Source organism: Lissotriton helveticus, chromosome 8 (genome assembly GCF_964261635.1).
Source record: "Lissotriton helveticus chromosome 8, aLisHel1.1, whole genome shotgun sequence".
Classification (NCBI taxonomy): domain Eukaryota; kingdom Metazoa; phylum Chordata; class Amphibia; order Caudata; family Salamandridae; genus Lissotriton; species Lissotriton helveticus.
The window spans coordinates 1,352,611,535-1,352,683,623 of record NC_136069.1 but is presented as its reverse complement, the minus strand read 5'-3'; positions in this window follow the sequence as shown (position 1 = coordinate 1,352,683,623).

Below are 72,089 nucleotides of genomic sequence, written 5' to 3'. Positions count from 1 at the left end.
CAGGTCTAGCTAGCGCTATAGAAAACTCTATAAAGAAAACATTAAAAATGGCCAGTGAGATGCAAAGCCTTCAGTGCTGCCACAACAGGATGCAGTTCCCAATCATACCAATTGTGAAAACGTCCATTGGACAAACAAGATCTACATAGTGAGGAAGGAACTCTGTGCAGATCCGTCTTTTAACCCATCATGGTCACAACCATCTGATGCACCTCTAACTACAAAAGTGGTCAGTACCAGTGCAATATACCCTAGGGTGATACTAATAAAAGCTTGATATTGGCATGCAATGTATGAATAGATATATTAAGACGTGTTAATAATAGACAATGTCATAAAGGAGCTGCGGGATGACATTGCACAATAAAAATCTAAATCCATTTGTTTCAAATGTGAATATAAAGCTTTTACTGATAAAATAAAACGCTTAACCAAGCAGAAAATCTAGTGAGAAGCAGAAAATAAAGAAGTTAAGTAAAGCAAGGCAAGGAAAGAAGCATATAAAATACATTAACAACAGTGGAAGGAACAGGAGCTCATATTCTCCATACCACAGATCAGAAATAGGGAATTAACGTCCGAACGAAAGGGGAGAAAGAAAATAAGTGAACCGTGCAGACACAATTAGTGTAGACTACAGTAAAACCAACAGGGATGAATCCCAGAGCCTCGGCGGAAAGCATGAAGACGATACACTTCAGTGCATGTGCACGAGGCCAGCAAAGTGACAACAACTGAGATGTGGTCAGATTAGGGCTACGTGAATCGATTAGTCTTAAAGCGAAACGCGAAATCACGCCACGGATAATTAGGGAACATCAAACTCATCAAAAAAGATGTACTTGTGAAAATGCGACCATCAAGAGCCTGCAGATACAGGAAAGCCATTACTAAGTGAAGAACGGTTCCCTGAATCGCCTGCACGTAAAAGTAAGAGTGTTCTGAAAAACACATTGAAGTGAATACTATGCTGATAATGAAGAACTAAACATGAGTTAAAATGAGGAATCTCGACTGGAGAAACGTACAAACAAAAATATGTAAAAATTGCACAACAGAAGAGAAAACCTGTAACTCGTAGGTACTGTCATGTAAAAAAAGGTAAAAGAGAAACAGGATAATTAAAAGCGGTGAATTATGAAATTGAACTTGTCCAAATTTACAGAGGGCTAAAACAGACAAGCCACGTCATACCATTTAACATAGCTGAATCACCAGTCATTATCATTTTGGTAAGCGAGCCAAGATAGTAAATAATGTTAACACGTTACTCCAAAATTTTAACATATCAAATGCCCGCTTCTTTATCCGCTCTCAGGACTTGTGCTTCTCTGTTCGTACTTAATCCGTCAGGAACTAAGTCGGGCGGCTGGGTCGCATGGACGTTTTTTTAGCTTGCACCTACTTGTTCGTACGCAAATAAATAATATGTTCGTATAAAGTGATCGCATCAAAGAAACGGGTCACTATATCCGAGGGTTGGGCGGGAGAAAAGTCCTTCAGAAACAATGGAAATAAAGACTGCCCAGGAAGATTGAGCGAAAAGGCAGGGTGTGTATTAGGACATCACTTGTCAGTTATGAAATACTGTTTTCAGGAGGAAAGCAGATACACTGTGTCCTCCAACTTTACCGCGAGGAAGGAAAGCATTGGTTTCTGCAGCGGCTTTTTGGGCTACCATGAAGATGAATGCAGCTAGGAACTGAGCCTTCCCAGCAGGTGCACTTCCTCCAGCTGCGCGTGGACTGGACGGGAGCCGGAGGGGGTCAGATAATCTTCACTGGAAAGCAAAGCTGGGATTCTATGAAAGCAAACAGAGGAATTCACTCTTCTGCCCATTTGATGGCTGCTGTGAAGGCACGTCCAACAGGTCCCGCTGACAGTGAGCCTCCCTCGCCTTTTTCTCACATACACTAAAACCCTCACATTTACATCACAGAACGTCCACCCTAAATAAACAGGACAAGGCGCTCAGAGAGATAGGGCACAGCACCACTGCAGATCTTTGAATTCTTATCTCCACCAACAAACGCGGATATAAACGCTACGCAGGGTCTTAGAAAACACTTAGCCACGATTCAAGCATGCACTTTGAAGCTGTTGGTCAAATGATCAGGTATGCTTTTCCTGTTTATGTTTTACGTGCTTAGTTCTTGTTAATTGGCAACGGGCAGTAGTAACACCCACATACTTAATATTTCTGACAATCCATACTAATAATATAAAGAGAGAGACCAAACCTTTGAGGCGGGTAGGCTCCGGAACCACAGCGCCAACCGGAACACCGCATACAGCATTGGAAAGGCGAGGCAAAGCAGATGGACAAAAGTCTATACACCAGAACAAAATGTAGTTTGGAAGGGACAAAGCATGTTGTGGGACAAAGTAGTCCGGTGGATATAGCACCAGCTCTGAGGTGGGCATGTGCGTTCAGGATTGTTGAGGTGGGCGTGTGCGTTCAGTGTTGTAAAGCGCGAGAATAGCATCCAACACGTAGAAAATGTGTGGCGTCTGAATACGCAGTCGGAGCGTGAGAATAACGTCCAACACGTAGAAAATGTGTGGCGTCTTAGTACGCAGTCGGATAACGTCGACACGGCGTGTGGCGTCTCAGTGCACCACGCCGTGTTGTTGAAGTCTGTGGAAGTATGAAGATGCGCACAGCAGGACGGCTGTGCCGCAATAGCAGACTGTGAGGCCAGACAGCAGGCACACACGCTGAACGTTGGTGCCGTCATCAGTGGATGCAGAGGCACATATCGCTGGGGCGCTTTCTGACAGTGGCTGGACACAATTGGAGCACGCACACACGGTAAACAGCATGCTGCAGACCTTCATTTTCATACCCGGAGCTGCAGACATTCATTTTCATACCCGGACAACGTCGGGACGGGCCGCAAGTGGAATATAAAATTGGACTTTTTTCACGTGTAATCAGTGGCGGCTCCTCTGCTATGGGGGAGAAGTGTCGCCCTACTGCTTTCATGCAGTGCAAGAAGAGGAAACATAACACGATAATAACTTTCAGTTATTATCGTGTTATGTTTCCTTTACGGGCGGGAGGATGGATGGGGCTGCTCTGCTCACGGTGCAGGGCAGGGGCAGAGTGGTTTGCCCACTCAAGTGCGCAGTGACTGTTTGGCCACCCCTCGTGGGCCGCCCAAAGCAGTCGTGCGCCACTTCCCTGTTCTCCATGCAGGCTGCATAACAGCCTGCATGGAGAACATGCCCACCTCTACAGCCCCTGGCTGAGCGTGGGGGAAGTTCTGATGGGGCGGTGGTCTGTGTTATTGGTCCTTGCAGGGGTACCAATCCATGCGGGAGCAGCGATGCATCATTTCTGCTTGGGGTTGCGCCGCACAGCAGAAGGGATGTGTCAGTTCTGTTGGCTCCACAGAGGGTGGCAGTGCACCTTAAGCTCACTTCCAAGGATCCAGGACTGAAGGGTACCACTTGGCAGGGTGGACTCACAGATGGCAGAGTCCAGGTGCAGGTGCAAGGTTTTTGGAAGCATGTTGAGTCCCTGAGGCTTCCGATCAAGAGGCCAGCCAACTAGCCCTTAGAGTCACTCTGAGGTTCTGGCCTCCAGAGATGCAGGTCCCGTCCTTCTCACCCAGGCAAGAGGGCAGTAGGCAGCAGGTTAGCACAGCAGGTCAGCAGTCCTTTAGACCAGCGTCCAGCAGAGTGACTTTCCTTTCAGCAGCACACAGTACTTCTTCCTGGCAGAGTCTCCACAGGTCCAAAGGTGTACTGAAGAATCGGTGTCTCTGGTCCAGTATTTACACTTAGCTGTTATTTATTTATTCCCAGTTGTTATTTATGCCCATGGGAGCAAATTTGCCCATTAGAAAATAGCCCCTGGGCTAATCAGAATTCTCTATTTTTTATTTAGTTTTCTATTTTTTTAAATTGGGTTTGAGGGACTTTTGTCCCTCAAACCCAACTGTCCAGATATACACATATTTTTATATTATAATATCTCAAAAACTATTGAATGAATTTACACCAAATCACAAAAAGCATGCTTTCAGGACCAAGATCTAGCTTCCTGACAACTTCGGTGTAAATTTGGTCAAGCAGTTTTTTGGGTATCACTTCTTTAAAACCTAACTTTAACTACCCAGGGGTAACCGCCACTAGGAAAGATATATTTTTTTACTCAATAACTCTGGTGCTGTTTCACAAACGTGAGCAAAACTTTCTAAAACAGCAAGAACATCCACTTTAGGTTGTTTGTGGCAAATTTTGTACAAACCGATTAAGTGGGGAGCAAGAAAAAGGCAGAGGGATACCAAAAATGTAATTTCCCTTTCATTTACCTCAGGATTTGTTGCTCCTCAATACAGAAAAATTGTCCATATGGAATTATAACCAATTTGGCATAAAGGTAGAACTTTACGCAAGGTAGTGCCTTTGTTTGGTTTAGATTTTAAATGAGTGCTCTGGTTCGATATAGAGTCGACATTTTAGAGAGATCTGAACCCTAAATTTGCTAATACTTTGTGAATTTGCAAATCCAGTAAACAAATATAGACACTCTCTGGGACTAGGGAGCTTTTTCCCTGTAATTCAATGTGGATTTGTGAATATAGGGGCAGATTTGCAAATGTATCATGCTCTGACAGTCTGGCCATCACAGAAATATGTCTATTGCAGCTGCCATAATGCAACATGTTGGACTTAGCACTGCATTGGGAACAAATAAAATAAAAAAGGGCATAACGGGGCAGGGTAAGCCTGTCCCCAAACCCATGTGATGGGAGAGGTGTAGTGCAGCGGCCAGAGAGTCTGACTCCAGAGCGCGGGGCTCGCGGTTCGATCGTTGGTGGCAGCTCAGCTCAGCATCATGTAACTCTGGGCAACAGCTCACTTAATCTCCCCTGTGGCCCCCAGTGCCTGGATACCCTTAGGGGTGATAAGCTTGTGCCTTACAAACTTGGAATGTATTTATTAAATGGACCACAGGAAAGAAAATTAGAAACAAATATATTTTTATAATAGGGCTTGCAAATCCCATGCTGGAACCCTACTTGGACTCAGAATTAACAAATGCTGCATAGGATTCATGTTTTGCTTGGACAATGGCCACAGGTAATGGCTAGTTGCACACAAAGAGTTGGGTGCAGGGACTGGCTGGCCACCCACCAAGGGTTGAGACCAGGTCCTGGAATACTCTGCACAGTGGAGATGTCTGCCCAAGGAGGGTTGAGTACAAGGCCTGCTTCCTTAAGGTTGAGGTCATGGGCATTGTTCTGGTGGTTTATTTTATTTTTTGGAAGTTTTATGAAGGGCTAACCTAGCCCACAGGCATTAGGGCTCTTTATATGAGCATCAGATTATATTACGCAAGGGCAGGTTAATTATAATTTTTTATGTGGCGGGAGATTATGTTATTTACCCAGAATGTTGAGCTAATGTTTAACCTGGTTCCTTGGTTCAAAAGTCGGCAGCTCTAGCCATTAGGTCACATCTCCCTCTCATGTTGTACAAGAGATGGATTATGTTCCTAAATATAACTTTCAGCTTTCAGTGTTTTTTGGGATTTCCTGTACAAGCATCACTGCACTTCAATTTGTGTTTTATGTGAATTTCTGAGTTTTTGTAAACATAATTTGAGGTGTTATAACCAAAGCTAACCATAAATTCAATACATTTTTACATAAAGTCCATTTTATGAACCCGTTTTCTAAAGTACAAATTCTCCAAAGAATGGATATGCGCCTCACTTTTCATCCACTGTTTTCCGTAGATTTGATCTACATCCTACCTTTGCAGGTCGAGTCAGCGCAAGCTGTCTCATTACAAAAGACATCTTCTGGGATTATAAATCTTACAGGGGTTTACAGCCTACCCACTCCTATGAAATTGATTGGCTTTATTCTCATTTTCATTTGTTTGTTTTATTATTTTGTAGCTTTCCTAGTAATGGAGCAGAGTTTTGCGAAAAAGAAAAACCTGCTCGAATTGACACCCCCCTCAATATTTACTAAGTGTGCAGTGGAAATTAACGTATAAACTACATAAATACATTTCGCATCTTGCTTTAAAAATAACAATAAATAATGCTGCTTTTGCTTAAAGCTTTGCTATGAAAAATATTAACATGGGATAGTGCAAAGTTGGGGGGCAAACAGTGAAAAGTGCATTTTATGTAATTAATAAATGCCTATCTTTTATTCGTCATAGTGAGCTGAATGGGCCTGCATTTCCTAAAATTGACATGATATAACGGGGGCTGGAGAAAAGCATGAATAACCCAATAAATAGACAGAAAAGCTGAGCGCTGCAGAAGAAGTGCAAAAGGCCAAGGTTGATCAGCTACGATAAACATTGTTTGTCTCCCAAGAGACGAGACTGGCCGTGGGACCCGAAGTCAGTGTATATACTTCTTCCGTGGACACAGCAAAAAGGACTCATGTGAACGATGAAATTTGTTACATGTATCATGAATGAATGAATGAGTCTAATATAACGTAATGAGAATGATGTAAAACAAAGAAAACTGTAGAACTATGAATGTGATCATTGTGGTGGGCCCGATTCACAGAATGAACTTAAGACTAAATCCTAAACTTACTACTATTTGGTATTCACAGAATGCACTTACTACTTTCGGGATTCACAGAGTGAACTTACTACTTTCGAGATTCACAGAATAAACTTACTACTTTCGGTATTCACAGAATAGATTTAAGACTACTAACTCTAAGTCCGAAATCGGGGAGTAAATTCCGGCCCGGAGGCGGAGCTTCCAGCTTGGGGGCAGAGCTTGTGGCCCAGAGGCGGAGCTTGCGGCCCGAAGGCGGAGCTTTCGGCCCGGAGGCGGAGCTTCCAGCCCGGAGTCGGAGCTTGCGGCCCAGAGTTGGAGATTTCAGCATGGCAAAAATCCCCACCTCCGAGCCGGAAGCTCCGCCTCCAAGCCACAAGCTCCGCCTCCGGGTCAGAAGCTCCGCCTCCGGACCGCAAGCTCCGCCCCCAAGCCGGAAGCTCCGCCTCCGGGCCGGAATTTACTCCCCGATTTCGGACTTAGAGTTAGTAGTCTTAAATCTATTCTGTGAATACCGAAAGTAGTACGTTTATTCTGTGAATCCCGAAAGTAGTAAGTTCACTCTGTGAATCCCGAAAGTAGTAAGTGCATTCTGTGAATACCAAATAGTAGTAAGTTTGGGATTTAGTCTTAAGTTCATTCTGTGAATCGGGCCCGGTGTGATTAACCACCCCCCCAAACCATCCAATGGGAGACTGAGTTCCAAAAATTGTTTAAACTCTTGTGGGTTGTATATGTAGGTTTTAGGGTATAACTGGGGTGCCGTGGGGGTGGGGAGAGCAGCTGCTGCAGGAGAGAGAGATAGAGGGGTGATTTGTCGCTGGCCGACGGTTTGAAGAGAGGACTGGCTGATCCTGTCCCTGTCCCGTTCCTGTATTCTGAAATCTTTGTTCCCTAACTCTATCACAGGGAACCCCCGCTACCGCCTTGGCCAGGGGAGTAGTATTTCTGAGAGTTCTTTGAGTTAGTATGGATTCATGTTTTCATTCATTTTGCATAATCATTTGCAAATGTATTTATGTCTCTGAAACTTATGTCTCTTCATCTATCCACTCCTTCATATGCATTTCATTCATTTGATGAGTATGTAACTGTTTGCATTTTTGTTGATGTTTTTCTCTCCCTTTTGTGAATTTTCTGTGTTTGCCTTGTAACTTGTATACAATGATCATTCTTTCGCTCACATTATTTTGCAATAAACTTTATTTATCTTACCAATAGTCTGTGATTATTTAGCTATCTAGATAGCTAGATAGATAATACTATTATTACCATCAACTTCTCAACTATTGGTCCATCGACCAGAGGAAAGAGAGTTGACATGCAGTTTCAGTTATGTATTTAGAAATGTTGAATATGAACCTGTAGAAGAAAACAATTGATCAGGTCATTAAAACTTGACCCCCCAACGCATCAGGGATTTGGGTGAATGTGTATGGGCCATTTTATATGTGATGTTATGGAGTATTGTCCCTGATTAGGTGTTGCGCTGGATCAGTTTTCTGGTAGCAGAGGACGCTTTAATTATTGATTTGTTTAGTAATAATTATTGATTATTGACTATATGTTCCTATGTTATCTTATATGAACTTATAATGCGCACAGATACACCAAGAGTGTCCTGGCGTGAACCTGAAAAAGGGAAGAATAAGGGGGCAGAGCTAGAAGAGGAAAGTTTTCAGCTTTTTCCTAAAGATAGCAGAATCTTTGACGTCACGCAAAGCCAATGGTAATGAATTCCATGTCAACGCAGCTATCTGGGCAAAAGAGCTCCCGCCAAGCCTTTGGTGATTAAACCGAGGGGTCTGCGCCAGAAGTTGGGAGGAAGAACGCAATTGTTTCACCGGAGTATAGAAAGCAGACCTCTTCTGCAGGTAGATGGGCCCCAGACCATAAAGAGCTCTGTGGGCAATAGATACAATTTAAAATTTCATTCGAGCCTCCGGCTGGAGCCAGTGTAGAGATCGCAAATGAGAACACACACAGCACATGCTGGAAAGACCCAGCAGGAGCCTGGCAGACGAGTTTTGTATCACATGCAGTTTGTTCAGGAGGTAACCCGGGATGCCTGCATACAGTGAGGTACTGGGTTTTTAAGAACCGGCACAGAACCGGTAACCCAGCGGTGCCAGGGAATCAACACCCAGAGACCTCGGGTTCTTCCTGATCCAGACCACAGAAACTCAGAGTCTTCTAGGTGAAGTCAAAGATTAGTTTATTGGCTGCAACCAAGGTAACAAGTGTCCTAGAAGTACAATACGGGAATATTCTCAGGAGACTGCACACCTTTACAAAGTCAGGCTTCTCTTCTTATACACAATTTTAGGCTTCAGGCAAAACATTCTTGGTTGTAAAGTAAATCGTTAACATATTTTTAGTACAAAGAAAAAGCAGAGTCATGATGACATGTCCATATTTCACTTCGTGCTGCCTACAACAAATCATTTGGCAAGGCCCAACATTTCATCAGATATCACTGGACCCCTAATAAAAACGGGCACCTCCCCACCATAAAGTAAGTGAAGCAAAAGAGTGGAGATAGATGTGAGCGAGATATGGCAGGTGCGCGCGCTGAAATGGTTTTATGGTTTGTTGAGCCTAGATGCTATCTTGCTCGGCCACTGGAAGGGGAACTGGCTTAACGAGTTCGGCCTGGGGCAATGGTTCCAACTTGTACAGGTCATGGAAAAGTCGATTAAGGAGTATGTGTCCTTGTGGAATCGAATTCAGCTGGATTAAGGCCTATGTAAAGGGCAACACATAAATGGGAGCCAAGGGTTCAGAATGTAAGTGACGATTTCGAGGTGAAATCGTCACTCGAATATGCTGAAAATACATGTACATGATGTACTCGTCATTCTCGGTCTTTTGACACCAAATTCGTCATGTTTCGACGAAGTTTTAATTCTCGAGTCCAGAACTATTATATGAATCCAGATTTTCAGAACCACAACAGTGCATTAGTGTAATCTAGCCGGGAAAGAATTAAAACCCGGACTACAGTTTCCTTTGCAAATTTAGTAAGGAGAGGAAGAAACTTCCTCAGAGTTTTCAGAATGCTAAAACAAGTACCCGCCAGCTTCTTGACCTGATATGAAAAAGTCACATTCTCACTAAATCAAACATGAAAAGTTTGTGTCCTGTTATATGTTGTCTAGAAGGACAAGTACGGAGTTACCTGAGAGATCCGGGGATGGAAATCTAGCCTGAAGTATGCACAGCAAGAATGTGGATAAAGAAATCCCACTACAGAAGTACTTTGTCTGTTGTTATAATGCTGTACGGCGAAAGGCTGTAGGTGTTATATTTAGGGACTATTTAGTACGTGGGTAGAGTGCCTGAAATAGTGAAAGGTCCACTTCCAAAACTCTGGCCTTATCCCAAGATGTCTTTTACACCAAAAAGTCCTCTTGCAAAACTTTGGCCTTATCCCTAGAGGAGTACCAAGTCCACCTGTAGTTTGTTTGAACGTAAAATAGGGCTGGTCATTATTCTCACTTGTAGTGAAAGAATTCTCTTTGAAAAGGTGAAAACTATCTCTTTATTTAGTGAAGCAAACAAAGTAGCATTGTTTTATGTTATTTCTAACTAGAATTTTAATTTAGAAAACTTAGAAATACATTACCGTATTATTTTGTAAAGGGAGGGTCAGTAGCAGGAGTAATACTGACATCACAAAAAGGCAGCGCTGGCATTGGTCAGTCGGCGGGCGTGAGGTAAGTTCGGATTAGCAGGTTGGTATGAGCCGTGCTGGTATTGGTTGAGATAGTAGATACATAGGGAACTGTGATTGGACGGTTGGTGTGAGCCTCGCTGGTATAGGACGAACACTGACAAATAGAATAAGTCGAATTATGGAAAGGTTTTCCTTGTTTGTTTGCTGAGATACATTAGCGAAAAGAGTTAGAAAAATGAAGTTGCTTAAGAAAATAAAGAATAAAAAAAAAAGGATAAACAAATAGTGACTAGAGAGGGAATTCCTATTCCACCTACAAGAGCGCCTGCTTCCTTTATGATGTTGGAGCGAAGATACCATACGTGTACTTGGTTAGAGACCTGGGTGGAATATACAAAGGACGATGGTGTTATAGCTTTCCCACAGCATAGTTTGTTTAATGTAAGGATTTTACAGAATTTGAGAATCGAATGAATTCACTAGAGCCAAATCCCAGACCTACACAGCATGAAGCGTTAGAGGAATGGGAAGTGGAGGCATTCGAAAGAGAGAAATATCGAGGCAGCATGAGATACAGAAATATAATGTTTAGATATCCTTTTGAGAGAAGGGAAGATACAATGAAGAGATGGTGGAGAGTTGTGATAACTGAGGGTTTGTACCCAGTATTTTTAGTTGCTGAAGATCAGACAGGATGCAAATTTAAAGAGAAAAGGAAAAATATAGACACTTTGAGATTAAGCTAATACCCGAACGATTCTGATGATGAGTTGTTAGACAACATTTTGACCAAAAGACCTCTGCCATATCAAGAAAATTCAGGTGAAGTGACCCCAAATGCTCCACTAATGGGAACCCTGTTAACTCCACAAGTCCCAACAATAACTAGAGTAGAACGAGAGAGTGAAATGGACACGTTGAATAAGGCAAGAGAAGAGTTGACTCAGAAAATAAATCAGTTTATTTTGAATGCGGAAGCATTGATGGTACCGGTAATAATAGGTCCCATAGTTCCATTGTATAGAGAAAAACAGAATATATCAAAAGTACATGCATTGACAGTTCCAAGGAATAGTGTCAGGAATGAAATGGTGATGATAGCTGATGAGGATGGACAGGTTGACCCAAATAATTAATTGTTGGATCTTCCAGTTTGTGGGATGATAACTGAAACCCCTAAGAGAAATACACAAATTGATCCCAGGAGAATCGGGTCTACTGTCACTCCAGTGACAGGGAGTTCAGTAGGTTCTTCACCAGATGAATTAGATGATTGGATAAAGGGAATGGAAAAGCGAAAACCCCAACCACCGAGTATAGATATGGGCAAACTAAGAGTAGATTTGGAAAAGATGATTATCGGTACAATAAGTCCAGACAGACTAGGGACTTACCGAGATGAAGAGCTGTTGTTTTTGTGTAAAAATATTACTTGGAGAGCGAGAAATCTTCATGAGAAAATAACAGAGGCTGCTAGTGAATATGGAATAGACCTAGGGAAGTCAAAGATGTTGCAGAAAACGTACAGGTTGGATTTTACTGATAAGGATTTGGAAAGTTTGAATGCGTCTGAAAAAATATTACAGGTAAAGGAGTTGATGAATATTTTGAAGAAATGGGGAGATGTAGAATGGTAGAAAGGTAGATGGACGAAAAAGAAAGAAGAAGCAGCTGTCAAAGAGGCATCTTTGTTTCCTTTAAGAGAGACGGGACAAGTCGAAAGGGCATGTTTGATGAGAGACGTTCCAGGTGGTGGATATGTTCACGTTTCCATTGACGAGACAGGATATATTATCACTTATTAAGGATTTTCCCAGGTTAAGGGAGAAACCCGTCGAGTGGTACAAACAAGTAGAGAGGTTTGTGAAAGTTTCAAAGGTTTTGTTAAAAGATTTATATGGTTTATTTGAGAATGTTGTTCCAGCTGGTTTATGGGCAGAGTGTAAGATCACTGCTGATTGGCCAAGAGAAGAATATCCTAGAGATCCTAAAATGGGTGCAGCATCAGATGAGGTGATGAAAAAGTATAATCAGGTAATTGCTTACTTAAAAAGAGAAATTTCCCCTAAGGAAACAGATTGGGTTAAGATAGACAGGACAACCAAAGAACCAAAAGAATCAGTACATGCCTACTATGAAAGGTTGTTGCAGGTATTAAAACAGTACAGTGGGTTTGCGAATATTGGAGACAAAGATATGGGACACTTTTTGTATTGTTTTGTGTTTGGAGTGAAACCAGAGATTAGTAACATGATTCAGCAGCATTTGATCTGCTGGCAAAGCAATTGATGACATTTTGAGGTATGCGGAGTATTGTAGTGACAATATTGAATCAAGACATAAAAAGTTAAAAGAGAAAATAATGTGGGCGCAAATGAAGGTAGCAGAGCAGCAAGAAGGAAACAGTGGTTCTCAAACAGGTTATCAGATGAATGGTCAGAATCAAATGGTCAGGTACCCAGTGGAGGCAGAGGAAGAGGTAAAATGAGTAGAGAGGATGCTAAAAAGAAATTTCTTTGCCATGCGCGCAGAAAGTAAGGGCATTCGAAGAACGAGTGTAGATCTGCTCAAAAGAATAATGGGGTAAATCAAAATTTAAGTCCACAGATGCAGAATGAGGTGGATGTGAATCAAAAGCAGCAGCAGGTTGATACTCCACAGTTACAGGTGCCACAAGTTCCTTTGCCAAATAATGTGAATTCTCAAATGCCAAAGTACAGTGTGAACACTGGATTTCACGGAAGTGAACAAGTTGGTAAGAAGCAAAATGTGCAAATGGTTCTGCAATATTGGTTGCAGTGCAATGAGAGTGATTCAGACTCATCTCAAGGCGGTGCCTGAGGGGGGAGGAAAAGTGCGTGCTTGGCGCATCTTTGGCGGTCCATCAGTCAGGTCCATTTGTTGATGGAAAGGTAGAAGGTAATGATATTACATTCCTAGTGGATACTGGTGTTACCCGTTCTACTGTGAGAGCAGCAGAAATCTCAAACCTACCCCTCTTGGGAGAAACTATCCAAGTTGTAGGAGTCTCGAATAAGCATATTAGAACACAAGTCACAAGTCCAATAGAAGTTCATATTGGGAGTTTTAGAGACATGCATCATTTCGTAGTATGTGGCACAAGTCCAGTAAATCTCTTCGGAAGAGATTTACTCTGTAAAATGATTTGTACCATCTATTGTATGCCAGATGGTATTGCGTTTCAAACACCTGATGAGGATGTCGTATTCAAGATCCTATTCAGATTACGGTGAAAGAGGGGGTCACATATCCAAACACACCTCAATACAAAATGAGTCCGGAAGTAATTGCATGAGTTACTCCTGTAATTGACCAAATTATTGAGCAGAGAATTCTGAAAGAAATATTGAGCAGTCCTTGTAATTCGCCTATCATGGGAATTAAACAGCCCATTGGAAAATACAGGATTTAAGAAGAATGAATACGATTGTAGTACCCTGTTGTCCAATAGTGCCAAATCCAGCAGTGATCCTGTATCAGATTCCCTGTGATGCTGAATGGTACACAGTGATTGATTTGTGCCAAGCATGTTTTCTTGATTCCTGTACATCCAGAAAGCCAATATTTGTTTGCATTCCGGGTTGGAGACTGTGTCTTGGCATGGTGACGAGTTCCTCAAGGGTACAAAGAGAGTCCTTCAATTTTTAATCAGATTCTGAAAAAGTGTTTAGAGACCTTGATCATGCCAGGAAATTCAACTTTGGTTCAGTAAATTGATGACCTGTTGGTGGCATCAAAGACACGAGAGGCATGTGTGACAGATACTATTGTCTCACTGAACTATTTGGCAATAGGTGGACACAAAGTGTCACAAGCAAAATTGCAATTTTGTAAACAGGAAGTCCAGTACTTAGGACACAATTTAGACAAGCAGGGAAATTCAATCGGTCTCACATTTCCTTGAGTTCGAGCTCTTGAGATTGTAAATGGCAATGTTTTTACCTCTGTATTATGGAGTGTATGTATGTGGTGTGTAGTGGAATGATGTGGTTTGTATGGGATCAATTGTGTAAATGTGAGCGTGGAATTGTGTTGTGTGGAGTGGATTTGTGTAGCACAATTATGTGGCATGGTGTGATGTGGAATTATGTGGATAGTAATTATGTGGAACTGAGTGTTCTGGAATTATGTAGAGAGGGATTGTGTGTTACGGAGTGTAGTTATGTGGAATGGTATTTTGTGTTGTGCAGTGGTATGTAGTGGAGTTTAATTATGTGGTGTGCTGTTGAATTGTGTGACACACTGTGGAAATGTGTGGTGTGGATTGAATCTGGGTGGTGTGTTTAGCAATTGTTTTGTTGAGCCGTAATATGTGGTTTGGTGTCAAATTAGGTGGTGTGGATGGGAAATGTGTGTAGTTGAATTTTGTGGTGCGTAACTGTCTGGACAGCTTTTGTTTTGTTGATGGCAGTTGAGCTCTAAATTATTTCATAGTTAATATTTCCAGGGACTTTCTGACAGTGTAGATTCATAATAGATTCTCCTAAAGTTAACATAAAAGTACTTAGAAAAGAATTTATTGTTCGTCTTTATCAAACGCATACGTGTCCACAAGGAATTGGAGCAATCGACCAACTAAGGGAGCACATGGAAAAATGTTACAATTTAATGGTGAAAAAGGTAGCAGTGTTTGAAAACAAGCTGCATGGATTGACTTGAAAGGCTAGGTGGCAATAGAGGGGCCTTGCTTGATGTTGGAGGGACCCAGGTCCCACTATTTCTAATAGACCTGGATTTCAAACACCTGACCTGAAGTTAATCAAAAATAAGGCAAGAGAAACCTACTGAAATATTCCCTGAAGGGAGGTGGCGTGCTGGTTAAGACTCCCCTCAATGGCACCATTGACGATCTCATACGGAGAAGCATTGAAAATCGGCACAGGGCCGACTCCCCTTGAACAGCATTGATTTGACTCTCTGGGACCGTAACACGGATCTATGGTTTGGAATGACCACATATGCAACTCTTGCTGACTCTTTTCATCCCCACTTCCACCTTTGTCATCATTGTCTATGGGCGCACTATAATAAGTACTGTAGTGCACAACTTCTGCACGGTGCTTGAGGACCACCAGCGGTAGCAACGTGCTGTGCGAATACGAAAGCCAATAATATGCCACCCCAGTCCCCACTTTTGCAAAAAATAACATGGGTGTGGGAGGCATGGCCACGAAGCTATGCAGCTATTAGTAGGAAATAATGTAATTGTGTGCGTAGAGAAGTTATCTGTCTTTATTGTGTCATGTGATCTGATTCCTCGAGATGCACCGTATCAAGAAATAGATAAATGTATGCACACTATATTTGTAGATGATATATGATTATAATTTGAGATGGATTTAAGTGCAGGTCGACTTTTTGAGTGGAGATATTTATGCACAGTCTGTTTTTAAGTCTGTATTTTTGCAAATAATGTTTTCCAGTGAAAACATTACACTAAAAGCAACAAACATGGCTACACACCGCCTATGCCTATGCCGGCCTGGGCATTACTTTCTTAAAGAAAGGAATGAACTTGCATTGGAAGTGAGGGTGGTGATGCAGCTAATACTACTGAGGGGGCAGCGGGGCTGCCTGGCCCCTTAGCCTCCTCTTCCTCTATCATGAGAGGCTGGCGATCGTCCCTCAATTTGGTGATTTCCAGGACACCAGGGGGAGGAGTGAGGGAGAAGAGGAGAGAACAGGGTGGGGAGAAATAAGGGGTAAAGGTTAAGGGGTTGTAGGGTGCGGGGGAAGAGGAAAGAAAGGGAGAATGTGATTTGGGAAAGAAAGGAGGAGGGGAACAGTAGAAGGAAGAAGAAAAGATTGAAATGAAATAAGAGACGCATAAAGGAAGGACGGGCAAAAGGTGTTTGAAATAATGGAAATCAAAAAGCGGGAGGGATAAAGTGGACTGAAGGAGTGCAAGGGGAAAAAGGGGTAAAACGGCAGAGAGGTACAAATGTTTGTGAGTGTTGAAAGAAGAATCAGATGGAGGGGGCGAGGGTGAAGGAGAAAAGAAAATGAGGAAAGAAGCAACTGGTAAGAGAAATAGTCGAGAGTTGGAGGTGAAGTGATGGGCGAAGAGAAAAAAAAGATGAGGAGTGAAAGCACAATAGCAGCTATGATGAGGGGGTGTCAAAAAATGCACAAGAGGTGGGTAAAGTTTTGGAAAATGGTATCAACTGGAATATTTTCAGTGCTTGCCTCCTCGATAACTTTTTTTTTTGCAAGAGTCGGTCGGGCTAATCCATGCTACAGCCCACATAGTATGTACTTGCAAACAGAAGAACCGCATCATGGCGGACATGCTTATATTTAAAGAAAGATTTACAGGGCCATTGGAACATCAAGGATATGCATTGTTTTAGCAACACAGCACCCTCTTCATACCTGCTGAGCTTCATGAAAAGACTCTAGAAATGGCCTGAGGCATTTCCTGCACAGCCTGAGCCTGGTGCTTAATAAAGAGTCTGTTGCAAGACTCACAAGCGATATGCTGCTTAGGCCGCTTGTGGAGAGCAGGCAACATGCAGCCTCCCATACGGTAGGCAGCAATCTAACATGAAAACTAACTCAGAACTCCCAGCGCTTTTAGGTGACCTCAAGATGCCATAATGCACTGCAAAAAACAACCTGTGGGTGGAAAATAAAATGTAATAATTTAAACAAAAACACAGTTGTGGAGATCAGAAGCAGTCAGAGCACTGCTATATAGTTCCCAAGCAGACCTCTGCAACACAACAGGTTATGAAATAACTTACATAACGTAATGTAATGTGAATGCAGAGCTTGCATACTGCCCAGATGAAAAGAGGGGCTCCTGCACACATTTGTGAGCAGTGTTGAATTAAGTTTGCTGGCGCTGAAAGTAATGAGACCGGCAGCACTGGTGGCGCGCTAGTGCTATTACCAACATTTTAATGTACACTTTGAAAAAAAGAGAGATATCGGCAATTGAATGGCCCGGGCCACACCTCGCTGCAATGACTCCCTCCAGCAGCAAGCACCGGCCCGGGCATGAGTGGATTGTGTGCCTCATCAGCCGCTCCACAGGCGGGGCTGAAGAAGATAACTACTCACGTAAGCCAACAGTGTCCTCATTAACTTTGTCAGAGGAACTACCATGGCATCCCTCCCCTGTGCCAGCAACGAGGCAGTCGTCTTCGATTGTGACATCACCTGGGGTTCACTGACATAATATCGAGGGACATAATATCGACCATCAAAAATATCGGCGACAAAATATTGACAGACAGAATATCGACTTTGTATCTACAAACAGGTAAGTACAAAAATATCGAGTAAAAAATATCGTTTACAAAAATATAGTTTATAAAAATATTGACGTTATTAAAAACAATGTTAAATTAAATTAATATTAAAAATTAATTACTAAAATATACTTAAAAATACTTAAATTACCTTATAATATTTAAATAATTAATGAAAGTAATAAAAAAAATTACAATCATATTTGTTAAAACATATATATATATATATATATAGTAACATAATGTAAATAAATATTATGCAATATTATCACCGTAGGATAGCGGAAGTGTAAAAATTACTATTCCCACCCCAGAGAGTGCAACAGTAGGGAAAGCGTTGGATAGCGTAGGGGTAAAATTTACTATTCCCACTCCAGAGAGTGCAACAGTAGGGAAAGCGTTGGATAGCGTAGGGGTACAAATTACTATTCCCACTCCAGAGAGTGCAACAGTAGGGAAAGCGTTGGATAGCGTAGAGGTAAAAATTACTATTCCCACTCCAAAGAGTGCAACATTAGGGAAAGCGTTGGATAGCGTAGGGGTAAAAAATATTATTCCCACTCCAGTGAGTGCAACAGTAGGGAAAGCGTTGGATAGCGTAGGGGTAATAGTTACTATTCCCACTCCAGTGGGTGCAACAATAGGGAAAGCATTGGATAGCGTAGGGGTAAAAATTAATATTCCCACTCCAGTTAGTGCAACAGTAGGGAAAGCGTTGGATAGCGTAGGGGTAAAAATTACTATTCCCACTCCAATGGGTGCAACAGTAGGGAAAGCGTTGGATAGCGTGGGGGTAAAAATTACTATTCCCACTCCAGTGTGTGCAACAGTAGGGAAAGCGTTGGATAGCGTAGGGGTAAAAATTACTATTCCCACTCCAGTGAGGGCAACAGTAGGGAAAGCGTTGGATAACGTAGAGGTAACTATTACTATTCCCACTCCAGAGAGTGCAACAGTAGGGAAAGCGTTGGATAGCGTAGGGGTAAAAATTACTATTCCCACTCCAATGGGTGCAAGAGTAGGGAAAGCGTTGGATAGCGTAGGGGTAAAATTACTATTCCCACTCCAAAGAGTGCAACAGTAGGGAAAGCGTTGGATAGCGTAGAGGTAAAAATTACTATTCCCACTCCTGTGGGTGCAACAGTAGGGAAAACGTTGGATAGCGTAGGGGTAAAAATTACTATTCCCACTCCAGTGAGTGCAATAGTAGGGAAAGCGTTGGATAACGTAGGGGTAAAAATTACTATTCCCACTCCAAAGAGTGCAACAGTAGGGAAAGCGTTGGATAGCGTAGGGATTAAAATTACTATTCCCATTCCAAAGAGTGCAACAGTAGGGAAAGCATTGGATAGCATAGGGGTTAAAATTACTATTCCCACTCCAAAGAGTGCAACAGTAGGGAAAGCGGTGGATAGCGTAGGGGTAAAAATTACTATTCCCACTCCAGAGAGTGCAACAGTAGAGAAAGTAAATACTTCTTATATTATTTAAAAACAGTATAAATTAATATCTATAAAAAATTAATTAAAAGTCATTACCAATTTAATATAATATACCAATTAATCAATTAAAATTACAAATTACAATTATTTTTTACTATTAGTTACCTATTCAAATTAATTACAAATTAACAATTAATTAATTATCAATTAAAAATTAATTAGCAATTAATTAAAATTAAAAACAATTAAATAAATTGAATTATTTAATTAATTATAAATAAATTACTTCCCACCCTATTCCCCTATAAATTCACAACCCGCTACAGAAAATAAATTAGTAAAATTTACATAATTAGCAATTAATCAATTAAATAAAATTAATTGGCAATTAAAATTTAATTAATTACCCATAAAAATTAATTAACAATTAATTCTAAAAAATACCAATACATATTTTTACATATTTAATTAATAATAAATAAATTACTTCCCACCCAATTCCCCTATAAACCCACAACCCACTACAGAAAATTAACTTGTAAAATTAACATAATTAGCAATTAATCAATTAATTAAAATTAATTGCCAATTAAAATTTTATTAATTACCAAATATAAATTAATTAACAATTAATTAAAAATGAATACCAATATATAAATTTACATATTTAATAAATTATAATTAAATTACTTCCCAAGCAATTCCCCTATAAACCCACAACCCGCTACAGAATTACATTACGCAAAAATTAAAAAACCAAAATTCATTAATTAAAATTAATTTAACATAAATACACACTTTTCACACGTATAATAACATAACAAACACTATATATTATATACTTCGATATTTTAACTTTCTATATTTTTAACATTCGATATTACATTACTTACCTTCAAGACGATATTTTTGATGTCTATATTCTGTCCATTCGATATTTTGTCCAGCCTATATTTTGGACTCGATATTATGTCCATTCGATATTTTGTAGTCGATATTATGTCTGTTTACCATCACCTGGACGTCACATGGGTATGCCCACAACATAGATTAAACTAATAAAGTAGCGGGCGCAAGCGTGTTCTACACTGTTGCAAAGTCATTAATATCAGTGAAGTTAATTTCTTGTTATCGACTTTGCATAAGCCAGTCTAACAAGGAAATGGTTCGGTCCTTTTGAAGTTTCTACAAATGGGAAGCACGCTGGATGTGAAGCACGTGTGGTGCCTTAGAAGAGAAATACATGATGAAGAAAAGTAGTCTCCGCCCAAAGACATAAACACGTAAAGCATAAGGATGTTGTACTTAGTCAGTGCTGCATGGAGAAAACCGGAAATTAGAAGGAGGGACAAAGGCCGAAGTTTGCCCACTGGAAAGCACATTTTTTAAAAGGACACCAACCCAGCCAAATAAAAAGCACAGGCAAAGGAATGGGTGGAGTTCAACTCCTAAACCATACACAAGAGGTCGTAAAGCAACAGTGCAAGCGCTGTACGCTCAACCTAAAAGAGGAGTCAGGAAGGTGACACCAGAACAAATTAGTGTGATAAAGCAAATGAGTCCATCTAAAACTCAGAAAGAAGTTCGAATGTTTTTGGGAATGGTTGGATACTGTAGACAGTAGATCAGTGGTTTTTCAGTGATTGCAAAACCTCTACAGAGGTTGACATATAAAAGATGTGAAAGATCCGATTTTTTGGGATGATGAAAGCATGGAAGCTTTTACTAAATTACAAAATAGTCTTTGTCAATCACCTGGGTTGGGAATGCCAGATTATGCAAAGGATTTTGCATTGTACTGCTGTGAAAGAGATGGGTGTGCACTTTCAGTCCTAACTCAGAAACATGGAATGGCACGACGCCCAGTAGCATATTTTTCTGCTACTTTGGATTCAGTGGCTGCAGCATTGCCAGGCTGTTTGAAAGAGGTGGCTGCTACTTGTGTGAGTCTGGAAGAGAGTGAAGTGATTGTGATGGGGCATCCAGTCAAGGTATATGTGCCACATTCAGTTGAGATTCTTTTGACATGGATGAGGACGCAATATATGACCTATAGTCGGCTGACTAGGTATGAAAGAGTGATATTGGGTGCTGAAAATGTGGCTGTGGTAAGGTGCACTACCGTAAATCCGGCAGCCCTGTTACCAAATTCAGATTGTGAGGAAGTGAGGGATGAAGCAGATCACAATTGTTTGGATGTGACAGAATTGTGCACAGAATCAAGGCCTGATATTGAGGATACCCCACTGGAAGACTCAGACTGTGTTGTGTTTGTTGATGGACCATGTTTGAGGAATGAGAACGGTGAATTGTGCTCTGCCTATGCTGTATGCACCATAGCGGGAGTTTTGGAAGCATCCTGCCTAAAAGGGGTAAACTCTGCACAAATTGCTGAATTAATAGTTCTGATTAGAGCATGCAAAATGGCCAAAAGCCTGAGGGCAACCGTATTTACTGACAGTCAATATAGTTTTGGGGTTGTCCATGAGTTCGGGCAGTTGTGGATGCAAAGGGGATTTCTGACTTCTTCAGGTTCCCCAATCAGGAACAGCAAAACTGTGAAAGATTTATTGGATGCCTTGCAATTGCCCAAAAGGATTGCAGTAGTAAAATGTTCTGCACATAAGTCAGGAAATGATTATGTGACGAAAGTCAACAGATACGCAGATAAGGTAGCTCGTTTCTGTGCACGAAATTTAATAGCCCTAAACAGAGTGATGGAAACAGAAAATACCAATTGCCACCTAATGTTCTCTTCTTCATTTGAAACGTGGGATGAAATCAGGCAGTTGCAGGAAGAGGCACTTGACGAGGAAAAGGGAATTTGGAAACATTCAGGCTGCAAAAAGAGAGCAGAGGATGAAGTGTGGGTTTATATAGATATAAGACCAGTCATGCCAGATTGTTTACTTTCACAAATGGCAAGGGTATACCATGGAATTGCACATGTTGGAAGAGATGCAATGATTAGGTTCTTCAAGCAGTCGTGGTATAACCCAAAATTCAGGGTCACTACAGAGAGTCTGTGCCAGAGGTGCATCACCTGTCAGCAGCAAAATCCAGGCAGAAAGACAGTTGTTAGTTGGGGAGAATTGGAAAGGCAGCAGGACCATTCACCCGACTCCAATTGGATTTTATTGATCTTCCCCCATGTAACGGGTTAAAATATGTTTTGGTTGTTGTTTGTTCTCTCGCTGAGTGGAAGCCTATCCAACAAGAAGGAACGATAGTCTCACAGTAGCAACACTACTCCTAAGAGAGTTGATCCCAAGATTGGGATTTCCAGTCACAGTAGATATAGATGGAGGAACTCAATTTATTAATGAGATAATTCGGATGATTTGTGCAGCATTACAATTTGAGCAGAAGCTGCATTGTGCCTATCGACCCAAAGCATCTGGAGTGGTTAACCGCATGCGTGCGGCGGCTTTTATCGCCGTACGCGGCGGTTTTAAAAACCGCACTTTCCATGACGAGCTGGGCTCGTCATCAGCGTGCGAGGAGGCTACGTCATGACGAGCCCAGCTCGTCATCAGCGTGGAAGGGGTTAAGCAGATAAATGGCACAATAAAATCTAGGTTAGGAAAGGTGTGTACATCCACAACACTGCAATGGCCTGACGTTTTACCCCTTGTATTGATGAGTCTTAGAAGGATTCCTGATAAAAGGACTGGATTGAGTCCTCATGAAGTCCTGATGAGAAGATCAATGAGACAAGCGATTGTACCAGCGAACAAACTGATGAATATATCTGATGAGCTAGTGCTTGATTATTGCAGAGGATTGGCTAATTTGGTGTGCTCTGTGTCTCACCAGGTTGGAGAACGTGCAACAGCAACACAGCCAAATCAAGCTCATGATTTGAGTCCTGGAGAGTGGGTTCTCGTGAAGAAACACATGAGGAAGTTGTGTTTAGAACCCAGGTGTAATGGACCTTATCACGTTATTCTGGTGACAATGACAGCAGTGAAGAGTGGTGGCTTGCCAAATTGGATTTATGTGAGTCATACCAGACGAGTCCCAAGCCCGCTTGAAAGACAAGAAGAGCAGCAACTGGTAAACCCAAGTCAAAAACCAGAGGCTGAAGTGTGTGAAGTTGAAGAATCTAAAGTGACAGATTCTGAAGATCAAGCAGATGATGAACAACCAAGCACAAGTCAATTAGAGTGGGCACCAGCTACTGGGTCTCATGAGACTGCGGTTGAAACAGAAGAAAGGGAAGTTACTGAAAGTGAAGAAGAGGAACAAATTAGAGAAGGGCCAAGTAAAAGAACCAGAGAAAGAAGGTGAGGAAGCAGTTCAAGCTAAGAGAGCAAGAAAGGGTGACAATTGGCCACATGGAGTGAAAAGACTGAAATACACTCTTGTAAACAAAAGGTTAAAGAAAATACAAGAACAAATTATTGAGGTTTCAAGTCAAACAGATCAGGAAGAGTCAGAAGAAGAATCAGTACAGAAAACAAGGAGAGTAGGAATTCCAAGCAAGAAATACACAGCACCAAAGTGGACTTACGTGATATTGGAAGAAATTGAGAGCAAAGATCCAAGCAAAGAAAAATACAGTACTGACACTGAGCGAATTGATGAAAGCAAATGAAACCACCTTAAAAGAACTATGGAAAACTAAGATGCAACATTGTCAGTCAAAGTAAATTTTAACACTGAGAAGATTTGAAGAAAGAAATAAAAGAAATGGGAAAGAAGAAAGCCTTGAAGTGTAGGATTACACTATTTTGTTTTTAGAAACAGTTTAAGCAAAGTTTAGATTTTCATAGATTTATGAATATTTTTGATAGAATACAAAATGGTAGAAGCAACAGTGACTGGACATTCAAAATCTAGCCTAAAACGTAGATGTATTAAAGCTTGCTTATGTAGTGTCTTTTTACTAACAATAATGTGGATTTTATTAACTGTCATTGTGCCTATTCTAATGGTAACTAACAATGGAAACAATACTAATGATGCAATAAGTAAAAGAGTGAGTGATGTTACTAAAGAAACCCCTAATATTAATATAGAACAAATAGATATAAATATTTTTCAGCATGATAAATCCATGAGTGATTTCTCATTAAATGTTTTTACTAAATTGTTGTATGAATATGTCAACACAATGAATGTGAGTGATTGTTACGTGTGCATGCAATTACCTTCATCTGTCTCAGAGGGGGTGACCTACCTTCACCTACCTTTACCATATGGTATGTCATGTAGTGTTTTAACAAGAGGTTTCTACATGACGGGGAAGCTGGAGTATAATTATTCCAATATAGATTTAGAATTTTCAGGAATACCTGTTATAAAAGAGCTGAACAAGGTTTTAAGTAATGACAATGCACGTTATATGGGAGAATTCTTCCATATTGTAATTGTATTTGCATTTATGTACCGCTTACTACCCTTGACGAGGAGGCGTCAAACCGCTTTTTCGGCTAGTAGCACGCTACTCCGGGACCCATAGAGGATTAGTGTTGAATTAGTATAGTGAAACATGCAAGTAAATTTTTTAGTGGTGGATAGGTTAGTCAGTTATAGGTTAGTCAGTTATTTGGATTCAGATTCGGAAAGATAGCAGAATCTTGAAGCACGCTACTCCGGAAACCCATAAAGGATTAGTGCTAAATTAGTATGGTGAAATATGAAAGTAATTTGAGTGGTGGGTATTAGTCAGTTATTTGGAGTGAGAAGGGTAGCGGAGGGATAAAAGGGAAGAAAGGTGTGCATTCATGTAGCACCTGTTACCCCTGATGGGCGATGCAGCGCTTTTCTGGCGAGTAGGACGCTACTCTGGAACCGATAAAGGATTAGTGTTGAAAAATTAGTATAGTGAAGTATGAAGTAATTTGAGTGGTGGATATGTTATTCAGTTATTTGGATAGTGAAGAGAAGGTTGCGGGATAGAAGAGGGAAAGAGGTTTGTATTTATATACCGCTGGCTACCCCTGATGGGGTTTTGAGGTGCTTCATTGGATAGTAGCACGCTACTCTGGAATCCATAAAGGATTAGTGGTGAATTAGTATAGTGGAATATGGAAATTAAGAAGTGAACATGTTAATCTGTTATTTTAATTGAAAAGGATAGTGGAGGGACAGAAGAGTAAGATATCTTCTTTTCTAATTTTTAAGGTCATAGCAGTAGGAGGAGACTTTTGGATATGTATAAGGGGTTTTTGAGGGGAAGAGTCAGAGGGAAGAGTTTATAAAGGTTTTTTGGGGGATCGGCATAGTAAAAAGAGGTGTCAGATGATGCAAGGAGGGGTAGAGTAGGAGAGAGTCTAGAAACGGCTATTCTGGGGATCATAGTAGTGGTATGGGTTTGGGATAAATGAGAGAGTGGATGTAGAGGATATATTGTTATATGTATAGGGTGAGAGATAGGGTAGTGCTTTGGAAATAGTAGTAAAAAGAAGTTTGAGATGAGTCAGAGGTTGGACCAGTTGATATATTGAGAGAGGTATAGGCTGAGAAATAGGGTAGTGCATTTGAAATGCTATATTAGAAGAAAGGGATAAATATATAGATCCATATGTACTATGAAACTATATAGATGCATAGAGGAGGTAAGTATATATAGATTAAAGATATTGATAGAGGTACAGGATGAGAAATAAAGTAGTGCATTGGATACGCTTTTTCAGGAGAAAGGTAACAGACAGACAGATCCAAGTACGTGGAAGGTGCATAGATGCACAATGGAAGTAAGTACATGTAGACCAAAGATGATTAAAAAAAAATCTTTCAATTAATTTATTTATTTAAAACAAAATATTTATTCTACATGTTTATACAAAGCAATACACAACGATAGGTACACATCTATAATGAAAATAAATGCATATATACAGAGGAATATGCTGACAATTTCTGTTTGCTTATGGTGCTTATGTGGGGAAGAGCCAATTCTTGAGTAGTTTTCTGAAGATAAGGTGGTTGTCGGTGGATCTTATGTTAGGGGGTAAAGGGCTCCATAGTTTGGCTGCTTGAACAGAGAAGGATGTGCCACCCATGTTTTTTTTCTTGTATCTCGGGATTTTGAGGCGAGATGCCCCTTTAGAGCGTAGGTTCCTTTGTTGAATGTGTTTGGTGATTTTATTCCTGATGAAGAGTGGTTCCATTCCATGTATTGCTTTGTGGGAGATACAAAGTAGCTTGAACGTGGATCTTCTGGCAACCGGTAACCAATGCAGGCCTTTCAAGGCAGGTGATATATGGTCTCGTGGTTTGATATGCAAGAGTAGTCTAGCAGCCGAGTTCTGAATCTGTTGTAGTCTTTTCATGGTCGTTAAAGGTGATACGTGGAAGAGGCTATTGACGTAATCGAGTTTGGACAGAACAAGGGAGATGGTAGCTTGGACCTTGTGTGGAAATCCCAAATGAGGGAAAATTTGTCGCAGCAGTTTTATAGTGACAAAGCTTGATCTTGCTAGTTTGTCACCTTGGGTATTCATCGACAGCTTGGAGTCCATGGTCATTCCGAGGTTTCTTACTTCGTTCGATACTTTAGGCGGGGATCCCAGTTCAGCAGGCCAGGCGGCAAGCGGGTCGTAATGTTTCCGATCGCCACGCATGAGTATTTCCATTTTTGAAGCATTCAATTTGAGATGGCTCCAAGTCATCCACTGATTCACAGCTCTGAGGTAACTGAAAATTGGGGATTTTTCAATGTCTTTGGGGCATTCCAGTTGAAGGAGTATTTGCGTGTCATCTGCATAGTTATAGCGCGTGATGAAATTAATTGATCAGTACCACTAATGACTACATGTAGATGTTGAAAAACATGGGCGAGATGATAGAACCTTGAGGGACCCCTGCTTTTGTGGAGTATGGTTTGGACGAGAAAGGTGGGGTATGGATGACATCATTTCTGTTTTGAAGGTAGGACACGATCCAGTCTAGAGCAGTTCCCTCTATGCCGGCTTCATAGAGTGTTTGTTTCAGAGTGTCATGGTCAACTGTGTCAATGGCAGCCGAGGGGTCCAAGAGGGGTAGCGCAGCAACCCTGCTCCGGTCAACTGTATTCTACAGGTCATCCCAGATGGCAAGGAGGACAGATTCAGTGCCTCTTCCCGGTCGGAATCATGTTTAGAAGACTGAGAATATGTCATTCTCTTCAATTAATTGTAACATCTGGGCCAACACTGCTCTTTCTATCAGTTTGCCCAGGAAAGGTCCATTTGTAATGGGTCTGTAGTTGTCAGGCTTCAGTGGGTCCAAGTTTGTTTTCTTCAGTAAAGGGAGAATGTGTGATTTTTTTAGTTGTTCTGGGAATATTCCGGTAGTTAAGGAATCGTTGATGATTCTTTTTACTGGAGTGGCAGTAGAGGTTGTTGAAAGAATTGTCTTGAAAGTTTGAGGTGGACAGGGGTCAGAAGAGCTGCCGACAGGCCTACTTGCTTTGACCAGGTCCATAAATTTATTGTGTGAGACGTGTTGGAAGAAAAGGAGAGGCAGGGTTAGAGTATTCTTGAATTGTTGTTTTGTACAGGGGTTAGTGCTGGTGCTTTGGTTCTGTTTTAAGTACAAGTCCAATGTGTCTGCTTTGTCTGTGTAATGATTTACCAGTTTGTCTGTGAAATCTTGAGTGACAGGATGAGTTCCTTCTACACTAGATATAGAATATGCTTACAAACATAATCTAACATGTAGTTTGCCGGTTGAAGAAAAAGTGTTCATAGACGTGGTAGGTGATAGAAGAGAACATTTCCAAAGAAAAGCTGCTGAACAGAAGTCACATGTACCACCCTGGGCTTTTAGAGAAGGAAATTATGAGAAAGGTGAAACATATGCTGCAATGTCCCTGGATTTGTGTAAAAAAGGGAACATTTGTTTGCTTAGACTAAAAACTAACTATAATTATTAATTAATTGGTACTAGTGAGTGTGAGCATACTTTCGAAATTACTGGAGGATGGGTATTAAAGGGTGGAACTGATCCTGTTTTCCCAGGAGTCTACTATGTATGTGGTAAGAGAGCCTACTACAGGCTGCCTGCACATTGTTATGGTAGTTGTTATTTCGAAATCGTTTTTCCAAAGGTCTAACACATAGATAGAAATAATAACAGAATCAAGGAAATAAAAAATGGACTAACATGCAATAAGAGAGCGAGTTACTCAGAAATAATAGGTGACATATTTGGTGCACTGATACCATCAGTTAAAGTCATTCCGAATTCACATAAAATTCGAAAATTATCCATAGTGGTTGATCGATTATCAACAGACACTGCTGGTGGGTTCTTGATGATTGACACCGAAATGGTTGCGTTCAGATCAATGGTTTTACAAAATCGACTTGCCCTTGATATCTTATTGACAAAAGAGGGTGGAGTCTGTGGTATGTTGAAAATTCAACACTGCTGTACTTATATCCCTGACAAAAGTAAAGGTATTAAGGGATATATTAAGAATATTATAAATTTACTTGGAAATTTGACCCAACTGGAGGTGGATGGTGTCTGGGAGAGACTTGGTAAGGGTTTCTCCTCTGTAGGCAAATGGTTTTCTACCTTTGGAAGAAGCTTATTAGGAAAAATAATAATGGCAAGCATTTCAGTAGCTGTAGTAGCCTTAGCAATAATAACAATATATAAATGTTGTAAGTGTAGAAGTGGAAGAAAAGAGATGTCAGAATCAAATAACAAATGAAGAGCAAGAAAAAGAGATGAGATAGAACTAGAAGATATGAAAGGAGAATATTATGAAATGATGAAAGATTTAGATGACAGGATGATGAAAAGAAAAAAGAATACAGAACTTTAACTAAATAAAGATGCCAATTGGTAATATGGGTATTTTGTGATGGCTCAAAAATGCCTTCAAAGGGGGGATTGATGGAGCAGGGTTTTGCGAAAAAGAAAAATCTGCTTGAATAGACACCCCCGTAATATTTACTAACAGTGTGCAGTGGAAATTAATGTATGAATTACATAAATGCCCTGGAAACCGCTTTGCGCATGCGTGCACTAAAGTGAACTAATACATGAAAGAACTAGGCCGCATTTCGCATCTTGCATCTTGCTTTGAAAATAATAATAACTAAAGCCTCTTTTGATCAAAGCTTTGCTAAGAAAAATATTAACATGAGATAGTGCAAAGGTGAGTGGTAAACAGAGAAAAGTGTATATCATGTAAATAATAAATGCCTATGTTTCATTCGTCATAGTGAGCTGAATGGGCCTGCATATCCTAAAATTGACATGATAGAATGGGGACTGGAGAAAAGCATGAATAACCCAATAAATAGACAGAAAAGTTGAGCGCTGCAGAAGAAGTGCAAAAGGCCAAGGTTCGCCAGCTACGAAAAACATTGTCTCCCAAGAGACGAGACTGGCCGTGGGACCCGAAGTCAGTGTATATACTTCTTCCGCGGACACAGCAAAAAGGGCTCATGTGAACGATGAAATTTTTTACATGCAACATGAATAAATAAACAAGTCAAGTATCACGCAATGAGAACCATGTAAAACAAAGAAGACTGTAGAATTATGAATTTGATCATGGTGGTGTGATTAATCACCCCCTAAACCATCCAATGAGGGATTGAGTTCCGAAAATTGTTTCAACTATTGTGGGTTGGACATGTAGGTTTTAGGATATAACTGGGGTGCCCTGGGCATGGGGAGAGCAGCTGCTGCAGGAGAGGGATAGAGGGGTGATTTGTCGCTGTCCGCCGGTTTGCAGAGATGCCTAGCTGATCCTGTCCCTGTATCCTGAAATCTTTGTTCCCTGCCTCTATCACGGGGAACCCCCGCTACCACCTTGGCCAGGTGGGTAGTATTTCTAAGAGATCTTTGATTAGTATAGTTTCATGTTTTCATACGTTTTGTATAATCATTTGCAAATATATTTTTATCTATAAAACTTATTTCTCTTCATCTATCCACTTCTTCATATGCATTTCGTTCATTTGATGAGTATGACACTGTTTGCATTTTTGTTGATCTTTTTCTCTCCCTTTTGAGAATTTTCTGTGTGTTGCCTTGTAACTTGTATGCAATGAGCATTCTTTCTCTAACATTATTTCGCGATAAACTTAATTAATCTTACAGAGAGTCTGTGATTATTTAGCTATCTAGAATAGATAGACAGATAATACTATGACTACCATCAACTTCTCAACTAATGATCCATCAACCAGAGGAAAGAGAGTTGACATGCAGGTTCAGTTATGTATTTAGAAATTTCAGATATGAACCTGTAGAATAAATTAATTGATCAGGTCATTAAAACTTGACCCCCAGCCCATCAGGGATTTGGGTAAATGTGTATGGGCCATTTTATATGTGATGTTATCGAGTAGTGATCCCTGATCAGGTGTCGTGCTGGATCACTAGTCTCAGCTTGTCCATCTTGTACTTGCCCCATCCCTACCCTGGGGCATTGTCTCTTTGTCATCTCTCTTTTTGTCTCACTTCTATCCTTTCACTGATCTTGTTTAGGGAACCATTTTTTGAATTGTTGCTTGAGCACTCTGTAGCAATGAGGTCCGTGCAGGTAGGATGCAATTAAAGATGATTTATTCAAGCAGGTGACATGTTGAATAGTTCCAGACAACAGGTAGTTGAGTTGTGAAGGGGAACCCCACCAGGAGCAGCCTCCCTGCTACTCAGCCCATTCTCAACTGTCACTTCAACTCTCAGTCTCCCAACATTCCGAGGCACATCATGACACCAACATTCTATTGAGCACACAGCACAAACACTGGCTGAGCAGGAGGTGTAAATTACATTACATAAAAAAATGCAGGATACTACATTTCCCCTTTCCTTGAAACAGAAGCACAAGTCCTATATATGAATAAAATGTAACAAGAGTAAAACAAGAAAAGAACACATAGGAAGAACTACGATGAAACAGAATATACATCATGGAAAAGAGCAAGCAAGGCAGAGCGAAGAGATAGGTGGGAGAAGTCGAGGAGGAAACAATGGAAACGAATAAATAAATTGAAAAGACCCATACTCTCCAACAACGAATTACAAAAGAGCAGAAAATAGAAAGAAGGCGTAAGAAACAACAAGCTAGCAGAAAGACGTATCCCCGAACACACCCACAGACCAGGCAGGCAAGCAAGGAAGGAAGGACAAGGCACGGCAGGAACTGAACAGAAGACTGCACCCAAACACACGAAGAAGAAAAGGAAAGAACTCCCCCTGAACAAGGAAGAGCAAGAAGAACACTGAAGACAAGGAAAGACTGAAGACTAAGGAAGAATAACAGCAAAAGTGTAGAGTCCAAATTCCAGGGATGGTATGAAAATGGACATCACAAGGAAAGCTGAACCGGAGAAAACAGAGAAGAAGCAAAGTAAATACAAACAGTATCACTTATCCTCCCCTATTTTCTAATTGATGATTAATAAAGAAAAAGCAAGACCAACCAGACCCACCAAGCAAACCCATGTAGGATAAGAGTGGATAAAGGGATACTGAGTATAAAAAGGGTTATATGCCCAAATTACCGAAATAAAGCTACACTCCAGACAGAAGGACACTAGATATGAAGAAAATCCGATAGACATAGTGATACCAGAAAGCATGTAAGAAAAACATAGTACAGTCAAAACATTTCTGACAATGCGAAGTAAAAGTTACTTTCAAAAGGAACACTGACTGTAATTGTACATTGAGCGAGGGGCAGTGCTCAAATTTCCCTTCATAGAAAGTAAAGACAATAATCAGGTAGAAGTGCACAAGTTAAGCACAGAGACATCATTGTCTAAAATACAAAACACCAAGTCTTGTAGCTTTTCAATTTATCATGAGGTGTAAACTGTGATTGCGAATAAGTTCCCAGAAGCAGTGTACCCATGTGGGATTCATCCACAGCACGACGATAATGAAGATTGTGGGACGAACACGGCACAGTGTCATCTTGAGGCAGAGAAGGCTCTTAAGGAGAGTACCACAGAATGGAAAACTCTTGAAGCTTGTAGGTAAAGTTTCACTCATAACTAATATGCCGGCTCAAAAAATGAGGCTAGTAAATAGCTTATTAACAGTAATCGTAGGACGGGAGGATACAAGCCTGTAGTATCCATGCAGATGCCAAAAGCAATATGACAGCAAACAATGTAAACTGCGCCGGGTGGCTACCAGCGCGTTGAGATGACAAAGCATCCCAGAGCAGCACAAGAAGCTGCCTAGCAATGAAGACATGACGTGAGGGCAACACACGCTGGAGAATGGAGGTTGGAATGTGCACGACAGAACGGAAAAATCGTTTGCCTTCCAACTGGCAAAGCAACGTTTTAACGGCCAAAGCAATAGGGTCCCTGGTGAGAGGAACTGAAATTGTCAAATAAATGATTCACTGACAATTTCCCATTGCTTGTTTCATAAACGTATCGAAGGCAATTGAAAACACACAAAATAGGTAGCAGAAATGACCATGTTACTCTGGTGTAGATGCGTAGTCCACAAAGTCAGCGATAGTTTAAGCAGAATGGTGAAGGCATAGTGAGGAGAGACTAGTCACCAACCCAGAAACACGACATGTCCAGACGTTGGAGCCCCTTTTTGTACCCCACCTCAGGAATTTAAGGCAAAATGTGTTTAGGATCACACAAAGTAGGCTGCAGATTCCACAGTGTCAGCCACAGAGTTCCCTGACAGATCCAGAATAACACTTATGACAAGATCAATGTGGAAACATATCTTACCATCGTCAGACCACAATGTTGTAAAAACAGCTTAAATCAGCGCTGTGTATGTTGAATTGAATGTATTCCCAGGTTCCATATTATTTATAGTGTTCTACTGAGACAAAAGAATTTACAAGCTGAAGGTTGTAGGCTTGATGTCAGGAATCATTGGTTGTAGTGTGAAAGTCCAAAGTAAGTAATGTTGATGAGCACTACATGCCTGGGCTAGGGCTGTCCGATGTTGAGGCCACTGGTGGGGCTGAGAGGCATTGTGCTTCATGTTGACTTGTTTCTGTTTACTTCTAAGCTTTTCTGTGAAAGACTTGCTTCTTCCTTGTTGACGACTTAGTAGTTCTGTGTGGAACACCCTTTTATGATGTTTGCAGTTTTTCCTTTCCTGTGGATACCTCTTCTTGTTCTTTGTGATGGCTGTGACTGTCCGTTCTGTAGTTTGTTTAATCTCCAGGTCCTCTTTTGATTGCCAGGCCCCTGTGATCTGCCTGTATCACGTAGGTTTGTCACCAACTCGTCACCTAATAAATGTAGTAACGAGGTCCACGCAGGACCTTGTTACTACATGTATTAGGTGACGAGTTGGTGACAAACCTACTTCATCTTTAATTGCCGGATGCAATTAAAGATGATTTATTCAAGCAGGTAACATCTTGAATAGTTCTGGACAACAGTTAGTTGAGTTGTGAAGGGGAGCCCCACCAGGAGCAGCCTCCCTGCTGCTCAGCACATGCTCAACTGTCACTTCACCTCTCAGTTTCCCAACATTTCGAGGTACATCATGACACCAACATTCTATTGAGCACACAGCACAAGCACTGGCTCAGCAGGAGGTGTAAATTACATAACATTAACAAATGTAGGATACTACACACTCCATGATAGTGCATGTGTTTTCCAGCTCAGCTCTCTTCCTCTCACCACGGTGTGCTCTAACCAAAATCTCACCAACACGGTCCGTCTTTCTGTCTCATGTAGTTCTCCCCATCCAAGCCAACTCCTGCTGCTGTGTTTTTCTCAACCATGTGTGCTTCTCCCCAATTCCAATGTTGCTGTCACTTTTGTGTTCTTCACACTCAAGTGTGTGATTCTCTCAACACATGTTCTTTCTTACTGCGACCACCCTATGCTATGCTCTTTTTATGTTAATTTCTCACGCTATTCTCTCCCTCATGTGATGCTTTTCCTCTTCTCACCCCTGCACACTCCCTGCATTCACTTCTCTGTAAACACCCCTCAGGCCCTTTTTAGGTCTCGCCTATGCAGCGTGCAAGCGCTGCTTAGGGGGACCTGTAGCCATCGCTCAGGACTTTTGCCTAAACAGGTGCATGTTTTCCATTGGTTTGCATTGCACTCATGCACGTTAGGCGTTTCTCTTGCGGGAGCGAGCAGTGGCGCCATCTGGTTTTATTTATCTTTATCACGCTTTCAAAACAGATGTCGCCGCTGCTTGCTCCCGCAAGGGAAATGCCAAACGTGCACGAGTGGCAAGGTAAACGCTGTGCTTCTTGCACTGTCCGGCGGCCCGCTCACCTTGGAGTGCCTCTCTGTGCTGCAAATGCCAATTTCCTTGCAGAAAACCGTCCGGTTGTTGGAACCACCTACCTTCTGCGCTTCTATGTGTACATGTGTTTCACTGGGCTTTTGCACTTTTAATTTTCATTCTACTTGGAATGCGCATGCCTATTTCTTCTCTCCAGAGAATGTTGTGCCTTTCTGTGAGACTGAACGGCAATCATTATACGCGTATAAATGGTTCTGTTGTAAAAGCTGGGGGCCCAATTTCCTTTCCAATTACAGCCCTATGATTTGTGCCATAAATACTATGGAGGGGAGGGTTTAATTGCACACGGGGAGAGAGCAATGGAGGCAGTGCCTAACTCGACATCAAAAAAAGAAACCTCCAATAAACCTGCACTTCCAAGGTTGTGACCTGTGACCTTCAGGGCAAAACATTCCTGACACTTCGAGCAAAATATCCCTTTCAGGCAGTTGCCCACCTACACAGTCACCTTGGTTATGTGTGCAGAATTCTTTTCAGGATCAAGAAGCAAGTGGCTGGCGGTGAGGAAAAAGTGCTTTAAAATGACGACACGACCAACAATGCATGAAGGAGGTATTATTACGTGTCAAGGTAGCTTGACTTTATTCAAGAAAAAGTCACATTCTTTAAAAATTGAATAGTCTAAGCAGTAGCTATCACAATATACGCATCTCACAGTATGTCTCTGAGGCAGTACAGATGTCACAGGTTTCACGACCTAAACAGCATAAATGTTGTCCGCTGTTGACTTATTTGCTTTCAGAACAGATCTCCCCCTCCGAGTCTAAAAGTGATTCAGGAGTGCAGTAGAGATGGGCGCCTCGGAACGAGCTCACCTGTAGGATATGCTAATCTTTAAGAGGCTCCTTAGACAGCACAGTTCTGGTGCAGGACACAGGTCCTCAGACAGTAGAACACACACAGCTCCCTCAGAGCTAGGTCTCACGTGCCAATTATGGTCCCGTAAGTTGTGCGGAATAGGGTGAAATAATAACCAGGCCCAGTAAATACTATTACCACGGGGTAAAGTATCATCCAGGTGAGGAAGACACCGTCTATTCTGACCTGATAACATGAAAATGAGGCATAACATGCAGACCGTTCCTTAATGAAGCACCCAAATCCACATGTTTTGTCTTTTTCAAGACTCTCACCCACCAACCCGGAGAAATTTCAGCAGGTCTGATCTGCCAGAATCTATCAGGTGAAAACTGTGAGGGTGTGGTAACTATCACACAACTCGAAATTCCAATCCTGTTAGGACAGGGATCAGGATTTAGCCCTAAATGCGTACTGAGAGCACTATGGGCCAGATGATGTACGACCTGTTTTTGCATGTGCAAACAAGTTTGCGAACCCGTATGCGCATGCAAAAACATATTGGGCCATGTACATAGCCTATTTAGCGAGTAACAATTTTTTTGCGACTCGCTAAAAAAGTTTTGCGACTCGCTATTTGGAAGGGGTGTTCCCTTCCAAATTGCGAGTGTCAAAACATTGTACTAATGTTTTGCGACCGCAATTGCAGTTGCAAAACACTCAAAATTACCACCTACTTCAAGTAGGTGGTAATGCATTTGCAAATGGGAAGGGGTCCCCAGGGGACCCCTGCCCCTTTGCAAATGCATGTAAAATAATTTTTTAAGGGCAGGCCGTCGACCGGTAGAAGAATACAGATGTACTGATAGAGCCTTTAGTTCCAGCAGGCGTTCCTGAGGTCTTATCTCCCCAAACCTCGCCCCTTGTTAGCCCCCACCCCCTCTCTGGACTAAAAAAGCAAATAAAGTGCCTGCTTAAACTATTATAATGCTAATTAACCATTTCAGTATAGGTAAGCTCACGATCTACCCTATGTGTTTATATGTTGCATGGTGCTTCAACACCTAACCAGCACTCAAATGTTACAGTGCCACCTAAAGACTGTATTACAAGCCTTTAAAACAAGCATTGGCATAGCCAATAGGTCTCGCCTTTGGGACCTTATATGTGTTTAGCCATGCAACAGTTGATGTTGTTGCACCAAGGATATTGTGATGGATAACTAAACAGGTATAAGGTCCCAAAGGTGAGACCTATTGGCTATGCCAATGCTTGTTATCTCAATTTGTGTTGTTGCACTAAAAATGTATTTACCAATCTACCAACGTGTGTTGTTAAATAAAAAAATAAAGCAAATGGTTACTGCCTAATTTTGCTGCTTCATGCATACATTCGGACACATGCGCATGCATACATCATCACTCATACATGAGCCTACAGCTGACGCCTGGAAGGAATTAACAGGACCCATTACGAAATCCGAAATTAAGATCGCTTTAAACGGGCTACCCCGCAACAAAACACCTGGGTTAGATGGCCTGCCGGCGGAAGTTTACGCTATATACGCGAACATATTCGTTCCCCACCTAGAGATATTATATAGGGAGGTGCTGGATAAGGGTTCTCTTACTACAGTGCAAGCATTAGTCGTATTACTACCGAAACCGGGTAGGGACCCCACTGATATGGCTAGTTACCGTCCGTTATCCTTATTAGCGACTGAATATAAAATACTTAGTAAAGTACTAGTTAACAGACTGCTGCTGCATCTGCACAAACTGATCCATATAGATCAGACTGGCTTTCTGCCCGCCCGCAGTACGTCATTGAATACCAGAAAATTACACAATCTTTTGACAGAAGCCCCAAGCCACTACGACCACGCGAGATGTATATCATTGGATATGCGTCAAGCGTTTGACACCATTAAATGGGATTACATGTTTAGGGCGCTAGAGAAATTTGGACTACCAGAGGATTACATAAAGTGACTGTGTATATTATACGACGCCCCTATGGCCAGGGCACGTACAGGAGGAAATATTTCAGCTGAATACCAGATACACAGGGGGACGAGTCAGGGCTGCCCACTATCACCACTTCTATTTATATTGGCCCTTGAACCCTTGGCGATAAAGGTGCATACAGAACTCAGTTATATGAGCATCAATTTAGGGAACACCTCACATTTATTGTCTGCATACGCTGATGATATTATCCTTTATCTTAATGATCTTTGGTCCCCCTAGACCCTGCGGCTGAGGTGTTTGAAAAATGTGCACAAATTTTGGGCCTTGCTATAAACCCAGTGAAATCGCATGTATTCCATTTCAAAGACAATTTGGACCCTACAGAGCTTAAATTTGGTGCCATAAAGTTCCAAGTCGCACAACACACGTTCAAATACCTAGGTATCCAGGATTACAGAATCACCCAGACATGCTGGAAGGTAACCTACAGAGAGCGCTCAGAGCATTTTGCTCTAGCATTGCTTTCTGGACTACCTTGCTGTTATCGGTAGCAGGTAGTGCGGCAATAACTTAAATGGTGGTCCTTCCGCGACTGATTTATTATTTCACTAATTTACCACTTGTGATAACAAACACCACATTTAAAATAATGAATATCCTACTAATCAAGCTTATATGGGGGTCTGGCAGGCGGCGGATAAGTCTAAAGAAATTGCATCTCAGTACCACTGAAGGGGGTTTGGTTGTACACGATCTCAGAACGTACTTCTACGCCTGTCAGCTACAATGGCTGTCCTTCTGGACTGCGGGGCGTAATTTACAAGAGATGGGATTAACGGAACAGGATATAGGCAGAGGAGCCCTACACGCCCTGTTACTGCCCCGTATCAAGACCCCACAGCACCTCCCTACTTTGTTACATACAGCATTACAGTGCTGGAAAGCAGCATTGCAATATACATGCATGTCTCCAGCTTACGCAGGTAATATCCCCATGCCGGGAATACCACTGCTGGGTGTACAAATCACAACGCGACGAATAACACCATGGTTAGATGTAGGGGTCAGCACGGTGGCTGACTTGTTCAGAGACGGAATGCTGCTGGATCACGATAATTTTGTCAGAGAGACGGGAGCACCTGCCCACTTATACTTATTACACGCGGCACTGACACAAGACATCAAACCCCAATGGGCCCCACAGAGGCAAGAAACACCCATGCATGAGCTAGTTAAAACTTTATATTACATGGGTAGAGGTAGACATCTCATTAAGTCGCTGTATGTGGGAATACAATCCCACACAAAGGTTGACCTAACCCCACTGCACAATGCATGGGAGGAGTACATAGGTCGGGCTCTAGAAGAATTGGAATGGGAGAAAATCATGGAACATCCCAAAAGGATATGAAGGAACGCGAAGTTCCAATTTATACAAACAATGATACTGCATAGGGCTTACCTTACCCCACACAAGTTAGACAAGATGTTCCCACAGACGCAGCATCATTGCCCCAGGTGTCAAATGGAAGGCGCAGACCTTCTACCCATGATATGGTCATGTCCACGCATACAGGGATTCTGGGACTCGGTGAGGCACCACACGTCTGATGTCTCACATCGAGAGATACATAATACTATAGAGGAATGCATATTACGCTTGAGGAAAAAAGTGGCCAAGCACAAAGTACAATGTAGATTCATAAATCTAGCGCTCCTTTTGGCAGCACGGGCCATCACTATGAGGTGGAAGTCCAAGACACCACCCACTCACCATGCATGGCACGGAGAATTAACACGCTGGGGTGGTGCGGAGAGTGCAGCAATAAGGAGGGAGGAGGCAAGAGCGTTGCGGAAAACTCCACTAACACTAGAATGGGATGTCATGATGGAAACCTGTAAATCACTAGACATAGCTGTTAATAATACGACAGGTAGCACACAATAAGACAGACAGAGCTGAGGCCATAACCCGAACAACCTAGATTTGAAAATAACCTTATTCCACGATGTATGAATTAGGAGGCAGCAGAGCCCGCATATATCAGACGACATCACATGAGTTTATAGAACTAGTGGGTGGGGGGAGGGAGTGCTCAGATAAGGGGGTTGCTAGTTAATGGTTAATAAGAAGTAATGATATGATTTACGTACAGATACTGGGCAGTTATATAAGGTACAGCAAAGGTATAGAATGCAGACTGGAAAGGTATGGCAAAGGTATAGAATGCAGACTGGAATGATGCGGAGCAGGCACATGAGGAAGGAGCTATGATATGGAGTGTATTATAATGTGGCCTACGCACAAAAGGTTAATAATGCCAGACCTAGTTAGGAACTGCATACATATATTATGTAAAGTATATTAATGATGTAATGTGTACGGTTGTATGATTTTTTTTTTTTTGCAGAGTTTTATATAGCGGGAACTAGACCCGAACCGAATCAGGTATCGGAGCGCTTTACATATTACCAGTTACGTTACATGAGGACACACATTTATTTTAGGCACGGGGAGATTAAGGGCCAGATGTAGGTCGGCCAATACCGGTCGGTAACGGCCAAAAATCGGTAATTTCGGCCGTTACCGACCGGTATCCTGGAAATGAGATGTAGGAGCCTATTTTTTACCGAATCGGAAAACATGAGTCGGTATAATTCCGACACGGTAAATATGAGTCGGTATAATTCCGACTCGGTAAATATGAGTCGGTTTTTTACCGATGGGGAATTTTCCGAATTCATATTTACCGAATTCCTATTTACCGAATCGGTAAATAAGAAACGGTAAAATAATGGGCATGGAGATGTAGGAAACCCGAAAAATACCGAATTTATGGAAATTCGGTATTTATGAGTCTGTATTTACCATGGATTGAATGCAGGTGGTAACCAGGTGAAGGCTATAAAAAGAGTCCCAAAATGCAACAGTGTGAGCAGAATGGTGGCTTTCTACGTCATTGCAAGGCGGCAAAGACTACAGGCAGCAGAAGAGAGGGAATGGCAAAGGGAGGAACAAGTGTACAGGCAGAGGATAACAATTTTCCAACTGACAGAGCCTGAAATACTCCAGAGGTATAGGCTACATCCCCAAACCATCCAGGACCTGATCAGGGACCTACACCCACTCCTGGAGCACCCAACACCCAGGGCCCACGCCATCCCACCCCATGTGCAGGTGCTGTGTAGCTTACACCTGCTTGCCTCTGGGAGCTACCAGAGTGTGATAGCTGCAGTGGGTGGTGTGTCCCAGAGCTGCCTGCCCCGCTTCTTCAGGAGGTTCCTTGACGCCATGATGCAGAGGATGGAGCATTATATTTCATTCCCTGACACACCTGCGGAACTTGCAAAGACCAAGACTGATTTCTATCAACTGGCACACTTCCCTCACGTGATAGGCTGCATAGATGGCACCCACGTACCACTCTGTCCACCTGCAGCCACAGAACACATATACAGGAACCGGAAGTCAACGCACTCCATCAATGTACAGGTCATATGCAACGCTGGCAACATCATCACAGACATCGTTGCGAAATTCCTAGGGAGTACCAATGATTCATACATATTCCAGAATAGTGGGATATACACACGCCTAGTTGCTGGAGAATTTGGAAACGGATACCTGCTAGGTAAATGACATTGACACACCCTGCCACTCACAGTAGATTAATGTATCATGTACATGCAACTAATGTCAATCTTTCTCCCCCCTAGGCGACAGTGCATATGCCCTGTGGTCCTTTGTGCTCACCCCCTACCTCAACCCATCCACCAGGAGTGAAAGGCGGTACAATGTGGCTCACAGATCCACACGCAACATTGTGGAGCGCACATTTGGACTCCTCAAGAGCAGGTTTCGCTGCCTCCACAAGAGTGGAGGGGCACGCCAGTACACTCCAATCCTGTGCTGCAAAATCATTGCGACCGGTGCCATGTTACACAATCTCGCCACCAAGGAAGGTACAGAGGTGGAGATCACACATTATGAGGACATTGATGATGACACAGAACAGGCAGAGCCCCATGCTACAGTAGCGGCACCAGCTACAGATGGGAGACTGAGACGGGCAGAGATCACACAGCAATATTTCTGAGTGAATAATGAGACACAGACAGGCAAAGATTATGATGTACGTAGTTTAATTGTCACTACGCTAGTGCAATGATACCACACAATGGTTACACGAAATATCAATGTCCATGACTGGGTGGTCACAGTTAACACCACCGTGACCTGTCCTTTGGGTGGAGGGCATAGTCAATGTTTACGTCCACAAATTACAGGGTGGGACTGATGTGGCTGTGTGTCATGGCTTTCGGTGTGGCCTGTCTCTGTTGAATGACGCCTGCCGCTTCTGCGTATTTCTGGGACAGGAGTGCTTGCGCCACTCCTGCTGGTGGATTCCTCGCTTTCAGCCACACATGTGTCGCCTCGAGTGGCTGTCTATTGTGCGAGCATGAGCTCCATGGCAGAGGTCACTCTGCCATCCCCACAGATAAATTGGTGCAGCACTGAACAATAGCATCCTGCATCGCTACTGACCGTCTGCACAGCAGGGAGGTTAAAGTCGCAAATCGGTTTAAGGCTTTTGTCTGCTGCCGCACATCCACACAAGCCTTGCGCCTCTCCAAGTGGTCCCTGTCCAACTTGTCGCACAGGACAGTCATGCACTGGGTCATGTCTGTCATGCCATTTGCCAGCGACTGCATGCTCTCAGAAATGTTTCCTATGCCCTTGTCTATGTTATCCAGCTTGTTGTTGGTGCTGCGTGCCTGCCTCTGAACACCCATCATTGCCTTTGCCTGCAGGCGCTGGACCCTGACCATGGTGGCCTCCAGACCGCAGAAGACCCCCTGACCGTTATGCCCTTCAGCTCTCTCCCGTGACCTTCGTCCTCGGACACTGGCCCGCAAAGCTCTAGGAGTGGGCTGCTGCTCAGCGTTGGCTGACTCTGGTGGATTGCTTGCCATGTCACCCTCATCCTCTTCCTCCTCAGATGTTTCTAGAATGCGGGGAGGGGGCACATCAAGCCGCCTTGCCCTTTCCGGCACAGGTGACGGAGTTGTCGGTGTGGGGGACTGTGCAGCTGCTCCTGACTCCTGACTCCCAAACAAAAGAGGAGACTGAGGCTGTGGTGTGGTTGTATCCTCAGGTATCTTGGCTACCTGCTCTGTGTCCTTCCCTCCTTGCACTGTGCTGGGTCCAGCTTCTTCTCTTCTCTTCTCCCTATCCATTGCTGTGCTGCGCGATGACTCTCCTGTGGACAGACATGGACATTGTGTCAGTGGAGTATTTCACCTGTGTCTCTTGATTAAATCACACTACTATCACACATTTGCCTGTCCCTCATTTTCTTATGCGAGTAGTGTGTCGCATCCCTTGATGTATGGTATGCTGACTGCATAGAGGTATCTACCTATGACTACGTCTCCCATAATGCATTGCTTGGCATTAGTAATACCTGTTCTGGAGTGTGATGTAGGCACACAGAGTGGTGAAGGGGAATAGGTAAATGGGTTAATGATGATGTACATGCATTTTACCTTGTTTCTTTGCAGCTCTTGCGGAGCTGTCAGCGTCCCCAATCCCATGGATGCATTCAGGCTCAAGGGTGGATTCCCCCAGCTCCTCAATGTCGGTGAGTCGTGGTGCTCGGTTTCTGCCTCCCCCTGTTGCTGCAGCTTCTTTTCGGTGGGCAGCTAGTTTCTTTTTGGTAATTATGCGAAGGTCATACCACCTTTTTTTTTTAAATCGTCAATTTCACGGTGGGTGACACCAATGGCATTTACCTTTGCTTGAATATCAATCCAGGTGGTGTGCTTGAAAGACTCTGCAACATGCAGTGATTGTTTCCCAAATATTTTGCTGTAATGTTTCACAACCTCTGCAACAAGCACCTGCAGTTCTTCAGGGCTGAATTTCATTTTTCTTCTGCGCTCTGCTGCATCCCTCTGTCCATCCTGACTCTCCATGGTGCTGTCAGGTAAGCTCAGGGAAGCCTGCTCCTCAGTCTGTCCTCCTGCTCTCCTGACTGTTGGTTTCTGCACCTGTATGGGTGTGGCCACTCCCAGGTACTGGGGAGGGGTGCTTGATTCTGATTGGTTGATTCCACTGTACCTTTGGTTTTGGGTGTGGTTGGTGTTACTGATTGGTTCACAGGCTCACATGTTTGTCAGTTTCAAATTTCCGAATCGGTATTTACCGATTCGGTAATTTCCGATTCGGTAAATTCCGAATCGGTAAAACACATTCATTCCTATGGGCCGATTCGGTAAATACCGATTTGAGATACCGAGGGACAGATGTAGGTAATTCAGATTTACCTACTCTTAAATACCGAATCATACCGAATCGGTATTTAAGAGTAGGTAAATTGGAAGTAGGCAGATGTAGGTCATTTTTATTATACCGATTCTGTATGATTCGGTATTTACCGATTCGGTAAATACAGAATCGGTATTTCCCATTGATTCCTATGGGCCTTGAAGCCCATAGGAATCAATGGGAAATACCGATTCGGTATTTACCGAATCGGTAAATACCAAATCCTGGCAGGGGGAACGGGATGTCACTGTGACACCATGTAGCACCCCAATTGCAGGCTTGTGTGCCATGTGGCACACAGACATGCCCTAAGGGCATGTCTGTGTGTCACATGGCATAGGTGTACATGTACACTGGAATTCGGTATTTTACCACCCAATAGGATTGGGTGGTAAATACCGACTCCTAAAGGGCCTGTGGCACTCTTTGAGGTCCTACCGAGATCCTACCGGTCAGCTGTGATTACTTGTGACGGACGACATTTTCAACATTCAAAGATTAAACAACGCCACGAAAATCAGCTAACACGAACTCGACTAGAAGAAACGATTTTCTGTGACATTAGAACACCTGCAGTGAACATAAGAATTGCCCCTGATGAAGGCACCGCCTGCGTGCCGAAATGCATTGGGCCAAACGAGAATTGTTTGAAAAATGAAATGTAGTAAATTACATGTACAATTGTAACGCACTATCGATTTATTTGTGTATGCATATGGAAATTGTTATGAAGACTGCAATAACAAATACCTAAAAAATTGATAATTAGTTTTGAAAAAAAGTTTGAATAAATGTGAAAATATATGAACAAATATATCATAATGTGGTGAAACATTTGAAATTATTTAAAGTGCGGAGCACTAAGTGAACAGTGCATGATTAGGTGAGTCATTACTCACCATAATTTAATGATTTAAACACCCAGGAGTGACTTCCCTGAGTAATCATAGCACCATTTGATTAACTAGTACAACTGGTAATATTTTATAAGCAACGGAGTGCTCCCCACAACCTCAATTACTCTTTGAGGTGCCAGCTACATCTGGATTTTCCGAATCGGTACATATACCGATTTGGTATTTTACCGAATCGGTAAATTTACCAAATCGGTAAATTTACTGATTCGGTAAAATTCGGGCCACTTATATCTCAAAAACCAATTACCGGTCAGTAACGGCCGAAATCGACCGTTACCGACCGGTAATTGGCGACCTACATCTGGCCCGAGTGATTCCGATTCGGTAATTTTTACCGATTTTTTACCTACATCTCATTTTCCGATTCTGAAATACCGATTCGGTATGAGTCGGTATTTTCGAATCAGTAAAATGAAATTACCTACATCTGGCCCTAAGTGATTTGCCCAGAATCACAGGAGGTTTTGGCGTTGTTACCGAGACTCGAACCCAGATCCCCAGGTCCGAGGTTGAGCGCCCTAGCCGTTACAATTGTTTTAAAAAAAATCACTCGTACATGAGCCAATAGAAAGACACACCTTCCAGCAGCAGTCAAATCATTGCACCTTTTATTTATTTTTTATGTTGTGGCACAGCATTGAGAAAAAGCCTGACATTGTAGAGCATCCTCAAAAGGAATTGCCAAAGCCTATAGGTCCTAAAGCTACATCTTTATGCTTTGTGATACAATCCACTGCAGTCATTTCTAAGAAAGAATTGTGAGCCCTCAATTCTTTCCTGAAATAAATATTTTTTCAGTGGCTTCTCTGATTATCTCTAGTCACCTCTCATCCTTCAAGCAACCCATAAACTTCCGAAATGTTGCTAAAGCTTACGCCATTCATGCGCCGCCAAATTTATGTAAAAAAAAAATGAATGACATTTTCCATCATCATGTAAAAAGAAAGTCGGCAATTGCGACTCAATACACTAAACCCTATCTACGGTACAGATATTTTCACAATCTTGTCCTCTGTAGTCCCGCTTACATTACATTGTATATATTGTATAGCTTCCCTGCCTTCCTCTTGACCTCTATTAGCAGCACAAGTGGTCCCTATGGGGGAAGTGTAGCCCTTGACATACACGGCAATAGTAATAAAGAGCCGTTCTTACAAGTAAGGTTTGTTTTAAACGTGTAGCTGCGAAGTAGCCCTAAGATTTGTATGACATTGTCCACTGGTCCTGGCTACTTAGAGAACACAGATCTGATTGCTGAAGTTTTTTAACTCATCCTGTCAATGTTAAAAGTGGAACTACAATTCCCAGAATACTGTGTAGTCCTGGGCAAACTAGATGAAAGTGCTGCACATAGAACATGGCCACTTGGAAGTTATTGGTAAGTGGAGCACTGTTTTAATGCAAACACATTATTTTAGGTCTGTTAAAAAAAGAATCATTGTGGGAACATTTTCACCAGCTCACTGGAGAAGGGTAGATTTGTAAGGGAACTATATAGAGAGAACAGCATAGCACCCTGTCCCATGTGAAAACACACCAGTTTTGAAAAATCACCAGATTTCTGGACCTCCAGGTTCATTTGGTAGCCAACCGTCTGCGTTACACTTGGAAAGTAAGCAAAACAATTACAATTGTGTATTTTTGAAATTCAAAGATGTCACAATCAACTAGCAGAGAAGCACTGCTCCAAGTTCACTGGCATTCTGGAAGAGTACATTTTTTACGTAAAAAGTACCCACATGGTCCCGAAATAGTTGAAGAAGGTTGTGTAAAAACGTAATCTATGAAGTGCCCAACTGAACACGCCTTACAGAGGTCAGACGTGAATCAACATGTCAGATTTAAGGGAAAGACTAAGAGCCTGATTACGACTTCCATTTTACCGCTGGGCTGACGGTGTTGCAGAGGTGGCCATAGTAGAGGCATGCTTTGGCTCATAGTGAACCTGCAGCACTTACTGCCACTGTGGCACCACCACTTGCACGTTGGTGCATTGTGTGCCATGCACCATGTCATGCATGGCACACAGTGCATGCACTGCAGTGCAAGCAGAGGGTAGCACATGTTGCCCTAGGGCCCTGTTTGGGCCCACTTCCCTGCCATTCTGCTGACCTTTTCATTGCGGGCTACCCAACGGAAATGCAGGTTGTGATCAGCACACCGGTATCCGCATTGGCACCACCACCATTGATCACTGCTTTCCTCACTGCTGCCTGATTCAAGATTGTGGCTGGGGTCTTGCACCAGTCTGACCGGGCAATCAACCTCCGAGGAGGTGGCGGTCGGACCGCCACCGTGGGTACAGTGGTCTTGGGACTGCTGTACTCGTAATCAGGCCCTAAGACAAATAAAATGCAAAAACAACAATTGATGGACAGAATGCAGAACAATGTCATACATTCACCCCAGTACGGAGATCTGGGCCTAAATCCATTGTTTGTTTGCACTCCACACCACCCCAGGTCAGACATGGCCATATGCAAATCAGCCTTGACCCTGTGCCTCATGGGAACAGTCCAGCCCGAACTGCCAAGCCATGTCTTTCCTGGACCGGAATCAAGCATCCAAGGACCGGTTTCTGGCTATCAGCCGTCATCAGCCTGGATAGCTTGACTCTTGTGGTGTAGAGAGCATGAGACTCACGTCTGAGCATACCCATCCCACTCGGGGTGACAAATGCAAAAACAACAATTGATGGACAGAATGCAGAACAATGTCATACATTCACCCCAGTACAGAGATCTGGGCCTAAATCCATTGTTTTTTTGCACTCCACACCACCCCAGGTCAGACATGGCCCTATGCAAATCAGCCTTGACCCTGTGCCTCATGGGAACAGTCCAGCCCGAAATTCCAAGCCATGTCTTTCCTGGACCGGAATCAAGCATCCAAGGACCGGTTTCTGGCTATCAGCCGTCATCAGCCTGGATAGCTTGACTCCAGTGGTGTGGAGAGCATGGGACTCACGTCTGAGCATTCCCATCCCACTCGTGGTCCAGGGAAGACATGGCTTGGCAGTTCGGGCTGGACTGTTCCCATGAGGCACAGGGTCAAGACTGATTTGCATATGGCCATGTCTGAACTGGGGTGGCTTGGTGAGCAAAATAACGATGGATTAAACCCAGATCGGTGACTGGGGGTGAATGTTTTGCCATTGTGCAATATTCCGTCCATCATCTTGTGTGTTTTGCTGTTCACCCTATGTGGGAAAGGTATGCCCAGACGTGGGTCCCGTGCTCACTAAGCCACTGGAGTTAAGCTATCCTGGCTGAAGACGGCTGATAGCCAGAAACCGGTCCTAGGATGCTTGATTCCGGTCCAGGGAAGACATGGCTTGGCAGTTCGGCTGGAGTGTTCCCACGAGGCACAGGGTCAAGACTGATTTGCATATGGCCATGTCTGAACTGGGGTGGCTTGCTGAGCAAAATAACGATGGATTAAACCCAGATCTGTGACTGGGGGTGAATGTTTTGCCATTGTGCAACATTCCGTCCATCATCTTGTGTGTTTTGCTGCAGTAACCATGCCATCAATTTCTCAAGAAATATTTCATTACCTTCCTTTAGAAAGTGAACTCCATCCTGCAAGAAAAAACAGTCTTCCTTCATGCACCCATGTTGTATAAATTGCAGCCAGGCCATCCTGAACAACTTGCCAATCTTCCTTTTCCAACACTTAACAGAGCCGTTGAGGACTCTGACAGACGGACTGCCTCTCTAAGTTAACCTGGGCACCATATTACCATGAGCTCAGGAGACCTCTTACCGATCCATTCAATCTCAGAAATATGCAGTTCAAACAAGTCCTTCCTTTCAAGCTCCATCAAATCATTGCCTCCAAGTTGCACGGTTATAATTCCTCGGAGGAGAAGACCAGAGGCAAGAGTCTGTCTAATGCAGACCACAAAAGGGCCAAGCTTAGCCCTGCTTGGCTGCAGAAAGTCAACCTGTATCACACTTCCTTTGCCCTGGCTGCATAGTCACCTGTGAAATAGAAAGCCTAAGACTGCCTCACGTACGAGTGGACCAACACCAGCACTTCTGTAGCTCTCCCTGCTCCCGTGCTGACAGGAGGTGATGAAGTATCCAGTGGCCGGAATACCTCCTCATGTCTTCCACCTGTATCACAGGGGAATACAAAAAAGGAATGAGAATTAGTGGCAAAACACCTACAAGAGGTTCATTCACACAGAGTGCTTATAGCAGGTAGACTTCCACCTGCTATTCCTTTGTACCGCTGGCCCGGCGAGCCCCATACCCACAGCAGCGGTGGCTGCCCTAATCCTAAATGAATGGGAGCTGTACTCAGTAGGGTCCAACCCTGCAACCCTCAGGGCACTGCTAAAAATCTGAAAAACTGAAACCTAGTGAGTGGTGTCCTGTTCTTGTGAACCAAAAGGGGGTCAAAAGTCCCTTGCGGCCGGGGGATCAGAATGCATGAGGGGACATCGTTCCACGGGGCCCTGCGTAGCAGGATGTGGTCAACCCCACCCATCTGGTCAGTTTTCAAATGAGCAATAGTGACTGCCAGAGAGCCATTTATCGACTGAATAACTGCCCGCTCTACATCCCCAGTTCTGTCCCCTTTATTTCTTCACCACTAGTGATGGAGCAGGATGTTGAGAAAAAGAAACCTGCTTGGATTAAGTCCTCAGTAACATGCACTAACAAGTGTGCTGTGAAAATAACGTGCAAAAACATGAAAACACAGGGAAAATGCTTTGCGCATACGTGTACTAATGCAGAGACTAATGCATGAAAAACAAATCTGTATTTACGTTTTGCTTCACAATAAAATTAAAATAATGCAGCTTTTGCTCATTAATGCTCTTGCTAGAAATATAACATGAGATGGTGGGAGGTAAACAAGGAGAAGTACAATTTGTGAAATTAATAATATTTGTTCATTGTAGTGATGCACGCATGGGCCTACATTTTTGCACGCAAGTTGAGAGGTTAAAAAGCGTAAGACGAAATAAAGATTCTGACAATCGAGCTCTGAAAGAGAGTGGAAAAAGGCAAAGGCTGATAACCTTCAAGAAATATTGTATGTTTGCCAAGTAAAGGAAAGATGGCCGTGGAAGTGTACAAATGTCTTCAGCAGAAGCGGTGAAGATGAACAATGGAAATGCAGAGACTTGCAACATGTTACTTATTAAAGAAAATGTGAATTCAAAAGTTGTGGTTAACATAATGAGAATAATATTAAACAACGAACGCTGTGAAATTATGAACGTGACTATGGTGGTGTGATAGAACCCCCTCTAAATCAGCCAATGAGAGACTGAGTTTCTGAAAATGTTTCAACAACTGTGGGTTGGACATGTAGGTTTTAGGGTATAACTGAGGTGGCCTTGGAGTTGTGTTTTTAGGGAAGTTGGAGAAGAGCTTAGAGGGGAGATTGTTGCTTTCATCGGTTTGCTGATAGAGGCCTACCTGTTTCCTGATTCCCTGTCCTGCATCCAGTATCCTCATCTAATCTTTGTTCCCTGACTCTATATCAGGGGACCTCCGCTATCCCCGTGGCCAGGGGGGGGGGGTATTTCTCCGAATTCTTCAGGTTACTATAGCTAAATGATCCATACTTTGCATAATAATTTGCAAATGTATTTTGTCTTTGAAACTTTTGTTTCTATGCCTATCCACTCCTTCATTTGCATTTTGTTCATTTGACATGAGTTTGACACTGTTTGCGTTTGATAATGTTCTCTCTGCCTTGGTGAATTATTCTTTGTTTGCCTTGTAAACCTGTACATGATGAGCATTTTATCTTCACATTATTTCTTGATACACATTGTTAACCATACACTGAGTTTGTGATTATTTAGTATGATAGCTGCATTGTTTAATACACCCAGCACATGTTTGGCTTTAAAGACGATATTACATTTTAAACACAGAAGTACACTTTCTTTCTATAGCCTCAGGATCATCCTGCACTTTGCTGCCTGTTGATGAATACAGTCAACCACAGTCATGTTATTCGACCAGAATATCATGGAATGATTGCAAAACTGCCCTTGCCAAATAATGGGAGCCACCACAATGGGTAAGAGATCAAGGAAACCAGTGTTTGCCACCAGCCCAGACTCCACCACTCCTTCGGCTACCATTGAGCACACCAGGAGGTAACCAGAATGGTTCCAAGATATTCACTGCCTGCAGAGTCTCTAAACATGCCTCTTTCCTCATTCAATTCAATTCAATTCAATAATTTTTATTCGGATACAAATATCCATAAAAGCACAATTCAGCAGCAATACAGTTTCTTATTTAAAAAAGCGCCATATAAAACAACAGTTAAATGAGCTTTCAAGATCAAAAGGACTACAATTGTATACAGATGTTAGAAAAGGGGCATAATGTACAAACAATAATATAATGATTAAAATGTTCCATTGGACGAGCAAATAGCAACATTAAGATATTAGCAAATTAAACAGTTGGAGGAACATATAGCAGCATATTGTGGTAAAGTGCAATCAGTTGTAAACAACTTTTAGCAGCATAATATAAGTGCAATACAATTTTAAACTTTTAGCTTGTTTCTAACCACAAATAACACTTTTAATTAGTATTCCAACAGTGAAATCAGGATAAGGGCATTTAGTGGTGTAGTATTATGTGCTCAGATGCGTTTAAACACATTAAAGATTGCTCATGGAGATACGAGAGCGGACTACCACTCTCAGAAAAGAGCTGACATGAAAAATCAGGTCATCGCTCTCAAGTCTGAGGATCTCCCGATATGCTGCACTATAATCGATATTGGCAAATGCCTTAAAATACGGGATCAAGTATTGTTTTGTGTATTTTTCATAAAATTTGCAAAGAAATAGAAAATGTACCAGCGTTTGATTGCTGCCAGTGCCACATGGGCAGGGCATTTGGTCAAGGTTGATATTAAATCCCAAGGGGAAGCAAAGTGAGTATTTTAAGGTGCCATACCTGAGACGAAAAAGCAGGCTTCTCCCCCAACGTCCACTAATCTTCAGGAGGTATTTGGGTGGCATATGCGTATGGAGGCTATTTGACTCCAATAGGGACATGTACCTAACGACTGATGATTTGAAGCACTCTCTAGCGTGTCTAGCATTGTTTTAAGAATCTTACAATGTAGCTGCGTCCAAACCATAGTTTAAAAGGACCGACCACAAGCGTGACCTGTTGACAAAATAAAAAGTTGAGGTAAGGTCCATAAAAGCCAAATAAATAGGTGACTTCTGTGCTATCATATATTTGCCAACAATCAGATTTAAATTAAGGCACTGTTCTACTGTTCCCAGTTTACTCCTAAAACCCAGCTGGCACCTGTTTAAAATTTGTTCTCTTTTGGTCCAAGTCCTTATTTTATTAAACAGGACCCTCCCGAGGATCTTTAAAGTGTTGTCGATCAGGGAGATCGGTCCATAGCAGATAGGGTTGGATCGATCTCCCTTTTTAAAACAGGGCAAGATGATGCTAGTAGACCATGTACTTGGGATAGAAGTGCTTGTTGGGTTAGTAAAAACGTCAAGTAAAAGAGGTGCCCAGAAATCCGGTTCATGTTTAACAAGATCTATAGAAAGCCCATCCAGCCCTGGGGCTTTGTTGCCTACGCTTTAGTGTATGGCATCCTCAACTTCTGACACCGATATGCAAACCCTAGTGGCTGGGGGACTATTTGACGTATCCTCAGTCTGGGGCGGGGCTGAGTAGATCCTAGAAAAGTGTGCTTCACATGATTTACTAGTTATAGTACAACTTAAGGGAGTAAGGGCAAGGCCCATAGATCTCATGGCTTTAACTGCAGACCAAAAGCCATTTCCATTGTTAAGTGTAGCAGCACAGGCGAGGTTATCCCAGCGTTCTTTTAGAAGCTCGTCTAACTTAATAAGGGTTGCGTCCCTGGGTATAGCCACCAATGCTACACACAGTTCTCTGTTTGCTCGTGAGCAGGTGCCATTAAACCATCTAGGTTTCTTGCTAATATCTACCGCTGGTCTAGAGATCATTTGTTTAATGCCAGCACATTGGCTACTAAGTCCCCCAATGATCTTTGGATTGGAATCAAAGTGCCTGCTGTGGGTTGGTGTTTTTTGCCGCTGGGGGTCAAGCAAGCCGGGCTGAAGACGGCTGGAGTGCCAGAAACCGGTCCTCGGAAGCTTGTTTCCGGTCCAGGAAAGGCATGGCTTGGCAGTTCTGGCTGGACTGTTCCCATGAGGCACAGGGTCAGTCTGATTTGCATATAGCCATGTCTGAACTGGGGTGGCAGAGTGGGCTAAAGAACGGTGATGGATCAAACCCAGATCTTTTGACTGGGTGTGAGTGTTTGATTGGTTCAGATGCTCCGTCCATCACCACCCCCTTTTGTACCGCTTTGGCCGCCATTAGTGTGGCAGGGTATGCTCAGACGTGAGTCCCTTGCTCACTTTGCCACTGGATTCAAGCAAGCCGGGCTGAAGACGGCTGGAATGCCAGAAACCGGTCCTCGGAAGCTTGTTTCCGGTCCAGGAAAGGCATGGCTTGGCAGTTTGGGCTGGACTGTTCCCATGAGGCACAGGGTCAGACTGATTTGCATATAGCCATGTCTGAACTGGGGTGGCAGAGTGGGCTAAAGAACGGTGATGGATCAAACCCAGATTTTTTGACTGGGTGTGAGTGTTTGATTGGTTCAGATGCTCCGTCCATCACCACCCCCTTTTGTACCGCTTTGGCCGCCATAAGTGTAGCAGGGTATGCTCAGACGTGAGTCCCTTGCTCACTTTGCCACTGGATTCAAGCAAACCGGGCTGAAGACGGCTAGAATGCCAGAAACCGGTCCTCGGAAGCTTGTTTCCGGTCCTGGAAAGGCATGGCTTGGCAGTTCGGGCTGGACTGTTCCCATGAGGCACAGGGTCAGACTGATTTGCACATAGCCATGTCTGAACTGGGGTGGCAGAGTGGGCTAAAGAACGGTGATGGATCAAACCCAGATCTTTTGACTGGGTGTTAGTGTTTGATTGGTTCAGATGCTACGTCCATCACCACCCCCTTTTGTACCGCTTTGGTCGCCATAAGTGTGGCAGGGTATGCTCAGACGTGAGTACCTTGCTCACTTTGCCACTGGATTCAAGCAAGCCGGGCTGAAGACGGCTGGAATGCCAGAAAACGGTCCTCGGAAGCTTGTTTCCGGTCCAGGAAAGGCATGGCTTGGCAGTTAGGGCTGGACTGTTCCCATGAGGCACTGGGTCAGACTGATTTGCATATAGCCATGTCTGAACTGGGGTGGCAGAGTGGGCTAAAGAACGGTGATGGATCAAACCCAGATCTTTTGACTGGGGGTGAGTGTTTGATTGGTTCAGATGCTCCGTCCATCACCACCCCCTTTTGTACCGCTTTGGCCGCCATAAGTGTGGCTGGGTATGCTCAGACGTGAGTCCCTTGCTCACTTTGCCACTGGATTCAAGCAAGCCGGGCTGAAGACGGCTGGAATGCCAGAAAACGGTCCTCGGAAGCTTGTTTCCGGTCCAGGAAAGGCATGGCTTGGCAGTTCAGGCTGGACTGTTCCCATGAGGCACAGGGTCAGACTGATTTGCATATAGCCATGTCTGAACTGGGGTGGCAGAGTGGGCTAAAGAACGGTGATGGATCAAACACAGATCTTTTGACTGGGTGTGAGTGTTTGATTGGTTCAGATGCTCCGTCCATCACCACCCCCTTTTGTACCATTATGTACCACCAGCACCAGCACAGCGGAAACACTACTGTGAGCTACCCCTTCACCTATGCCGCCTGTTGTTGGTACCTCTGGGGCAACACCTGCACTTGTACCCCTTCCTTTCTGTGCCCCTGAACCTTAACACGCTCCTTCACCAGGGGAAATGGCACTCGGGGTGCCATCCCTGGTTTCCTCAGCTTCTCCATGGGCACCACCGGCTCCCTAAGCTGCCCCTCCTGGGGAGCCTGTGGGCACAGCAGGGCCAAGATCTCATCCATCTTAACGAAAAAGGAATACGCACATGCCGGTCAGCGATCCTACAAATGCTGGACTCAGTGGACTCTCAATTTATTTGTAGAGTAATCAAGTATGTTAATAATTTTGAAAACAAAAGAATAGATCACACAGATTAGAACTCTTGGAATTTTTTAACCTGTATCTTTTATCAGTTTTGAGCGAGCACAAGAATCTTTTGGACTTACAGAATAGCCAATGTTCTTTCTCTTTATCAATAGTGTCTTAACTTGAATACTTGAAGCAGTTTTTCTTTTTTTATCTTTTAACAAGTACATATTTCTTTTCTTTTTAACTAATATAGTATGTAACATTGTAATGGTTTTTATTAACTATACAATAAAGAATTTCACTACTCATCCATCTTGCGCGTTAATGCCTCCATATCTACTTCAGTGCATGGAGGCTTGGAACGCTTCTGCGCACCTCCTGGCAACAACTTAATTTGGCACTAAATCACAGCCCATGTGGCCCGCCCAGTGATACAACCAAGCAAGCAAATCAAAAAGGGTCTCTCACTAAAATTCCCCATACCAGGCAGGAATTACGAAACAAAACACCTGGGGCCACTCAGCACTGATAGTAAGGCCTAAAAATGGAGGATCCTAGCCTGCAGCATAACACCTACCACGCAGTTAAGAAAACAGGCCCTCAATTGTATTCTAATAATTAAATGCCAGTTAAAACTATACACACATGACAGGGCTCCACAAAGTCACTCTCCGATGGAAGAAAACACCAAATGGCTCAGCTCAGCCCACCCAAGCACCACTCCCACAATGAGATGACAAGCACCCAACTAGGCTACTGCCTCCACCAACTAGGCAAAAACAATGCCCATGCACATACAAAAATGCCCGAAAGAGAGGCCTCACTGTACCCCCCTGCACCCTCCCTTACCTACACAGATTTGCCATGGCCTCATGCACCCATTGGAGCCACCACTGAGTAATCAAGAAACCACTTGAATCAGGCAAAACAAAGCTCAAGCCAATGGGGCTCCAGGGTCACTCTTGGGCTGTGCAGGGGCAGTAGTACAGAGTCACCACAGTGCAAAGTGTGACAATGCTGTCGTGCTTGGGTGGGGTGGGGAAATGAGGAGGACTCTTGACAATGTGTCTTGGGTGGCAAGTGGGAACCAAAGATACCTGCTCACCACTGCACTCTGCTTTTTAAGGGGTGGAGCTCATCCTGCTCTGAGGTTGCGACCCCGTTAACACCGAAGTGCTTCCGGAAGCCACACCTGGCTCGCCAATCTCACCCGGCTGACCCACAAGCCCACGGTGCTTCTTATCATGACCCTGGTGCGGGCCCCAGCTCCCCACTATAAGGGAGCCTCTGTAAGTAGAGCACCTTTCAACACAACTATTCTTCAAACAGAAGAAGAGGCAGTACAACCACTTTCAGTGGAGCTGGCCCATCAGGAGTAATTAGGATATCCAAATAATAATGTGGTGCAAAAGTGTTAGGGGAGCCAATCAGGTAGCCCTACAATTTCAGCAAGAGGAGCCCTCCCTTTCATTCTTTCCTGGAAGCAGCCATGCTTGCCGCAGATTGCCCCTGAAAAGAAGAAGGAGGAACCCTAGCAGCAGAATAAAACATGGCAATACTCAAACGTAAATAACCACTAATGACAGTTACCTAAGTTTTATCTTCTATGTGATGCCCCGCAGCTCAAAAAATTATGTTCAACAAAAAATACAATTGATTTAGGATCCAATTTCTAACAATGATATTATTCACATGAACCTTTATTCGTATTTAAACTGGTTCTTGCAATTTGTTCCTCATAATTTTTCTATAAATTGCGATAATTCTTGAAACGACTATAAGATGTAACAGTGTATCATCAGCAAAAGTCAAAATGGACTCAGCAAGTTGATAAAATGGGGCAATCTTGCAACAGCACAATAGAAGGGTTGTATGTGATTTCATAGAAGAATGATTTCATGGAATACCATTACTGAGAAGCCATCTAAACTGTTTAATGGAAATTTTTAGTATGAATGGCATTTACCTTTAAGTAGTAACCAACTCATAGAATGACTTTTTGGTCAAAATTGATTTTTGAATGCTTATTTTTTTAAGTGTAACTGCAATGGTTACAGGTCTTACTTTCAGAAACAATTTTGTTGGAGATGTTTATTTCAGTACTTTACTTCAGGGGACATATCATATTTATATTTTTTACATTGTCAGACAATTACTTTGGAGGTTTTTAATATGCTGACACATCACCACCAGTAAACACCATCCAACACCACCCCTATATACCATCAATGCCTACCCCATCACCCCTCACCACACCTAAACTACACTCATCTCTGAAACCTAAAAGCCCTTTCTACCCACAGAACAAACCATTCCAGAATCCCCGTCTACCCCTACCTCCACCCATTCAGAACCCTAAAATCCCCTCTCTACGCCTAAACTCCAACCATCCCATACCCCTTAAAACACCTCAGCACATACAAACTCCACCTATTCCTGAACCATAACAACCCTTACTGCCCTTAAACACCCGCCATCCATGACCTATAATATCCCCTCATCACACCAAACTACTCATCCCTGAATCCTAAAACCCTCTTTCTACATCTTAACTCTACTCATGCCTAAATCCTTAAAACCCCTAATCACCCTACATGCCACCCCATTCTGAACCCTAAAATCTTTTCACCCCCACATCTGCTACCCATAATTGAACCTTAACAACCCTCACCAGCCCAAAACTCTGCCCATCCATGAACCCTAAAAATCCTCAACACCCTTCTACTCCCCCTATCTCTGAGATCTAAAAGCATCTCAAACATCTAAACACCGCTCATCTGTCAACCCTAAAAACACCTCAATACCCCTACACTCCACCCATCTCTGAACCATAGAAAACGCTTTCTATGTGTGAACTCCAGTTATTCCTGACACCTAAAACATCCTCATCATCCTAAACATTACCCATCCCAGAACCATAAAAACCCCAAAGTAGCCCTAAACTCCACCATTGTTTAATGTAAATGTGGATTTTTCCTTCAAAGTATCTTTCCTTTAAAATGTTTCCATTATTTTTTAAATGTTTGAATTGTTTCCTCCAATGTGGTTTCCCAGTTTTCATTGTTCAAACATTTGGACTGTTCACAATATTGTCTGCATCTGGACCACGGTGTTCATTTAAAAAAAATATGGGATTCATGAAGAAATGTACTTGAAATATGTACAGTTTTTTAAGCAGCAATTGAATCAAACTTATTAACAAGGAAGAACTGCTGAATCAAGATATGTGAGTGAGAAGAACACCCATTGTGAACAGGGCATCACATTTTGAACACTATTTTAGAGAGAGACTTGATCCGCAACTTACCCCACAGAGGAAGGAACACAATTAAGCCAAGAGGTGAAGCAAAAAATATAAAAAGTTAGCAGACTCACCGAAAATGAAAATACAAATGTATTAGAGACATTATCTTCTCTATATGTAAGGTTTTCAAACAACTACTCCAGACCAGAGTAATAATCAGAGAATTTGAAAAGGAGAAATGCAACTCGGAGAAAAACGTGTAAAATGCTTGATCTAACAAGAAACTGATCATCAGCGATTAACACTATGCAGCAGTAGTCAAATGAAAATTCGAAACTTTAAAAGTCTCTGCTTCAAAAGGCAGGATCTGACCACAAAGAATCGGAAGTAGAATCAGTAAATGATTTTGTGACCCTTCGGCAAACCCAATATCCCACTGACACTAACTGGCACTAACATACAAACGAGTTTCAGAATGATTGGTCTTGGGCAGCAAGCTGATGAAAGATTCAGCCAAACCTGTTAAAAAGGAACTTAATCTGATCAAGAAGATCAATGAAGGCTTTAATCTGTTTAGGTTATGAATTTCTTGGATTCAATGTTAAGGTGTAATACATAATGACTTAATGGCACTAGCTCTGACCTGCCGTGTGTTTATGGATATGTGTCATCTGAAGAATCATTCCCATTTCCTTAAATATCGAATCTCTCTCAGCTGAATGTGAAGAGTTTGAGAAGTTAGTTGATCGAAATATACAATCAATTAAACAATCATTGCTTTTCCCTCCAGAGTCCATGAAGAATCTTTACCTTACTTTTATATCCAAGTTTAACTGGTTCTATTGTGATGTGGTCAGTGATGGGGATTTTAATGAACCATTACTAAAGTTAAACCTTTGAATCATTTCACTGACCCGGTTCCCGGAAATATTGATAAATACCTTGTTTACTAGTTTATGCCACATGAGGGTTTTTTTATTTGGAAAAGGAGTGTTCCTGGACTGTCTAAAATTTGACCAAGTCAGTCCCCTATTACTGAAGAAACACAATGCAGAGAGTTGCATTCATTTCCGTTTGCCTTCGATCTACCCTTTCTTCCAAAAGTGATTGAACTGTGCTGTAGCACAACATGTTTGGCATAGCCCTCGCAACAATCTTTCTTCATGAGTTTCAGTTGGGTTTTAGATAGGGATACAACCCAAAATTTGTTCTACTCCAAGTAGTAGAAGTCTCACTTTAAATCTTGGTTTCTGGTACTCTATGTCTATTTGTTTTCCCGTGATTATCCATTGCATTCAATACAGCAAATCACTCCACACTAATTTGGATTCTCAAATGACTCATGTGCCTTGATAGCATTGTTTTTAAATGGTTTGACTTGTATTTTTCTAACTGGTCACAGCAAATTTAAATTACATTTCCAGCCTTTGCTAAAGCATAATCACTTCCTCATGCTTCCATTCTAGTACCTTCCCTATTTAATCTTTATATTGAACCCTTTGAAATGTCACTGAAGAGCTTGGTTATCTACTATCTTCAATAGGTGGATGGTACACAGGTCTGCCCTAGGCATACGTTTCCCATGGGTGACCTAGTTATTGCACAAACATTGTTTTTTGTACAGCACACCATCTGAAATTCATTCCCTTGAAAACTATTTTCCACTTATCTCATTTACATGCTTAACAATACCAGTCCAATCGTGTATTGACTCTTTTAGTGTTTGACTATAAACTGTTATTGACAATGCCAAATCCCAGGGTGCAATACCCAATAATAGACACACACTTCAAATGCAAATTAACCCAATGACCAGAAGCACATTTTTTTAAAATGTGTTGTATTTGAGGAATCTGTCAGTTTATCTTAGGAAAGACCCCAAACCTTTGACAAACCCCTTACAAACTCTGCAATGTCAAGATATTTATACAAGATAGCATGCACCACCCACAAGGCTCTGAACACCACCACCTTCCATTGCCTTGAAGCAAACTTGAAAGTGTCTGATTGGCCGGGGTAAGGAAGGTAGATTTCTATGTTGATTAGAAACACTACTAGATTTTTAACCACAGGTTAAGTAAGGCAAGTGTATTTACAAACTGACTGGGTTCTGAGCTGGCACAGCTGACAACTGATTTGATGACTTTTGTGATATCTGGGGAAACCAAAAATACATTTAGTTGTGCCATCGCTGGGCAGAGGTACATAATATGATTTTGCTGTTACAGCAGTTGCCGATCAAAACAGACAAACTACAGTGAAAATAGAAATGGTAAAATGTCACTTATTGGCTTTACATATGCTGGAGTCTATATTCTCCTTCCATCCACACTAATCATTAACCTTGGATTCCGAAGTAGCATGCTGCTTACTGTAAAGCGTTTCAAACCCGCAGCAACCGCCGCAATGTTAAAAGCAGCGATCCGACCGCCGCAGTCAGATTTCGATTATGAAGCATACTAATTAGACCAGCAGTTATGCCACGGTCCTAGCGGGTGGTATTTTCCCGCTACCATGGTGGTCAGAGTGATTTTCCGACTGCCATCCGAAAAGACCCCAATATTCTAAGCAATTAATAGACAAAGGGGATTAAGGCTGTTAGTCTTCTGAGACATACTCGGAGGGGAATGTCCTTCAACAAAAAACTCCAATAAGGTGCTAACCTTCCCCCAAAAGTGCTGTAACTATCTGAGAGGGGCATGCCAATCGATACAATAAATATATATTCCACATCACTACTGGTGGAGAGAATGGTTTCTTTAAAAAGGTAGCTAAATGAGACCTTTACCCCTCCCAAACAGTTCCATAGTAAAAACCAATCGTTTTTTGTTTGACATTTGAATACAGGCAATATGAGGTCAAGCAATACAAAATCAATAGTGACAGGAATTGGATATTGCAAGATTTTTTCCATAGCTACCTCCAACATGGCTTAACACTGGAGCAAGCCCACCATGTCTGTATTGAACCCCGCGAATGGCCACAACCTCTCCATTGTAGTGGGCTTGACTGTGGGTAAAACGTATGTACTTTTTTGAGATATTGATATCAACCCAAGATCACGTTATAATCGGCTTCTTAACCTATTGTGCTACATGAGTTTTGGGTAATCTCTCACCAAATGTTAGTTCTACCATTGATCATTTCATTGTCTGTCTAGTATGATGTTTCACTTTATCTTCCAAGCTTGTGGAGTTAATGGTTTGCTATGCAAGAAAATAATATAAAGGCTGCTTATCTTGCCTGTCCTTGTTCCCTCATTTTGCATGAATCCCTCATTGGGGGTTAGGTGCCTAGTGGTTGCTGTTTTAAATGAAGGATGCAATGATCCAGTCTCTCAGGTGTGAGTATTGGAAGCATTCACATTCCTCTAAGCTGCATTTTCTTTTACACTCTTATAATGATAAAATAGTGTCATTTCAGAACATGCTGACCTAGTAAGGCTTCGTAATGTTCAAATGCTGGGAAAAAGGCAGGCATCTGGAGAATTGACGTGTGCTGGGAGGGGAAAGATCCAAGTTTATATTTATTAGTCAAAATGTCCCCGACTCTCAACATAGTGATTGTTGGTTTGCTAAAATTCACATTGGGAAAGTCTGTCATGTTTTTACTTCCACATTTAATCCCCGAACATCCTACCCACTATGGTTCTGTCTGTGTGTTTGATATTTTTCTGTTTCTTTAAAGGGTCCAATCAGATATCACTGTAAGTTGAACTGCTCTGAGATATACAAGAAAGCCAAATGTTAACTTTGTTCAATGCAATAGGCAAAGGCATGGCTGATACAACGCCCGCTTGGAAAGAAACTAATATTGCTGTGTTTCTCAAAAAGGACAAAATCCACTCTTTTGTGGCTCACATTGGCCTAGATCATTAATCAATAGTGCGTCCAAGATCTATGCTAAAATTCTAGCTCACCAGATCACCCCTTTGATTGAGAACTTGGATAGTCCCGTGCAGCACAGTTTTGTTATAAAAGGGACCTAACTCATCATACTAATTTGGCCGTTTTCATCTTTGAAATCTCTGCTGTCCAGGAGTTGAAGGCTGGTATTATACTTCTTGACGCCAAGAAGGTATTTGACCGGGTCTCTTGGATATTTCTTTGGCAAGTACTGAATCTTTATGGATTTGGCCCCTTTACTCTAAACAGGATTAAAATCCTGTATAAAATCTCAAGACAAGAATCATGATTGTGGGAGCCAAGTTGGAGAGTTTAGCAATTCAAAGAGGTTCTCGTCAAGGTTCTCCCCTGATCTTTGCTTTATATCTTGATACCTATCTGAGCCACGTGGGGCACATGGCAGAAGTTTTTCTTCTTGTTAATAACAGTCAATCTTGTAAACTAGCTACTTAGGCAGACGATATATTGATTATTATACCGAATCCCCCAACCACCCTAATCCCAATAGAGACAGCAGCAATTACATTTGGAGATTTTTCTGGGTACCTTCTTAATCTGAACAAGACTCTACTTATATAACAACAAGCAGAATGGTCGGAATAACTCCGGGTAGTGCAAAAATCACCTATCCGGGAATTAAAATCTCAATAAGCTATGTGGACTCCTTTCATCTAAATTTTGACTCACTTAGACAAAAAATGTTAATAGTATGGATAAGTGGAACAGACTTTTTTAAGTATTCAGGGGTGATGTACTGTTATTAAAATTACAATCATCACTAAAGTTTTTATTTTTGTTTCTGGCACTGCCTGTTTTTATACCCAAGACATTTTTCCAGAAGAACGAATCATCCTGGCAATGTTTAATCTAGAGTTATAAAAGAGCGGCTAGGCATTGACTCAGTTACAGATGTTTGTTTTAAAGTAAGGCAGGGCTTTACCATCTCTAAAATTCTATTATTGGTCATATTTTTCAGCACACTTCTTTCAAATTCTGGGAATCAGTAATACCCCCTGGCCTTCTCAACTTTTCTACCCTGATTTATACCACAACATGGGATTCTATGATCCTTCCTATTGCTAGAAGACAAGATATAAAATGATTTCCTGTTATAAGCATATCTGGGATTCTCTGTCAAAGAAATTCATAATTCCTAAATTCATTATTTACCCCGCACTTTGGCATAACCCCTGTTTACCCATGCTTTAGCTTGATTTACATGTGAAACAATGGTCTAGCATTAACTTGCAGAGCATCAATGAGCTATTTGATGGTAGTACATTTAAATCATTTTCCACTATCCATTCAGTTTTCTGCACCTATTTCTGGGTTTTTCAATTTCAAATTTCAGAATTTTTCTTGAAGGAAATCTGAAATCAAGGACGGTCTGTTTTATATATTCTGCTCCTGGAAGCATTCTCATCTACGGTTTGGAGGGGCATTATGCATTGGATGTATCAACCTTTAAATAACGGTCAGGAAGATAACTTGCAGCATATTTTGGCTTAATGATTTACTGAGCTAGGGCCATGCTCTCAATTGTGAGGGATGATCTCAATATCAGCATTTCAAATTGTTATATTTTATTACTTGGATCCCCCCTGAATCAAGGAAGACAGTCACCCACGCACTCATCACCAGCAGTATGGACTATGGAAAAGCACTCTATGCCAGCATCAACAAGTCCCTACTCTGAAAACTCCAGACAATACAGAACACCACCGCCAGACTCGTCCTCGGCATCCCTGACACTAACACATCAGGCAAAACCTACGAAGTCTCCACTGGCTCCACTTGGAGAAAAGAGTCACTTTCAAAATCCTCATTCACGCCTACAAATTCCTACACAATAACAAACCCAAATACCTCAATGACAGAATCCCGTACCCAAAAGAAACCTCCGATCTTCCAACCTCGCATGGCCTAAACCCCGCACATCCACAGAGCCAGAACAGGCAGAAAATTCATCTCTCACATTGGTGCCAAGACCTGGAATGAGCTACCAGCACACATCAGATATGCCCCCTCCCTGAACACCTTCAGGAAGACCCTCAAGAGCTGGCTCTTTGGCTAAACAGATCTGTGGACTCCCCCCTCAGTGCCTTGAGACCCTCATGGGTGAGTAGCGCAATTATAATTCCCTGATTGATTGATGAATATTTCTCAACCAATAATTCACCATTATAAATTCATTCAAAATATTTTCTGTACGCTAAAGAGGCTGCAATACTGGTTCCGCTGCTCAGATTCTAGAGCAGACATGGTACATATCTGTATTACATGTGAAACAATTCAGAATAACTGGAAGCAGGTTTTCTGAGAAATCAGTAAAATTATTGTCATTGAGATTCAACCAACACCCTATGTTATTGTAGCACTGTTGTAGCCGGGTACATTCAAACGCCTCCTCCATATATTACCCAGAATGTTGGAGCGTGGTGGAATCAATTTTGGGATATCTCAAGCATTGAGATGGGTATTCTAGAGGCTGCTAAGCAAAAAAGGAGGCTGGGGCAAACTTGGGAACCAATGGCAAACCCGAAGCAACCTCTGGGGGGATTCAACTTGTGTATAACCACAATGACCAGATGAATCTGGACTAGGGGAACCAGAGGCACGGGGTACTGGTAGACGGCAGCCTCCAACATAAACTGTTGCAGCTGTGGGTTTAGAGTTGTTGACAAGTTTAGTTGATTTCTTTATTGTAACCAGTATTTTTTAACTCAGGATGATATATATGTCACATATCTTGTTTTGTATATAATGAATTATACTGGATGGTTTGAGTTTGAATACAATCTCTGATTAATCAAAAAAAAGTAAGTAAAAAAAAAAAAGAAAGTCAAGAAGAGCCAGGCTTCATTATTGTTTCAGTAGACAGAGATGTTTGTATGCCAGTTCAAAGCTTTTATTTTCTAAAACAAAATTTGAGTGTCAATTTCTTAAATTCCTTGAAAAAGTCCTTATGTTCTAAGATTGGAATGGTCTGGGCTGGATATAATATTTTGGGTAACACATTTATCTTACTGGTGTTTATTCTCTATATCCAAGATCAGAAAGTGAATCAAAATCTGCAATAGTCGTTTGGTGTGGGTTCCAGCAATTGAGGGACATTGACTTTGTTGGAGATTATATCGACCCCTAGATATTTGATATGTTTAGTAGTCCATATGAAAAGTGTGACAGATTTTAAATCTTTTGCATCCACAAAGTGGACATTCACCATGCCATTCATGGTATCCTGCCATTAATGTTTAAATGAATGATGAACGAAAGCCAAATTTGTGCCTAATCTTTACTAGAAAATTCCAGTCAATCCAATCTAAAGCCTTCCTTTCATCAAATGATGCCAGTATCATCAGTGTTCCCTTCTTGTTGACTGTTTTGACCAGATGGATTATCCTGAGTGTGTTGTCATCCTCTATCTGATGTTAATGAAACCAGATTTATTTGAATTTAAATGTATTAGACTTGGGAGTAGTATTTCTTGTCTTGTAGCTACCATCCTGCTATAGAGTTCTCTAATTGTAATTGTAAGTGCATTTATATGGCACTTACTACCCCTTAAGAGGCATCAAAGTGCTTTTCGGCAAGTCGCATTCTACTTCGGAACCCAAAAAGGATAAGGGGTGAATTAGTATACAGAAATATGAATTAATTTGAATGGTGGACATGCAAGTCTGTTAGTTGGATTGAGACTGGAGGGAAAGAGGAAGGAAGAGTCTAGAAAGTGTTTATTAGGAGATCATAGTAGTAGGACTAGGTTTGAGATGAGTAAAGGAGAGATGACAAAAGGGAATGGATTTAGGAGATCATGGTAGTAAAACTAGGTGTCAGGTGAGTCCAAGAAAGTATACATGAGGGAAGAATTTCTAAAGGGTGGTTTGGGAGATCTTAGAAGCAAAGTGAGGCTTGGGGTGATGCAAGGAGGGATAGAGAAGGCATGGGTCTAGAAAGAGTTATTTTGGAGATCGCAGTAGCAGAATGAGGTTTGGGATGAGGCAAAGAGTGGAGGTATAGGCTATATTGAGAGAGGTATATGGTGAAACATAGAGTAGTGGAGACTTATGTTTTTTAAAACTTTTTTTACAGTAGGAGTAAAGTAATAAATATATAAGTACATAGATGTTATACATGTATAAGGAAGGTAATATATCAATATTTAACTGCTCCTCCGCGGGGCTAATTCCCCTGCTGTGCTGAGGGGAGGGGGCGCGCGCAGCGCAGCGGTGCTGGCACTGTGCTCATGACGAGCTGAGCTTGTCGCGACCACGCCCGTTCCAATGGAATGCCCAGCACAGCAGGGGAATTATCCCCGCATGGGCGAGGCGCAACAGTCATGACGAGCTCAGCTCGTCATGAGCACAGCGTGACCGAGCACAGAATGGGTTAAGTTGCATTTAATGCTGTACTTTAAGCTAATTTAGTTGTGTGTTATTTTTCTTTTCAATAATTCAATAGTGAAACAATTGTAGATAAATAGTTCTGATATATTTTGAGTATTATAATAGTCAAATAAACAGAGAACCATACGCATCCAATCAAATAACTTCTATGAAAACTATGCAGTGACATATAGAGCTATTAAGCATAGAATAATACAACCATAAGTAATATGTACATTTGTTAAGCAGACTTAAATAATATCTTTATATTTAGGAAAATGATCATTATACTTATTAATAAAAAGAAATACACATATCTTGATACATACAAATGAATTGCTTATAAACACAAGGATATGCTGTATATTTTTGTTTGAGTATGGTAGTTACAGACCGGAGGCAAGATGGCATCTGCACGACGGACGTGTGTGTGAGGAGCTCCTGGTTTGCTCGTCTTTGCCGTTTGTTTTCTGGAGGTGGCCGTGCGGCGGCAACGGCGGCAGCAGAGGTATCGGATCAGATCGGAGTGGAATTTCTTCTGGAGCTTGTTCTTTTGCTTGCTCTGCTGTCCGAATTGAAGTTTGCAAAGCTGGTTTACAAAAAAGGAACCGCCGCATGTTCGGCCACAAAACTAGCGTAGCATGGCGATGTTAGCGTTGGAGTGGCACCTGGACTGCAGTCGCACCTGAGCTGGATTGCTAACGGCTGTGAAGTGTATGAGCCATTGAGCTCGCGGCAAGGCTCGCGGTCGGGCTTGGAATTCAAAATACCGAGAGCAGCGGTATACCTAACCTTTGCTGTTTTGGGGAGGCTGAATCCCGCTTCAAATCTGCTGCTACAAAGTTACTCTTTGACAATCTTCTGTTACAAAGTCATCGTCGTTGGGCTGCGAGGAAGTGGACTACGAGAAAGCGGCTTGGTCTACCAAGGCTCGAGTGAGTGTGTATGAGAAGCCGGTTCATGTGTAAAAAATATCAACTTTCCATCTGAACTTTTTGCTGGCTTTCAATACATTTAAAATAAGCCGCCGTAGTGTTTGATATGTACCGTTGTTGGGCTGTTCTGGGACACCGCAGGAGGTCTGCTATGGCACCTAAAGTTGCTCGTGGTGGGAAAACAAGAGCCACTGGGGAGGCTGCGGTAGGAACACGCGCAACACTCTCTGCAAAGACCTCTAAAGAAATGGTTGGTGGCGAGCATCAGGAAGCTACTGCACTTGGTAAGGGTCTTGTACAACGGACACCCCAGATATTACAGATCTCCCAAGCGGCTGCTGGTAAAAAAGCTGTGACCTCTTTGACAGTCTCTCCAAAGCCCTGTATACTTGACGCTCAGCAAAGGGGGGGGGTGACCTGACCGGCTTATCTCTTGAGGAGAGTCATGTGCCTGAACATGCTTTGCCACCCCCAGGTTGATCTTGATACCGTTAGCGAGCCTGTAATAATGGATGACAATGGCATCATTAGTGGCGATAGGAATGAACCCACTAGTAGCAAGGAAAGCGAGTTGTATTCACTTTCCGAACATTCAGAAGAGTCAGATATGGATGGGGATTTCCAATTGCAGGAAAAGGGGTTTGGGAGACATTACCCCTATAATCAAGGATAAAAGTCATTGTAAGAACCCTTCTTTAGGGAGTGCATCTACGGAAGCACCTACTGTACGTAAGAAAACTAAGGAAGGAGTGGCTGAACCAGCGATGGCAGAAATCCCCGACTGGGAGCTCTCGAGCGGGGTGCAGATGTTTGAGGGATTGGATTTATCTGACCAGGCAAGCGGAGGCCAGGCTGAGGAAATACAAAGCCATGTATCGCTGGAAGTGATCTAAAGATCAATCTCAGAGCATGGGTTAGAAACACGGGCAGAGCATTTAAAAACACACACCGCATGCAGGAAATTGCAAAATATAGTAAGACGGTTGGCAAAAAGATGTAATGACTTTACCGAGAGGATGGCGGAAGCGGAAACTCGCATATCATTGTTAGAAGACCAGATGGTGGCTCAAAAAAACGCTGTTGCAGACACAAAAGCCAATAAAGATGATATGCATGGCAAGCTAGTTGATTTAGAAAATCACCTGCGCCGCAACAACCTGCGCATTTTAGGTGTGCCAGAAGGACTTGAGGGGCAAGATGTTCGAAAATTTGTAGTTCAGTTTGAAGAAGCGCTTCCCGAGCTGAAAGAATGGATTTGGCCGCAGGAAATTCAACTGGCGCACAGATTTCCGTTTCGGCAACGGCCAGCAAGGAGTGGGCAAGTGGTGCAGCAGCCACGGGCCATTCTGATTTCCCTTAATAATGTCTTGGCTAGGCAGGCACTGTATGATCTGGCTAGACCAGATAAGAAAAGAACTGGCAAAGAGACACAGTTCTTTGTGCCACTCCACAGTGGAAAAGAGATGGCAGTTGCGGCAGCTGATCACTCCACTCCAAGCAAAAGGTGTACAAGTGTTTCTACTACAGCCAGCTATTCTAAAGACTGTCAATACCGGACAGATACGTTTTTTCACCTCTGACATTGCAGCCAAAGAATACCTTCAATTACTTGGGTTGAAGATAATGACATAAGCAAATGGATGCAAAATGCATTGATATGTTTTTTTCAAACATTTTTCTTGATTTTTTCTCTTATTACTCATTGTCATTTTTTTGCTGCTTTTACTAAGCCGTATATATAAAATGATGCGGGAAAGGCGAGTACCAAGTGGGCTATTCACCGAGCATCACAAGGACGATTGGCCCTAAGACATCATTGATGGGGGAGGGTAACGGGCAGGGTGGGTTGGCGTATTTTTGGGGTGGTGGTGGGGGGGTGTAGAGGGTCACTTGGGGAGTAAAGGGTTGGGTGGGAATCTGTTAATGGGTAAAAACTCAGTTGATGGTATGTGCTGTAGGAATCTTAGAGTATATTTTTTTTATATATCGATGGCCATGAGATATTTACATAGTAATGGCAGATAGGAGGCTGCGTATATGTTCATTCAATGTTTTTGGGCTGAACAATATCCTTAAGAGGAAACGTGTTATCGCTGAGTTGCGGCTAATAAACCCTGATATTCTCTGTTTGCAAGAGACGCATGTCCTCTGGTCCGATCGTAGGATTTGATCTGAGTTGGGATTTACATTGTTAGCAACTTCTAGACAATCCACTATGAACAGGGGCGTGGCGATCTTCGTGCGGCATGGTACAATAGGTACGGGTAGAGAGAGGGTGGACAATTTGGGGAGGTGGGCTATTACCGAGTGTATTTTAGGGGGCACTAGAACTGCGCTTTGTACAGTATACGGTTCAAATTTGGATGAGGCTGAGATTTTGGAGTTTTTGAACATTGAATTGGCACTCTGGGGGACCCCATTGATATTATTGGGGGATTTTAATATACACGGGGATGTGCAGACTTGGGATTCTTATTTTGTTAGGTATAAAGGGCGTAAGCCTTACGTATTTAGGGCTTTGCAACAGTTGTTACAGAATCATGGACTAGTTGATGGGTGGACGGCAGTGAATCATGGAGATCCGGAATATACATTTTTCTCGTCCCTACACAATAAATTTGTTTGGTTAGACTACATTTTCTTACCTCAGTTGCTGACCATTAGTGCAAAGATGCAGGTGTGCCCCCGCATTACATCGGATCATGGATCCGTGGTTATGGACCTTGCTAGTCTTAGCCTCCCGAAGGAACAGCGGTCCTTTACATTTAACCAAAAACTTTAAAGTGATGAGGAATATATTTGTCATATCCGAATGTGGGCTACATTGTTTCTGGATAGCAAAAGAGGATTGGCTGCCCCACCAATGATATGGACTTCTTTGAAAGCCGGGTTAAGGCTTTCAAAGAATTCCAGGTGTGAAACCCTCAACTATGGCTGGGCTAAGCAGAAACGACAGAAAGAACGAATGCTGGGTTTTCTTGAGGAGTTAAAGAAGGGTGAGTGTGAACTTATACAAGCGGTTAGAACAAATGTGGATAGTAAAGAAGCGCAAACCAAGACGGCCTGCTGTAAGGCTAGGATTAATGGGGTGTGGAGTCAAGAAATTGCTGCTCAATTTAAAATACATAAGGAAGAAAGATATGAATATGGTGAAGCAACTGGCAGATGTTTAGCGCAAAGATTGCGGGGTAGACAAACTTCCCAGCGAATTTACATTTTTGAGGATGGTAAAGGGGACACAGCTGAGACCATGGAAGGAATAATGGAGGTATTTCATTCGTACTATAAAGAATTATATACTCAAGATTTAGTGGAGCAGGACAGTATAGTGCCGTACTTGTACAATTTTGATCTAACTGAGTTAAGGTTAGTTGAACGGGAAGAGCTAGAAGCTCCCATTACCATGTTAGAACTCCAGACAGCATTAGATGGATTAGCACTAGGGAAAGCGGCAGGGCCGGATAAACTCTCCTTGGAGATTTATCGGATAGTTTTCTCTATCATAAAGGACGATATGCTGGCCACTTTTATAGAGGCTCAGTCTGGGAACCCCCCACCATCTTTGGATGATGCCAATATAGTGATTTATAAAAAAGAAGGATAAGCATCCCAGGCTTCCGGGGTCTTAGAGACCCATATCATTAATTATTGCTGATGGCAAGGTGTATTAAAAAATTCTTGCAACTCAGTTAGCACAAGTTATATCACCGTTGGTATCTAGGCATCAGCATGGTTTTTTGCCTGGTAGGAGTACGGTTTATCACCTACACAGGGTTATTGCGCTGCTAGATTATGCTACTACACTGCAAAAACATATCGGTATCATTTTTCTAAATGCTGAAAAAGCATTTGACCGCGTATCGTGGTCGTTTTTGTGGGCTACAATGAGAAAGATGGGGTTTGGCCCCCAATGTTTGTTAGCATTACAGACTGTGTATAAACGCCCTCTGGCTAAAATTTGTACAATGGGAAAGAGTAATTTTTTGTATATATAACTAGGAGCACCCGACAGGGATGCCCCTGTTCGCCTTTACTTTTTGTTATTTATATTAACCCGTTGCTGCAAATATTGGAGACCACGAATGGTATACAGTCAATGGTAGTGGGGCAGCATCAAGTACATGTTCTTGCTTACGCTGCTGATATAGCGGTAGTAACATCTGATCCAGAGCAAGCACTAAGGGAGATCGAGAACTTGACTCAACAGTTCGGGGCAGTTGCCGGATATAAGTTAAATGTCTCTAAAACCCAGGTTGGTTGTAATGAGTCATTGTGTCCTGGTGAAGTACATGTTACAATAGAAGCAAGATATTTAGGAATAAAAATTAGGATGTCACTTTACTACTCGTAAATGCCCTTTGTGAATACCGAAAGTCGTAAAGTTAGGCTTTCATCTCAGTTTACCTTTGTGAATCAGGCCCAAATTGTCCTTGCGTATTGCAAAAGGAGATTAAAAAACAGTCTTATCCTGTGTCAAGCATATAGACCCAGGACAGGATCACAGATTTTCCATGTAGATGACAATTAATTTTAATGTGCCTTCCTTTTTATCTGATTTCCATGCAATAGGTTTAAAAACCAGTGACTGGTGGAAAAATTCCCATTAAGCTTTTCTAACTGATGAGCAAAATATTTCAAGATATTGTTTGTGTCATACTCTGCATTTACCTTGCAAGTACAAAATAGTTTTCTGCAATGCTTGTCATGCTATTATATCATATTTCTTTTGCAATAAGAACTGCCATATTTTAGTAGTCTTGTTGAGAAAATTAAGCCATTTAGTGGTATCAACGCTAGTCTGAGTTTCATGAGTACTAGCTTAATGTAAAAGGGTGATTACAGTTACATCTACAGAAAATAAATTTTCTCAACTTTTAATGTCATGGGGTTGAATAATAATACTTTCAATTAGCCATAGATCCCCTTTGAATTTGTCATTCCTTATTACCCATTAACTAATATTCTATGGAAAAATGAACAGCATACAATATGAATCGATAAACATGAAGTGTGATTGATTAGTGAGATCTTTAGCCTCTTCCATCAGGGAGGAGCCATAGTGGGCCATTATAACAATGAGGATCACTGGGGCCCCCAAGCTAGATACAAATACGAAGGGAACTCCTCTCTGTGGTGGTTGAATCTGGGTAAAAATACAACCTCACATATGGATTAGATTAGGTATGAACTTGTTCATTTTTCTTGATTCTCTAGACAGTCTGATTAACTGTATGTTGTACACAAATTGTAGAGCAATTAAGAGTTTTTTCATTTTTATTTGCTGCTTGCCTCCCATGTTGTCTTTCTTCTTTTCACAATTGGGCTCTGGGTCTGAGCCAGGGTTAAGGAAATATTATATCTTCTCTGTTGTCTGATTTGTGGTGATTTGACCCCGGGTGCTGTCTAATTCTTGTAGAAGTGTG